Source organism: Mobula hypostoma, chromosome 31, assembly GCF_963921235.1.
Source record: "Mobula hypostoma chromosome 31, sMobHyp1.1, whole genome shotgun sequence".
Taxonomy (NCBI): Eukaryota; Metazoa; Chordata; class Chondrichthyes; order Myliobatiformes; family Myliobatidae; genus Mobula; species Mobula hypostoma.
The window spans coordinates 5,701,749-5,773,837 of NC_086127.1; positions in this window are offsets into that span (position 1 = coordinate 5,701,749).

The window sequence follows — 72,089 nt, forward strand, 5'->3', positions numbered from 1 at the left end:
CATTTTATATATTGGTGAGACCCGACGCAGACTGGGAGACCGCTTTGCTGAACATCTACGTTTGTCCTCCTTTCTTAATTCCGCATTATGACCTCTCCAGCATCATTTTCCACTCGTCTCTATTTTACTTTTTGCATACCTGAAAAAGCTTTCGCTTTCTTCTTTTATATTACTGGCTAATTAACCTTCACATTTCATCTTTTCTTATTATTGCTTTTTGATTGCTTTCACTAAGTTTTTAAAATCCTCCAGCTTCCCACTAATTATTGCTTTATTGTTGCCCTTTCTTTTGATTTTATGCTGTCTTTGACTTCCTTTTCCAGCCACAGTTGCCTCATCCTCCCTTTACAATGTTTCTTCATCTTTGTATTTATCTATCCTGTACCTTCCAAATTAATCCCAGAAACTCCAGCTCCTGTCTCTGTATTTCCCTTTACTCCACGGTAATACAGATACATCTGATTTTAGCTTCTCCCTCTCAAACTGCAGGGTGAATTCCATCATATCATGATCACTGCGTCATTACACAACACCAAATCCAGACTTGTCTTTTCCCTGGTGTGCTCAAACATGAACTGCTTTAAAAACCCGTCTCACAGGCATTCTACAAATTCCTTCTTTTGAGATCAAGCACCAACATGATTTTCCCAATCTACCTGCAGATTGAAATCCCACATGGCTATCATCACATTGCCCTTTAAATTCCCTTTCTACCTCCTGGTGTAATTTGTCGTCCATATCTCAGTTACTGTAGCTAGGCCTGTATAAATTGAATTGAATTGACTTTTTTTCTTACATCCTCACACTTTTACATGAGTAAAAATCTTTACATTACATCTCTCAAAATGTTCAATTTATAGTAGTTTATAATAAATATTGTGCAACAATATAGTCAATATAACATAGAAATACAGTTATGTCAGCATGAATTGAGCAGTCTGATAGCCTGGTGTCCCAGTGTCTTTTGGTCCTGGCTTTTATGCTGTGGTACCGTTTCCCGGATGGTAGCAGCTGGAACAGTTTGTGGTTGGTGTGACTCGGGTCCCCAATGATCCTTCAGGCCCTTATTACAGATCTGTCTTTGTAAATTTCCTGAATAGTGGGAAGTTCACATCTACAGATGCACTGGGCTGTCTGCTCCACTCTCTCCCATACCAGGCAGTGATGCAGCCACTCAGGATGCTCTCAATTGTGCCCCTGTAGAAAGTTCTTTGGGTTTGGAGGCCCAGACCAAACTTCTTCAGTGCTCTGAGGTGAAAGAGGTGCTGTTGTGCCTTTTTCACCACACAGCTGGTATGTACAGACCATGTGAGATCCTCAGTGATGTGGATGCCAAGGAATTTAAAGTTGTCACCCTCTGAACCCCAGATCCATTGATGTCAATAGGGGCTAGCCTGTCTCCATTCCCCCTATAGTCCACAACCAGCTCCTTCGTTTTTTGCGACATTGAGGGAGAGGTTGTTTTCTTGACACCACTGTGTCAGTGTGATACAACTCTCATCAGGGTCCTTTTACCCTTGTAGTTTCTCAATTTTACCCACAAGGATGCTACATTTTCTCAATCGTATGCCAACTCTCTCTCAGAATTCAATTACCACCCCAACCTCCTGCTTACCCTCCTGTCCATTCGATACAATGCATATCCTTGCATATTAAACTCCCAACTACGATTTTCTTTCAATCACAACTCAGTGATGCCCACAACGTCATACCTGAGCATTAAAAGATAACACTTTCAGTGCTGTGTTCACCACCCTTTTCAATTTTACCCCCATGTTACCAGAAGTTAAATTGATATCCCTTTCTGGAGACTTCTGTCACCTCTCCTGCCCTCTCCTTCCCTTTTACTTCATCCTCACTCTTCCAAACTGTTGAAATGTTGAACCTATTATTTAATTTAAAGATCAACGTCACGCTAACCCACTGATTGCAATCTGGGCCTGTTATCTACCTATATTCCACCAAGATGTTGGTTTTGGGACCAGAGGTGAAAATACACTAGACCTGGTTTATACTAACATACCAGGAGCATATAAAGCCGTTCCCCAGCCCCACATTCAATTGACAGCTTCTCTTGCTGCTTCTCCCTACGTATTCTACACTCCACCCTTTCCACCATGAGGAGATACCTGGTGACCCTGACCGAGTCACTGCCACAGCTCCAGGATTCTCTCTCCTCTGCATGCAATGGGCCTCTCCAACACTTGAGCCTCACCTCGATCCACACTTTCAATCACTGGTTCGTCGCCTTCCTCATGTCCAGTAAGGATCGGACAATGGCCTATCTGCTAGCTGCAGAACCCACTGTCTCTAACGCCGGTGGCCCTGGACACCCCAAGACCACAATCTCTGCTGCCACCCACTTGGACCTTGATACTATCGGATGCGCCTAGATTACAAATCTCTCCAAATCCATCCCCAGCCCCAAAGGCTTTGGACATCTCTGTACCAATGACACTAATATCACCAACTCCAGTTCCAATGATCCCGAGAGGATTCAGAACCCAGTTTCCACTGCTGTCAATGTTGGTTCCAATGACCCTGGACACCTTCAAACTGCTAATTACACAACCTCTAACTCCGATTCCAGCCTGGACATTGACAACAGCACCTCCAGGCTGAGACTTTACACATTGCTGCCGCTGGAACCCCAGTCTCCCCTTCCCCCACCACCACTCTGCAATCCCGGGTCTCTCAGGCCCCACCGTCAGCTCTTGGGTCCATGGAGCCTCCATCTTCCTCCAACCCCACCTTCCCTGGACACTCCAACCCTCCTCTCTCCTCAGGCACAACCAACCATCTTCCCCCTCTGATCCCAGCTCTCATCCGTGCCAGATCTTCACAATTCCCTTCGGCCTTCCCCTCTCTGAGGTAGAACATTCTGTCCTCAGTAAGGCCTCAATTTTGTCCCCCTGTGCCCAGAACTCAATGAGTTTCGCACCCACCATGAACATCGATTTCTCGAGCTTCTGGTAAGTGCCCCCACCCCCCTTCACTATTCCCCATTCCCTTTTCCCTCTTTCACCTTATCTCCTTACCTGCCCATCACTGCCCCAGCTGCTCCTACCCCTTCCCTTTCTCCCATGGTCTTCTACCCTCTATCAGATTCCCCCTTCTCCAGCCCTTTATCTCTTTCATCAAACTTTACAGTTCTTTACTTCACCTCCTCCCCCTCTCCCGGTTTCACCTATCACCCGCCACCTTGTACTTCTTCCTTCACTCCCCACCTTTTGAATCGGACTTCTCTTCTTTCTTTTCAGTCCTGATGAAGGGTCTCAGCCTGAAACTTCGACTGTTTACTCGTTTCCACAGATGCTGCCTGACCTGCTGAGTTCCTCCAGCATTTTGTGTGTGTTGCTTTGGATTTCCAGCATCTGCAGATTGTCTCGTGTCTGTGAGTCTTCTCCTGCTCCTGTTTCTATGTTCTGACATTATTCGTTGTACAAGATGTTGGTGAGGCCAGATTTGGAATACTATGTTCAGGTTTAGTCACACTGCTACAGGAACAATATCATGAAGCTGGACGGAGTGCAGAGGAGATTTACCAGGATGTTGCCAGGACTCGTGGGACTGAGTTATGGACAGAGGTTGAGCAGGTTGGTACTTTTTGTTTTGTCCCCGTTGGAGTGTAGGAGAATGAGTGGTCATCTTATAGACGTGTAGACAATCATGAGGGACATACACTCAGTGGTGGAGGGGAGATGAACTGACCTGTGATCTCAGCCCGGTGTCCAACACTGACACATTGCCGGTGTGGGGTGATTTATCCTGTGAACTGTCCCTCTCTCACTCTCTCTGTCCATTATATTCCCGTGAACTCAGCCCGCTGTCCGACACTGATACATTGCCGGTGTGGGGGGATTTATCCCGTGTCCATTATATTCCCGTGAACTCAGCGCGGTGTCCGACACTGACACATTGCCGGTGTGGGGTGATTTATCCTGTGAACTGTCTCTCTCTCACTCTCTCTGTCCATTATATTCCCGTGAACTCAGCCCGGTGTCCGACACTGACACATTGCCGGTGTGGGGGGATTTATCCTGTGAACTGTCCCTCTCTCACCCTCTCTGTCCATTATATTCCCGTGAACTCAGCCCGGTGTCCGACACTGACACATTGCCGGTGTGCGGGGATTTATCCTGTGAACTGTCCCTCTCTCACACTCTCTGTCCATTATATTCCCGTGAACTCAGCCCGGTGTCCGACACTGACACATTGCCGGTGTGGGGGGATTTATCCTGCGAACTGTCCCTGTCTCACCCTCTCTGTCCATTATATTCCCGTGAACTCAGCCCGGTGTCCGACACCGACACATTGCCGGTGTGGGGGGATTTATCCTGTGAACTGTCCCTCTCTCACCCTCTCTGTCCATTATATTCCCGTGAACTCAGCCCGGTGTCCGACACTGACATATTACCGGTGTGGGGGGATTTATCCTGTGAACTGTCCCTCTCTCACCCTCTCTGTCCATTATATTCCCGTGAACTCAGCCCGGTGTCCGACACTGACACATTGCCGGTGTGGGGGGATTTATCCTGTGAACTGTCCCTCTCTCACACTCTCTGTCCATTATATTCCCGTGAACTCAGCCCGGTGTCCGACACTGACACATTGCCGGTGTGGGGGGATTTATCCTGCGAACTGTCCCTGTCTCATCCTCTCTGTCCATTATATTTCCGTGAACTCAGCCCAGTGTCCGACACTGACACATTGCCGATGTGGGGGGATTTATCCTGTGAACTGTCCCTCTCTCACCCTCTCTGTCCATTATATTCCCGTGAACTCAGCCCGGTGTCCGACACTGACACATTGCCGGTGTGGGGGGATTTATCCTGTGAACTGTCCCTCTCTCACCCTCTCTGTCCATTATATTCCTGTGAACTCAGCCCAGTGTCCAAGACTGGTATATTGTTGGTGTCTGGGGAGATTTACACTGTCATTCTCTCACTCTCTATCCTTCTCTTCTAACCTTTGTCCGTGAGCCAGTAGGGTTGGTCAGTACCATCTGAGGGGAATAATGCTCTTAGTGATTTTTGGCAAGGTATACATCTCTAGAGTTAGAAAATACGTGATAGCGTTGCACCAGTGATAGTTTAATTACTTCAAATAAGTAATCACTTTTTGTATATATTTCATATTAACATCAGTACAGCAGAAAATGTTACCTCACCCCGCCAAAGGTAAAAAAAACCTCATTTGGAGAGATTTCTGGAGTTTTATCAATGTCATGATATTTTCCATATTGTTGTATCAAATCAAAACAATCAGACCACCTGAGGCCATTTGCAACACACGTACATCTTGGGAGTGAACATATTTTTGGACAGTTACAGGCCAGTAGATCCAGGACGGCATCGGGTGCTGGCTGGCCTTCCATCCAGTGCACCACCAACAGTTCAGCTTCCTCTTCTCTCTCCATCTTCCATCCTCTGCCAACAGGGCTTGGCACTTCTTCAAACATCTTCTCCATATAGCAGCCTGGTAGTTGGCTCGCTGTGCATGTTTTGTTTAGCAGTCCTTGCATGGTGGGAGTCGATGAATTTCCATTTCACCTTTTTTGGCACAGAAAAGGTGATACCTGAGATTGACCGTGGTGGTTGAGGCATTTGGGAGACAGGAGACATGCAAATACCTCCAGTTTGTCCATCAATTCTGGGCAGTGGTCCCATTCCTGACCCAACTCTAAGAATGTGTCCTGAGTTTCCCTGTTGCTGGTCAGAAGTTTTTGGGCACTTTTCTTCCCTTTGCCTGCAAAAGTGCTTACAGTGTCACATCCAGTATATGCGTGCAGCCCGATGAGAGCCCTACAAACCTCTATGCCAAAAGTGGCAGCAACCTTCCTGATGTCTACAAACCTTGTACAGGTTCTAGGGCCACTCTTCTGGAACAATGGGGCCTGAATCTTGTCACAAAATGCTAAAGACATGACAAAGACATCTGTGTCTTCTGAGCAGATCACTACAGATTGGTGTCCCTCTCTTGTGGCATGGGCAGCACGGAGAAGTAGGCGGCCATCTGCTTCTTCTTGTTGACACTGAAGAGCTGACTCCTCCTCACTGTCTTGAGATGTGATTCTGTAACATTTGTCATTCACAGTTGCATACAGAATCTTCTCCTGTAGCTTTGCTCTGTACTATGCCTTCCTCCATTCATGGACTGTGAAGCTAATGAGACTATTTTTGTTACTGACTTTGGTCAGGAAGCTCCTCCACTGCCTCACCATCTGTGTGCCTGTGATACCTTGCAACTCATGACCAGTCTCTTCACGCCGTAGAGATCTTCACTATTCGTGATAGAGTTCTCCTTGTATGTGTCGAACACAACAGATATTCTGCTACTCTGACTTCCTTCCTTCAGATCCATACCCAGAACTGTTGTGGCAACATCTCTGAAAGTAACTTGATCACCTTTCACTCTTTGGACCAAGTTCATTCCATCAACCACTGTAGGATAGTTTCCTGGGAGTTGCTCTTCTACTGCTACATTTTTCTGCAAGGTTGTGACTAAAGTAGCTTTATTTGTCTTTCTCAGCAATCCTTCAGGTGTGGACAGATCCCAGGGCAATGGTCCAAGGGGATGAGAAAGGATATCCTCCATACGTAGACTGCCCCCTTGTGCCATCACTATGATGCGTTCAAAAAAAGATCTGTCTGCTTTCAAGATGATCACCCTCCCATTTGATTTCACTTCTATCTTCTTACACATATCACTGAATGTTTTCAGCTTGTTGGTTTTCATTGGGTCATGGAATTTCTTTGCTGGTGGGTCTTCCTCTTGTCTCTCATCCTTGAAGTTTGCATAGCATTGCTCACCAATCTCATATGCCTTCATCAGGTCGGAGGCAATGTCCTTGGGGGCTGCCTTTGCCGTAGAGATGCTAATGAGGTCCCGCTTCTCTGCAAATGGGTTGACCCATTCATGTATGAGGCTAACCACTGCTTCCTCATCTTTCTGGATTCTTGGCCGCTGTAGCTCTGCATGACAAAGCTCTGATTTGTTGCCTTGCACCATCTCCCGTAACTGTCCCAGGAATGCACTGTGGTGCTCTGCTGTTATGTAGTAACGCTTGATAGCTCCAGCATTCAGTCTGAACCGTGATGTGCCTCCAGGAGTCTGTGTGTCTTTGTTCACTGTGGCTTCAATAGCCTGACCCACAGGGATCTGCCCAAAGGGGTTGTTACTTGACAGCTGCACTGAGAATTGGCCAGCCTTGAAGGCCTCATACACAGAAGAATTCTTCTCTGGGAGGTTCATCATCTGAGCAAAGTAAGGTGATAAGTACCTGGCATAACTCATCTTATCATAGACAAAGCACCATGGGATCATGGTTCTTATAGCATGGAGGGGCAACTCCCAGTCCCCCTCACGAGAGGTGTGCAGAAGCCCTACGTTCTCTACCATGTCAAGGTATGATATCCAGAATGCGGATAACTCTCCATTGTTGTGATGGAGGTGCTCCAGAAAGTCTGTCCACAGGGTTATCAGCTCAGCTAAGAGTGGACTTTACAGCAGATTGTTCAACTTCTGTTGGTTCAAGTCACTGGCCATGTCGTTACATGGTCTAAGAATGATTTTATCATCCCACTCTTCTCTGGAACATTGTCCTCAACCCATGGTGTGACCTCTGCCCATGCGAGTCTCGTCAGTGCTTCATAGATGTACTTGTGGACCCCGACAGCACGATTGTAGTGTTTATCATCAAGGACCCCATTGATGGACCGCTCTGCGACAATTCCAGCCTCTATGCATTCGTCCTTTAGACCAGCATCCCGAAATCACTTTCCTACGTTGGCTAAGTCATTACATATGGTATGGAAAGCTACCACCGCTGCAATGCTGTCACATATTTTCCAGCACTAGGGGTGTATACCTTGCCAAAAATCACTATCAGAATTATTCCCGCCAGATACAGTGGCACAGTGTCCAAATTTGGGGTCCTGGCTCACAGACTATCTCAGCTCCTGCTTGAGAAGCGACTTGGATCTGTTCCAGTTTGCGTACTGGCACAGCAGGTCCACAGCACATGCCAATTAATAAGCGATTCGCTTAACCCTGGAACAGCAAAGATGCATACCTCATTGACGAGAGCTCGACAATCAATACTATCATCCCCTCAGAATTAATCAATAAGTTTCAAGTCTTTGGCCTCAAAATCGCGTTCTCCAAGTAGATCCTCTGCTTCCTCACGTTCACAATGCAGTCGGTTCAGAGTGGCTGATTCCTCCCCAGTCTCCATCAGCACAGGGGTACCACAAGGCTGTGAGCTTCACCCCCTGCTCGACCTACTTTATACTTGTGACTGTGAGGCTGAGCACAGCTCCAGTGCTGGAATTTATTTTCACAGCGGCCTTACTGTTGTTGGCCGAATCAAAGTTGGTGAGGAATTAGCAAATAGGAGGATGATTGAAAATCTGACTGAGTGGTGCCATCTCACTTAATGTCAGCAAGAAAAAGAGAGCTGACTATTTATTTACGGAGCCTGAAACCAGAGTCCACGAGGCAATCCTCATCAGGGGATCAGAGTGGGAGAGGGTCAGCAACGTTAAACTCCTCAGTGAGCGTTTCAGGGATCTGTACTGGGTGCAGCACTCTAGTGAAATGATGAAGAAAGCACAACAGTGCCTCTATTTCCTTACAAACCTGTGAAAATTCAGCGTGGCATCTAAATCATTGAAAATCTTAGACAGCTGTGTGGCAGACAGCATATTGACTGGATTTATCAGGGCTTTACATGAAAACGTCAATTGCCTTGAACGAAAAACCCTACAAAAAGTAGTGGATATGGCCCAGTCCATCATGGGTAATGGCCACCCCATCACTGAGCATATCTGTATGTAGAACTATAAGCAATATTCATCATGAAAGACCCTCACCACACAGGCCAGGCTCTCCTCTCTCTGTTTCCATCACAGAGGTGGTACAGGAGCTTCAGGACCCACAGCACCAAGTCCTGAAACAGTTTTTACCCCTCAACTATCAGCCTCTTCAACCACTGGGGATCACTTCATTCACCTTCACTCACCCCATCACTGAACTGTTCCCACGTACTATGGATGCTCTTCCAAGGACTGCTCAATCCATGTTCTCAATATTTATTGCTTATTTGTTTATTATTATTATTGTTTTGCAATTTGTTGTCTTTTCTTCTGTGGTTGTTTGCCTGTCTGGTTGGGTCCAGCCCCACCACCCTTTATCACTGTTTGTTCTGTTTCTATTCGGGGTGGATAGGGGTCACACGTGTTGTGGAGCATGGGGGGGTTGGTTGGTGAAGAAAGGATACAATATTAGTATCCTTTCAGACCGTACTTGGAGTATTGTGAGTGGTTTTGGGCCCCTGAACTGAGATGAGAAGTGCTGGCCTCAGAGAGGGTCCAGAAGAGGTTCACTAGAATGATGGCAGGAATGAAATGCTGATCCTATGAGGAGCATTTGATGGCTCTGAGCCTGAAATCACTGGAGTTTAGAAGAACGAGAAGGGATCTCATTGAAACAAATCAAATATTGACAGAGCAAGACAGAGTGGATGTGGAGAGAATGTTTCCTATAGTGGGAGAGTCTCGGATCAGAGGGCACGGCCTCAGAACAGAAATGAAGACTCTCTTCCGTCAGAAAGTTGTGAATATGGAATTCAGAGGCTCCTGATTAATCGGGGTGTTAAAGATGACAGGGAGAATGCAGGAGAATGGGGTTGAAGTGGATAATAAATCAGACATGATGGAATGGTAGAGCAGACTCGATAGGCCTAATGACCTAATCCTGCTCCGGTCTTGTTCTTTTGGTCTGAGATTGGGACCAGAGGCTGTGAGTGTGTTAATATATTTGTGCTGATTGACTTGAGGGCTCTTTGACACCTGAATGTGAATATTATGAATGCAGAAGCAATTAGTTTTATTCGGCATTTAATGACCAGTTTAATGAGTTCATCGTCAGGCAATGGGCCAGTTCCTGAGCTGTTCCATGTTGTGTGTCCTCTCCTCCTCTCTCGTTCTGTCCTGCAACTATCTCCTTCCATTTCCGAATCACTCTCACTCTCTCATCCATCTCCCACTCTGGCTTTGCCTCCCAGTCTCTCTTCAGTCCATAATTCCCATTCCCCCCTTCTCGCTCTCCATCTCTGGGGATATTGCATTTTGGAGCCTAGTTTCTGGGTCTTCGTATCTGTGCATTTCACCACCGTGCCTTCTCCATCGGGAGTACCCTGCAGTGTTGACATTTCTGTACACTGACAGCTTTCCCTCGCGGCGTAATTTGGGGACCAGGTTCTGTTTTGCGGATATAGATTTGTTCCACGGGCAATTCTGCTTATCACGGGTCATCCCTGCCGCCTCTACTCCTGCCCAACACATTTTTTCAGTCCCCTTGGGCGTGGGAAGGAGTTGAGGGTGGGGGGGGGGGGGGAAGAGGAGAAAGAATTGTCCACGTCCGCCCTCACTAATAACGGGGAGAGAGGGAGGATGGCAAAATGCTTGCTCTCGGTAGGGAGGCACCCACGAGTGAGAGGGGTATTTGGAGAGGTGGCCAGTGGGAGGTGGTGTCAGAGAGAATGCTGGGGGAGCAGAGGGAGGAACAGGGAGGAGGGCAAGGGTCCTGTGGAAGGGACGGGGGAGTCACAAGCCCACTCAACCCTGAGACACGAGGCAAGACCGTGATTTTATTGTTTCATACTACCTTTCCCCTTTCCCTCCCCTTCTGCTTCCTCTGCTCTCTCCGCCTTCACACGACCTTTCTGCTCTCCGTTCCCACCTCCTCTCTTCTCTCCCTCGCACTTCACACAACACCTCTCCTCTCCACGACCACAACCTAGTTGTTCCCACTTCCATCTCCTCCCCACCACCCACTACCTTCAGACCCACACTGGGTCACTGAGAACAGAAGGCAGCCTTGTACTAGGCTGTGCTGTGGACTCTAACTTTTTCACAGCAGTGCCGACCGACCATTGCCCTGAGCAGGACATTATCATACTGCCTAAAAGCTGCATGACACTTTAAATGTTTTTTTTTGTAAAGTTGCACAACATCATCGTTCAGAATTAAAATTGACAAGTCGCATTCTTTTGATTTTATTTATTAATTGAATGGTATAATGAAATACAGTACAAGGAAAATCTTTCACATTGTCAGACGTCATCAGCATTCAGCAGGCTGGTGGTTTATTATTAATGAGCCACCGACTTCATTTCTGTGTTTACTGTTACAATTTGTAAGTGTTTGTAACTTAAAACACTGACAATGTAAATACATCAAAGTACTAAAATGTTTCAAATTAGAGGTTATCATGTTTATTTAGAAAATTTATGGATTATATCAATGCACAATTAATGACAGGGAATTTCACATTCATTAACTGATTTCAAACTTAGATTAGCATAATTTAAAAATATTAATATTATACAGAAGAAAATCTCAGCTGTGCAGAAACAAAGGCTATGTGCACGTGAGCAGTTCAGTTCCTGCGCTGTCGCACACCTGCACAGCTGAGAGGGAACAGTCCTTTGTCCCTGTTCCACTTTAACGTCCTACTCTGCCGTACTCTTTCTGAGGATCAGACCCCTGATGACCCGGCCCCACAGGGCCTGCTACCCTTGACGGCCTGCCAGGGGGCCGTGGCCCTCAGCCGCTGCTGCCTCTGTCAGGCCTCTTTTCGTACGGTGAGGGCGGAGGTACCCCAGTAATCTGGACTGTTCCGGGGCACGCAGCCCAGTAGACTGCCTGGGAGCGGGGAGGGAGGCGAGGCCTGCCCTGTCTCCAGCCGTCTCAGAGGCAGACACAGCAACTGGACTCCTTGGGGCAGACCGGGCCCAGATTCCTCCCCCCATCCCGTTGCTGGCCTGGGTCACCTCTTCAATTGGGACTGGGGTTGGGCCCCCCACTTGGCCCCGCAGTGGATCCACTTCCATCGGACGGGAGATGCCGATGGAGAGCGCTCAAGTGCGGAGGGGCCTGCCTTGCTCTTGAGCAGCGGCCCTGTCGAAGGCGGCCCAGTGTGAGCCTGACAAGGCCGGAAGCACAGCTGCTGATGTCCCAGGATGCTGGAACTCCTGCGGGATGAGCAGCTGGAGGGGATGTCGCTGAGGCTTAAGACACAGCTCACGGCGTACGGAGGTTGGGACTCTACCATCGCCAATGTTGTCCTCACCACCAGGACATGGGAGGCCGTGTGGAGAGCTATCCTCCTCACCAGCAGGTAATGGGACCCCAACAACACCACAATCCTATCCAAAAGCAGGGCTTGGATGTGCTCTGAGATGACATGGTGACCCGGCAACAGCCAAAAGGGAACATCAGGCACATTGGGAGAAGAACTCATTGCCGGGAACCATCTTGAGGACTGGCCAACAACCAGTGGAGCACTTTTGGCAGGTCGTAGGTCATATCCTGGGAGAGGAGGGAGAGGAGAGAGAGGTTACAATGTCCAAACAAAAAAACAGTATTCCAGAATTCCCATATGTGAATGGTGGCCCCAGTGAGGTTTTGACCCAGGGGACACAGAGACAGGATCTGTGTATAGTGCTCACAGTGTGGTTCTGACTTAGGGATGCCGAGTTGGGAACCGTGCATGGTGCTCCAGTGGTGTGTCTAAACCTGTACAGAGTCTGGAACTGTGCACTGTCAGTGTTGGTGTGACTGATGGATTCAAAGGTGGGAACTGTGCATGGTACTCCTGGTGTTAGTCTGATCCAGCTTTTTCCAGATGTAACCCACATTGCACAATCCCACTGCCCCATCTCAGTACCTGTAGCTGATGTTCTGTGGACATTCGCAATGCTTCCATTCTCCATGCTGATCGGTCGGCTACGAGAGTCTTCCGGCATGGAATAGTCACAAGTTTCAGCTCCCAGCTGCTCGTCCGCGGGAACTGGAGATGTTCCACCGCAGCATTGGGAAGCCTGTGGGAAGTGGTCACAGAGTTCCTGAATCATTATTCTGACTATTGTGACAAAAGACCAAGTTATCAGAAGATTGATGCTGATAAGAGAGACAATGGGGAAACATTCAAAATGTTAATATGAGAGACGAGAGAGATTAATGAAAAGAGACACAGTTCCAAGTATTGTCAGACCGGTTGCTTTGAACCTGAACTGTTTGAAGTTTGATGGACAGGCGATACCCCAGCAGGGGGATAAAAGGAACAGGTTCGCTAAGGCAAGCGACACACCACGACACCACAAGATAATGAGACCCTGGAAGTGCGGTGTGCCCCCCCCCCAACAAGTTGGTGGGAGTTTGGAGGTCGGGTTCGAGGGAACCGACCATAGACGCACAGGGTGAAAAGGTACGATCGGCGGGAACCTGGTGTGTGTGTGTCCGCCCTTGCCTGGGTGCCGGGTTCACCGCAGAAGAACGATCGTATCCGGAATGGAGGGGTCACAGTCGGTGACCTCAGAAGCCACTACAAAGAGCTCGCCCGAAAGCTAACTGCGAGGAATATCAAAGGTCTGTTTGAATCCAATTTGAATATCATCATTCGCTCTCTCTCTCTCCCCAACGGCACAACAGCGATTACTGCGAACTGAACTAAACTGAACTGAACTCTGTGTTACTTGAGACTGATCATTTTACACCTAGACTGCGATAGAGCTTGATTGATCCTATTATCCTAGTTCTGTGTACATGTGTGTTTTATTATTGCTAACCTGTTGCATTTATATCCTTACTATTAGAGTACTGTGTTACTTATTTCTTTAATAAAACTTTCTTAGGTCCAGTAATCCAGACTCCAACTAAGTGGTCCATTTCTGCTGGTTTGGCAACCCAGTTACGGGGTATGTAACACTATGACTGTGCTCCTTGCGGTTCGACCCAGGGATACGGGAACCGTAACTGTACACGGTATTTTTAAACGCAGAGGTTTAGCATTGGTCAGAGAGCTGCCATCACCCCATCTCAGAAGGGAAGATTATGGAAAAAATTTACATATGTATCAATGCAGAATGTGGCAATGGTGAAGCAAAACAGGGTGAATTTACTGAGTTACCTTCCACGGGTCGCCCGAGGGTGGGGCAGAATTTCCTACCTCGGGGTGTGGTGAATATTTGGATAAATCAATCCCAGTGTCTTCTTGAAGGACATTGTACGGGAATAGACCCTTCAGCTGATGATGCTGTGCAGAACTAATTAGTCTTGTAGCTATATGGCAAACTAAACTAATCCTTTCTGCCTTTACTGTGTCCATATCTCTCCATATTCTGCACATTCATGTGCACATCCAGGTGTCTCTTAACCACCTCTATCGTACCTGCCTCCATCTCCACCCCTGGCTGTGCATTCCAGACACCCACTATTCTAAGTGTAGGAAACTTGCCCTGCACACCTCTTGCAAACTTGCCCCTCTCACTTGAAATGCAGAAATATCTTCTGTGAACAATTCCACCCAAGGGGAAATAGGTTACAGCTGCCTACTCTCTGCCTCTCATAATCTGGTGAATTTCTGTTACTCACCCCTAAGCCTTCATCACTCCAGAGAAAACAACCCAAGTTATTGAACTTCTCTTTGTGACAAATACCTTCTAGTCCAGACAGCACCGCGGTGAGCCTCTTCTCTATCCTCTATACAGCCTCCACATCCTTCCTGTAATGGGGCGACTATGACTGAATGCTCCAGATGTATCCCAAGGAGAACTTTATACAGCTGCACTGTAACGTTTTGACTCATGAACTGAAAGACACAACTAATAAAGGCAAGCGTGTTGTTTGTGTGATTTACAGCCCACAATCTGTGCACCCACCTTCACAGCGAAATGCATTTGGTCCCCAAGATACTTTTTGCACCTTTATGAGAGCAGAACCCAGGTAAGCCTGTAGTAATTGCAGGTTTGTTTAGAGTGGGTGCATATCAGTCAAGATGTGTTGATGGTTCCTGTGCAGGGTGTAGTTCATTTATAGGACACGAAGTGGTTACAGTCGGGGATGGTGGTGGATGATCAGAATTGTAGCCAGTGCATGAGAGGGAACGGGCATGGTCAGAGGGTTGAATTACTCTTATTTCTCACAGTGCTTATTCTTGGTGGGGAGCTCACCGACAAACATGAACAGTAGCAAAGAAGGTTTTTCAAAGCGTCAAACACTGAAGCGACAGTGGAAGAGATCCGTCGTTGTCGATTGTTGGGATCGACGCGGTGTCACGTTGCCTACAGTGGGACAGGAATAGGAAGAGCGTCACTCCGTGTTTGACCCTGATATAGTGTGATAGGATGGAGGGAGCTTCAATCTCTATCTGACACCAAAAGGATGTGATGAGATGGTGTAGACTACAGGGGTTCCCAAACTGGGATCCACAAACCTCGTGGTAATACCCGGGGTCCATGGCAGAAAAACGGCCGGGAATCCCTGGTGTGGAGGAAGCTGCACTCTTTGTCTCACCCAGGGAGCATCTGTGTGTCAGTTCTCATCACATCTACTCACTGTACAAACAAACAACCACAATCTTATGTGGGAGGAATGTGTGCCCCATAGTTCTCATACGACTATTCCCAGAGATAGGGGAGAAAAACAAATCTTTGGAGTCCATTCAGATTCTAGAACAGTTATTATCCCTCAGCCATCAGGTTCATGAACCAGAATGGATAACTTCACTCAACTTCAGTCACCCCCATTACCTCATTGTTCCCACAAACTATGGATTCAAAGTCAAGGATTCTTCATCTAATGTTCTTAATATTTAATACTTACTTATTTATTATTATGTTTTTCTCAGATCAACCCGAGGAACAGGCACAGCCAAGCGCGCTCATTTCTCAATTGCTAGAAACTTCCAGGCTATTCTAGTGGTCTTTATTATTATGGCTTTTTGAAGATTTACATAAATATTGCTGTGCAGGACAAGTTGTTTGATGCTATTGTGTAGTTACTATGGGATGATATTAGTTGTAGATATTAAGATTAGTACAATGTTTACCCTGTTCATGTTCCATTGTTTTTCAATTTCCTCTTCAGTCAGCATGTCTGATATTTGTCACTTATTGATTTCTGTATGTTATGTGCGTTTGGAATGGCTATATCAATTAATTAAGTTGTTCTTGCTAGTTTATCCTGTAATATTATCTCCAGATGGTCATTATAGGTTGCCCTATCTGTGTTAATCATCGGTCCAGGTATAATTTGTGGTACTTTGACTCTAAAGCTAGATCAGACTTGTGCTTATAGTAAGCTATGTTGTCTTTCATGAGTTTATATTTTAAAGCAAGATTTTGGTGAATGGGTCTGCCTGTGCCTGTGTATGTAATCAGATTGAGTTAAACTGCTGCAGAATCCTGTAATGTGTTGGATTGTTTTTCTGGTTTCTCTTGGCATTTTCTGTATTTATTGTTTAAATGTGTTGGCCTTTTATGATGTATTTTGATAAATTTTTTGTGTTGACACCCTGTCCTGTATTGCCACAACAAACCCCTCTTTGTCTGTCATCTCTGAGCCAGGCATTCAACACTTACTTGTCTGTCAGATCACAGAGATTTCTTCCATGGAGGATCATGATTATCCATTGGTTATCTTCGTTGTGTAGTACTAATTTCTTTGTTTTTCTGCATTGTGCTTCCATTTTGGTTCAGTGATGTGTACCCATCAGAATTGCATATGCTCATGTGGAGTGCTGAATCCTGTTTTCACTGATGAAAATATATCCTTAGAAGTTTTAATCTGACGTGTCAATTTTTATGTCTCTTATTCCTCTTCCTCCTCCTGTCCAAAGTAGTGTTAAACTAAGTGTGTTTGAGTGTATGTAGTGCTTTCGAAAATTTGTCATTTCCGGTCTCATTTTTCTTTGTAAATTTTCAAATTCATTTCAAACCCAGATGTTCAGCCAAAAGAAAATGTTAATAGGGGTATAGTGAAGGATTTTATTATTTTTGTCATACTTTTACAATTGAGTTTGTTTGGCAGATTTTCCTGAGCATCAAAGGAAATTCTGCCAAAGGTTTTCCCTTTATCGCACTATGATCTATTTTCTTTGCTTGTTCATATCCCGGATACTTGTATGTTTAATATTCATCCCTCAGTTGTATTGTGTCCTGCTGCTCTGTTTTATATTCTACTTGCTCCATTCCACTTTTCCTTATGTTTAATGTTCTGTACTTACCTAGTCCAAGATTCATGTTTATGTCTTTAGAAGATAGTGCTACTATTTGAATTAATTGCTTTAGTTTCACTGATGAAGGAATGTATAACTTCAAATCATCCATGGATGGAATGTATGTCAGTCTACAATTTCTTTAGTTGTTCCTGATCTGATGTCCTATTTTCATCTGATTCAGTAGAATAGAGAGCAGGTTTTAAGCTGGACAAATCAATAGTGGGCTAAGAGAGTCGCCAAGAGTGTGCTCTGTTTATATTGAAAACAGTGATATTTCTTTTTGAGTTGCTAATAGACGGGGTGACTATAATAGCTAATGCTCCATCAGATGTTGCAGGGATTTCACAACTCTCGGGTGTAGTTTATATATACACATTCAGAACTTCTATTAACTGCCTCTACTTTCACAGTTTTCGGTATTTTTAGTATTATTTATTTTTCTCTTTCTTTCTGCATTTAGTTTGTTTACTTTTGTACATCGGTTGTTTGTCAGCCCTGTTGGGTGTGATTTTTCATTGATTCTATGTGTTTCTTGGATTTACTGTTAATGCCCTCGAGAAAATGAATTTGTGTTGTACACATTGATATACATGTACTTTGATGATAAATTTACTTTGAACTTTGAACTCTGCCCCTGACCCTTTGTCCCTCACTGGTGACTTAACAGACTCCCCATTCACATCTGTCTACAACAGCACACATTCCGCCTCCTGGGGGAAATTACCCTGAATTCCCTCTCCCCGTCAGGAAGAATCACCCTCCCAGCCCCTCAACACTCCTCCCCCCCCCACAGTGATTCCCCACCCCCTTCGCTCTCTAGATCCCTCACCTTACCTCTATGGCCTGCAATGAAGGTTCGTCTAAATGGAGGCATTTGTTTGCCGTAGAATGTGGCAAGTTCCAACCCGAAGAGTCTGTGTGCTGGACAGAGAGGGGCTCGGAGATGCTCCTCAGTCTGTGGGCTCACCTGGGAAATACCTGTCCCAGTCGACACCTGACTGACTGCTGCCAGCATGCGGCTGCTGTGTGACATCACGGAGAGGGAGGTGTCCCATTGTGAGCTCACCAGACTGGGGCTGGCTTGTGTTGTGGAGGGAGGGGATTGAGTAGTTGTCCCAACACCCCTCCCCACCGTTAACACATAGTCTTGACCTGCCCTTTGCTCCCCAACAGCATCTCCCAGCCCCTCTTGATGTTGTCCACTCCATTCAGTGCTGGAAAAGGCACGTCATTCTCTCTTCTCCCTCCACTCATCAGACAAGATCCTGAAAAAACACACACTATCAGAATCAAGGACAGCTACTTCCCTGCTGTTATAAGATGACTGAACAGTCCCCTGAATGATAAGATGGACTTGACCTTCACAATCTATCTCACGATCCACCTCCCACCTCATTGTCTGTCTGCACTACACTTTCCCTGTAACTGGAACACTTTATTCTGCATTCTGTTATCATTTTCCCTTGTACTGTCTCAATTCACTGTTGTAATAAAAAGATCTCTATGGATCGTATGCCAAACAGAGAGTTTTACTCAACCTCAGTACATGGAACAATAATAAAGCATTTTATGTGGTTATTGAGCGGACAGTAGGAACCAGCTTAGAGAGACAACTGAGTAGTTCAGCACAGCATTGTGGGCCGAAGGGCCTGTTCCTGTATGATACTCTTCTAAACTCTGATTTGTTTTCTATTTCTGTTTTACATGTAAATACTATTTGTATGATGTTATGTGCCTGCAATGTTTCTGCAAGTAACGTTTTCATTTCACTTGTGCGTATATAGACCTGGCATAGACATTAAACTCAACTTTAGGATTGCCAGTAGCCTGGGCAGCTGGAACAGGATATCCTAACTCGTGCACTTTGTCCCCAGTGCCCCCCTTGCATCAGGAAATAAATTAGGGAGTGAGCTCTCTCCAGCATCCCAGAAGCAGGGATCACCCCTGACATCCCACAAAATTCCTGAGTCGATCTTGCCCCAGATTACCCTGCTCCTGACTGGAACATTCTATCTGGGTGGCACATGAACTTAGGTTTATCCATGTCCCTTGGGACAGTCGGGAAACAATAAGAAGCCAATTAAACAAGATGTTTGTCACTCCTGGTTCCCTCCTCTGCCATCACTTGTGTTTCTGGGAGACTGATGGTTCTGGGTGTGAGGGGCAGGGAGTTGGGTTGGGCAGGGAGCTCGGAATGATTGACAAGGAGATGAGAACAGCGTGTGACTGGCAGATCATCATCTCAAGAGATTCTGTGGATGCTGGATATCTTGAGCTGGAATTACTTAGCAGTTCAGGCAGCATCTATGGAAGGGAATAAACACCCAACATCTTGGACCAAGACACCTCCTCAGGACAGAAGAGAAAGGGGGAAGAAACGGTAATACTAAAATGGAAGATGGAGGGACTGGGAGGAGGAGGGGTGTGTGAGCAGGGTACAAGCTGACAGGTGATGGGGAGACCTGATGCAGGGGAAAGCTGGTCGGATGCAAATGGTATGTTCGCATTCATTATGAGAAAACTAGAATATAAAAGCAAGGATGTAATGCTGAGTCTGTGTAAGCTATTGGTCAGGCCCCACTTTGAGCAGTGTGAGGAGTTTTGGGCCCCTATCCTACAAAAGTACGTGCTGGCTTTGGAGAGGGTCCAGAGCAGGTTCACGAGAATGATCCTGCAAATGACACAGTTAATGTAAGGGAGCATCTTATGGCTCGGGAGTTCAGAAGAATGGTGGAGGGAATTTCATTCAAACCTGTTGAATATTGAAAGGTTTTGATAGAGTGAATGTGGAAAGGATGTTTCCAATAATGGAGGAGACGAGGACCAGAGGGCACAGCCTCTGAATAGACGGGTCAGTTTTAGAACAGATGAGAGGAATAATTTCTTTATCCAGAGGGTGTTGAACTGTGGAATTCATTGTGACAGACATCTGTTGAGCTAGTGGGGATATCTAAAGTGAAGGTTGATAGTTTCTGGATCAGTAAGTGTGTGAAAGGTTCTGAGGAGAAGGCAAGGGAGAGAGGTTGAGACGGATTAAAAACCAGCCATGATCGAATGGTGGAGACGACTCAATGGGACAATAGCCGGGTTCTGCTCCGTGTCTCATGATCTTGTACGGCAGGAAATGGTGTTCTTTGGAATCAGCATTACAATGCAAAACATAAACATTACAATATGTCACAAAATAAACGAATAAGTAGTTCAAAGGCTTATAATGAGGTCGGGCTCAAGGACCGTTCAGAAATCTGATGGCAGAGGTTGAAAGAGCTGTTGTTAAAACACTGCAGGTTGGACTTCAGGCTCCCGTCACTCCTCCCTAATGGTCGAGATGCCACAGTTTGAGGATAGAGGGGAAGCCTTTTAGGGCCGAGATTAGGAAAAACTTCTTCACACAGAGAGTGGTGAATCTGTGGAATTCTCTGCCACAGGAAACTGTTGAGGCCAGTTCATTGGCTATACTTAAGAGGGAGTTAGATATGGCCCTTGTGGCTACGGGGATCAGGGGGTATGGAGGGAAGGCTGGGGCGGGGTTCTGAGTTGGATGATCAGCCATGATCATAATAAATGGCGGTGCAGGCTCGAAGGGCCGAATGGCCTACTCCTGCACCTATTTTCTATGTTTCTATGAATAGTGTCTGTTCCCTTGACTTGCCCTTCCTGAAGCCGACGATCAATTCCTTGGTTTTATTGACATTGTGTGTTCTTATAATGTTGTAAACTGGCTAGCAACCTAACATATGTGCTTCAATATCAAAGGCCCTACTCAACTGCATTTGAACCACGTCTACCACCTCGCCCTCAACAACTTTCTTGGTCACCTAAATCGAGTTCTCAGGACACAAGGTCCCATGCATAAAGCCATACTGACAACTCCTAGCCAACTCGCATTTCTAGACAAGCATAGAGTTTATCCTTCAGCATCTTCTCCAGTAACTTACCTACCACATACATTAAATTTAGAGGCCTAATAGTCCCCAGGTTTTTCTCTGCCACCCTTCGTTATTAAATGACGCTATTTCCACTACCCTCCATTCTACCACCATCTCATCCATGGATAATGACGTCTCAGCCAGGACCCCCAGGATTTATTCTCCAGCCACCCACAGTGCTGGTGGATAAACCTGCTCAGGCCTTGGAGATCTGTGTGATCACCCAGAATACTCGGCACATTTTGATGCCCAAACCAAAGGAAAGGTGAGATTGCCAAAGTTAATCAAATTAATTCCCGGTATAGAGGGTCTGTTGTATAAGATTAGGTTTAAATTCAGTTGAATTAGGAAAAATATCTTTAACCTCTTGTTTCGGCAGTCTGAGGTACCCACCTGCTTCAAGTAGGCTTTAATTATACCGCTCCCCAAGAAGATCGTGGTGACCTGTGTCAATGACTATCGTCCAGTAGCATTTACATGAAGTGCTTTGAGAGGTTGGTGATGAAACATATGAACTCTTGCCTGAGAAGTGACTTGGATCCGCTCCAATCTGCATAATGGCACAACAGGTTCACAGTATGTGCTATTTCATTGGCGATTCACTCAGTCCTGAATATCTGGACAGCAAAGATGCATACCTCATTGACTGGAACTCGGAGATCAATACTATCATCCACTCAGAACTAACCAATCAGCGTCAAGTCTTTGGCCTCAAAACCTCCTTATCCAACTGGATCCTCTATTTCCTCACTTTCACAATGCAGTCGGTTCAGAGTGGCCGATTCGTCCCCAGTCTCCATCAGCACAGGGGTACCACAAGGCTGTGTGCTCCACCACCTGCTCGACTCACTTTGTACTTGTGACTGTGAGGCTAAGCACGCCTCCAGTGCTCTATTTTACTTTGACAACAGCCCCACTGTTGTTGGCCGAATCAAAGGTGGTGAGGAATTAGCAGAGAGGAGGATGATTGAAAATCTGGCTGAGTCGTGCCATCTCACTCAGTGTCAACAAGAAAAACAGAGCTGACTATTTATTTCAGGAGGATGAAACCAGAGTCCACGAGCCAATCCTCATCAGGGAATCAGAGTTGGAAAGGGTCAGCAACTTTAAATTCCTCAGTTAGCCTTTCAGGGGATCTGTACTGGGCACAGAACTAAAGTGTAATTATGAAGAAAGCACGGCAGTAACTCAATTTCCTTGTAACTTTGTGAAGATTCGGCATGGCGTCTAAATCATTGAAAAACGTAGACAGCTGTGTGGCAGAGAGCATACTGACTGGCTTTATCAGGGCCTTGCATGAAAGCACCAGTGACCTTGAATGAGAAACATTGCAACGAGTAGTGGATATGGCCCAGTCCATCAGGAGCAATGCCCATCACTGAGCACATCTATACGGGGAACCGTCACATGAAAGACCCCCACCACACAGGCCAGGCTCTCCTCTCACTGCTTCCATCACAGAGGTGGTACAGGAGCTTCAGGACCCACAGCACCAAGTTCTGAAACAGTTAATTACCCCTCAACGATCAGCCCCTTCAACCACTGGGGATCACTTCATTCAACTTCACTCACCCCATCACTGAACTGTTCCCACAGATCATGGACTCACTTTCAAGGACTCCTCATTGCATGTTCTCAATTTTTTTGCTTATTTATTATTATTATTGTTTTGTTTTTGTATTTGTAATTTGTTGTCTTTTGCACTGTGGTCATCTATCTGTCCGGTCGGGTGCAGTCTTTCATTCATTCTGTTGTGTTTCTTGTGTTTACTGTGTATGCCTGCAAGAAATCAAATCTCAGGGTCGTATATGGTGACATACATGTGCTCTGATAATAAATTTACTTTAAATGAAAGGTGATCCCACTGACGTTTCCAAAATAATGACAGGGATAGACAAAATAGATGTGGAGAGAAAGACGATAATGGCTCGAAAAAGATTCAGAGTCTTTGGTTTCAAGGCAGGAGATTTCAAACTACGATAATTAAAACATCCTCAGGCAAGACTGAGGTGTGGAGGGCAGCAGGCTGGTGAAGTTTTAACCCTTTGAATTCCCTCCCAGGTGTTTTGGAGAATGATAATGGAAGTATTTCAGTCTGATAGTGCAAATGGTATCAAGGGATTGAGAAAAGGAATACTTTACTGAGCAAAATGATCAACCATGGTTGTCTTGAATGATGGAGACACTCAAAGGCTGAACAACCTACTCTTGCTTCTAGTTAGCATGTTTCCACATTACTGTGAGTAGACAGTATTAATACAAATATAAACAGGTTTTGATTTGAAGCTTCTCATAGAAAAGCACAACATTTTCTAACAGTCTCGTTAAATGTCCTGCTCCAAACTGGTATTGTTCCCTTTAGATAGCTTGCTCCGTTTTGGAGCAACACTGCCAGTGAGCTGCTTCAGTGGTTGTGGTTATATTGGTGACTTCTTATTCATCTTGTCATCTCCGCTGGCCCAACTGTGAAAGATCCTCATTTGTAACCCTATAGGCATGAAATTCCACTAACGCTTCCACATCATCCTGGTTTACGCCATCAACCCCAACCCCATTTTCCAACTTAATGTCCGTTTACAGTTATGCAGAATTTCACCATTCACCAGTAATTTCTACTTTAATTGCAGCTTTCCAGCTTTTAAACTATAATGCATGGACTGCCAATTTCTCTGATACCGTGAGTATTTAGTTTAAACTGTAGCCAGCGTTTGTTTCAGCATTACAGTATTTTCCATTGTGTCAGATCCCAATCTGTGTCAGTATCTGTGCCTGTTATATATTTGTGTTGGATATCAATCCCCAGCACCCACAACGCCAACATCCTGCATCGCCTGCCCGTATTCGGACCCTGCTTCACCGGGACCTCTGTGCCGCCGTCTGCCACTCACCCGCTCGCTCTACTCTGCAACTCCTTCACTTGGTCGCTGGAGAGCTCCCTCTCCCTGGCGGGGAGCAGCTCCGCTTCCTCCTCGAATATGGCCGGGGTGATGGGCCTCTCTTCCTTTCCGGGCGGCATGTTTGCGTTGTTACCGTCTCCGCTGCCGCCACCGTCTCCAGAAGGATCGCTCCCGCGTCCCTTTACCGACACGGGCCGGGCGCCGGGAACCGGGCTGTTTCTGACGCATGCGCACTCCACACGAGGCCGTCCCGCCGTCCCGCTCTCGCCGTCGAGTGTCATTGGGATTAAAAAGTTTTATTTCCTCCATTTGCCGTTGGGGAACGGGATGGGGGACTCGGGACGTGGGGGCGTTGGAAGAGTTTGGCCGGCTCGGAGAGTGCCGGTTGGCGGTGCTGGCTGTGAATGGTGTGGGGATGTTGGGACATAGTGTCGGTTCAGGTGGCGGGGAAAGGTCGGGAAAAGGAACCGCAAGTGGAGGGTTGGTGGGAGGAGGTTGGAATGAAGTTGAATTCAGATCTGGCAAACGGAAAAAGAAATATAATATTGGAATGAGTTCAAGTGACGGAGAGGAAGGGATGGATATTTTGAAAAAAAAAGAAGACTTCAAGGTATTGTTTAAATTTGACCCAACAGCTGTCCTCCATCAATCCCATCAAATTAACTGCAGAGCTAAAGGGGCAATCGGGAACATAGATATAAATTGTTGTCCTTCTTGAGGAGGAGTGAAGGTGTCAATTGTGTCTAAGGATAAAAAAAAGCAGTGTGGGAAGGCTTGGCAAAAGATAGTACCTATTTTGTTTAATGAAAATAAAGGTACTAGTGGGGTTATGACAGGAGATCTGGTGGAGATTTCGATCGAAGGGGTGAAATCTCAATAATCGAGAGGCAAAGCTAAGGAGGTAAAGAGATTGAAAGTTGTCAGCAATAGGGATGTTAGAAATGTCACCGGTTTGGACACGTTGCAGCAGTCTGTCATGGGAAACTAAGATGTAGAAAGTGCAGTGGGGAACATAAATGTGAAGATTGTGAAGGCATAAAGTTGAATTGTAATTGCAGAGGAGAACAAAGCACAGCTTATAGAGGATGTAAAGTGCTTCAGAAGGCAGCTGAAGCTCAAAAGGATAAAGTACCGTTGGCGTGTCTTATGCAGAGGCTGCACAAAAAGTTAAACCAAACATCGGTAAAGTATTACCAGTCAGAGAACAGACTGTGAAGACTGAGGCTATATGTCAGCATCAGACTTTTCTTACTAAAGATACTTCACCAGTTGACAGAATGAAGTTTGTGCTGGTCATAACGGATGTGGTGAATTGTACTGCTCAGACATCTAGTTGTGCTGAGAAAATTAAAATTATTGTGAAAGGTGCTGAAAAGTATCTAGGTATAACAGGTGTAATGTGGGAAGCTGTAAATGAATCTCAAATGGGTGGGGTATTTGTATTTCAGTCTGCTTGTAAAGATATATAATGGGCATAAAATATTACAGTGGAATGTAAGAAGCCTGAGCTCTAATGGTCAAGACTTTTTGTCAAGAAGTTTGTTTCTGATTTATCAAATCCACCCGTTGTTACATGTATTCAGGAAAGCTGGTTGTTCCCACATTTAAGTTTTTCTTTCCAGGATTATATTGTAATTAGGTGCGATAGATTAGTTGGTAGACGGGTGGTGGCGTAAGTTTTATAAGAAAGCGACAGGACATAAAGTTGTGGATGTAAATGAATTATGTGTGGCACTTGTAGAGGTATTTGATTCAACAGGTAGGGGTATTAAAGTGGTAATAGTTTTTATAACCCTTGTGGAAAACTCTCGATTGAATTGCTAGAAAGCATATGTGTCTCTAGCTCACTAAGGGTTGTATGGTGTGGGGCTTTTAATGCACGTAGTTCATCGTGGGGTTGTTCGCAGAATGATGGTAATGGTTTACTGGTAGGGTGTGAAACTTGGCGATGTTTGGGGAATGATTAAAAAGGATGGGTTGGGTTGGAAATCGTAGGGCTAATAACATTCCAGTATTAATTAAAGAAAGTAATATGATTGTTACTGAAACAGAAGGGGCAGAGCAATGATCTGTGTGGAAGACTGTTGGGAACATCACAAGAAGAGTGTTTTTGGTTTTGGGTGACTGAGTTCTCATCATGCTCGAGTTTGCTGGAATATGTAGTTTGCCCCACTGTAGCTATTTTGGTAACCCCATGTTTCTTTCCCAATGGCTTTAGTTGTTTATAGGTTCCATGATGAACTGAAATCCTAGGATCCTGATATGTCTGAGAGAATGTTGGTTCATCAGTATGTTGAGGAGAATTATTGTGATACGTTAACCATTTTAAATGATGGATCAAAAGATAATTTAACTGGAAATGTCAGTGTGGTTGTTTTTGTGCCTGAATTACAGGTAACAATAAAGAAACATCTTACTAACTTTTTATCAGTGTATACTTGCAGACCTGGTTGCCATCACTTTAGGCCAACACTGGGTGGAGGAAATCCGTCCTTCCAAAGTTATAATTTGTTCAGATTCTTTTCTGGTTTTGACTGGTCTTCAAACAGGTGGTTCTAATAGTAGGTTCAATTTACTCCTCAAAGCTCTCCAAATTTTATTTTAAATTCAAAGTATTTGTCTACATGACCTCTTCCTGTGGGTTCCTGCACATAGAGGTGTTGAAGGGAATAAGCAGATTGATTGACCAAAAAAAGTTGTGAAAAGTTCATCTGTGGATATAGGCCTTCTAATTAGCAAATAAGAAACTAAGGAGTTGATGGGGCTAAGAATTAGGGGATTATGGCAAGACCTGTGGGGTAATAGGCATCGGGGAGACGGATTTACAGAATAAATCAAACTGTTGGATTGGTGGGAAAAAGGGGCAAGACAACTAGACAAGGAATTATAGACTTGACTTAGATTTGGGCATACTGTGCTTGATTATTTCTAATATTTTGTTTGAAAACATCAATCTGGGGTGAATAGGTGTTGCTATCATTATAAAACAGCTGAACATAAAACGAGTTGCCAGGACTCGTGGACTGAGTTATGGACAGAAGTCGAGCAGGTTGGTACTTCTTGTTTTGTCCCCGTTGGAGTGTAGGAGAATGAGTGGTCATCTTATAGAGGTGTAGACACTCATGAGGGACATACACTCAGTGGTGAAGGGGCCTCAGGAGGTAATTCTAGAGCAGAGGATCATGGTGGACAGTGTTGTAGAAATTAATTCAGGATAATAGGGGCAGGGATGTGACAGCAGTGATATCTCAGTGGGGAGTAAGTCCAGAGGAAATGTTCACCCTCCCTGTCTCAGCTCCACCTCTCACCTCAGCCTGGTTTCCATCTGTTGTTCAATGTTCCCCTGTGGCTCCTCACCAGACGTTGCCTCTGCCTCTGACACGGAGAGTCCATCGCTCTCAGTCTGACACCTTCCTGTAACAGACCCATCATCAGTGGACTCTGACCATCGGGACTCTGCCCACCTCACACCCTCAGATTTGTCCCTCACCCTCGGCAGCTCCCTCTCAACACACCGTACCTCACCCCAGGGAGCTCCCTCACATCAGACCGTACCAGTACCTCAGAAGCCCCCTCAAGACTGTCCCTCAAACTCCGACATCTCTCACCCGACAGAGATCCCTCATGTCAGATGGTCCCTCTATCTCAGGAGCTCCCTCAGGTCCATTGCTCACCTAAGGGAGCTCCTTCACCTCAATCAATCCCACTCCCTCAATCTTTACCTCACCCGAAGCAGTTCCACCACTTCAGCCTATCTGTCTACCTCAGACCCTCCCTCGCCGAGACCCTCCTCACCCTCAGACCCTCCGTCGCCGAGACCCTCCTCACCCTCAGACCCTCCCTCACCGAGACCATCATCACCCTCAGACCCTCCCTCGTCAAGACCCTCCCCAAACTCCAACCCTCCCTCGCCGAGACCCTCCTCACCCTCAGACCCTCCCTCGCCCTCAAACCCTCCAAACACTCGGACACTCCCTTGCGAGATCCTCCTCACCCTCAGACCCTCCCTCGCCGAGACCCTCCTCACCCTCATTCCCTCCCTCGCCGAGACCCTCCTCACCCTCATTCCCTCCCTCGCCGACCCTTCTCACCCTCATTCCCACACTCGCCGAGACCCTCCTCACCCTCAGGACCTCCCTCGCCGAGACCCTCCTCACCCTCAGACCCTCCCTCGCCGAGACTCTCCGCACCCTCAGATCCTCGCTCACCCTCAGACCCTCCCTCGCAGAGACCCTCCTCACCCTCATTCCTTCCGTCGCCGAGACCCTCCTCACCCTCAGACCCTCTGTCGCCGAGACCCTCCTCACACTCAGACCCTCCGTCGCCGAGACCCTCCTCACACTCAGACCCTCTGTCGCCGAGGCCCTCATCATGCTCGGACCCTCCCTCGCCGAGACCCGCCTCACCCTCGGACCCTCCCTCACCGAGACCCTCCTCACCCTCGGACCCTCCCTCGCCGAGACCCTCCTCACCCTCGGACCCGCCCTCGCCGAGACCCTCCTCACCCTCAGACCCACCCTCGCCGAGACCCTCCTCACCCTCAGACCCTCCTTCGCCGAGACCCTCCTCACCCACAGACCCTCCCTCGCCGAGACCCTCCTCACCCTCGGATCCTCACTCGCCGAGACCCTCCTCACCCTCAGACCCTCCCCACCCTCAGACCCTCCCTCGCCGAGACCCTCCTCACCCTCGGACACTCCCTCGCCGAGACCCCCCTCACCCTCGGACACTCCCTCGCCGAGACCCTCCTCACCCTCGACACTCCCTCGCCGAGACCCTCACCCTCGGACCCTCCCTCGCCGAGACGCTCCTCACCCTCGGACCCTCCCTCGCCGAGACCCTCCTCACCCTCGGACCCTCCCTCGCCGAGACCCTCCTCACCCTCGGACCCTCCCTCGCCGAGACCCTCCTCACCCTCGGACCCTCCCTCGCCGAGACCCTCCTCACCCTCATTCCCTCCCTCGCCGAGACCCTCCTCACCCTCGGACCCTCCCTCGCCGAGACCCTCCTCACCCTCGGACCCTCCCTCGCCGAGACCCTCCTCACCCTCGGACCCTCCCTCGCCGACACACTCCTCACCCTAGGACCCTCACTCGCCGAGACCCTCCTCACCCTCGGACCCTCCCTCGCCGAGACCCTCCTCACCCTCGGACCCTCCCTCGCCGAGACCCTCCTCACCCTCGGACCCTCCCTCGCCGAGACTCTCCTCACCCTCGGACCCTCCGTCGCCGAGACCCTCCTCACCCTCGGACCCTCCGTCGCCGAGACCCTCCTCACCCTCGGACCCTCCCTCGCCGAGACTCTCCTCACCCTCGGACCCTCCCTCGCCGAGACCCTCTTCACCCTCGGACCCTCCCTCGCCGAGACCCTCCTCACCCTCAGACCCTCCCTCGCCGAGACCCTCCTCACCCTCAGACCCTCCCTCGCCGAGACCCTCCTCACCCTCGGACCCTCCCTCGCCGAGACCCTCCTCACCCTCAGACGCTCCCTCGCCGAGACCCTCCTCACCCTCAGACCCTCCCTCGCCGAGACCCTCCTCACCCTCAGACCCTCCCTCGCCGAGACCCTCCTCACCCTCAGACCCTCCCTCGCCGAGACCCTCCTCACTCTCAGACCCTCCCTCGCCGAGACCCTCCTCACCCTCAGACCCTCCCTCGCCGAGACCCTCCTCACCCTCAGAACCTCCCTCGCCGAGACCCTCCTCACCCTCGGACCCTCCCACGCCGAGACCCTCCTCACCCTCGGACCCTCCCTCGCCGAGATCCTCCTCACTCTCAGACCCTCCCTCGCCGAGACCTCCTCACCCTCGGACCCTCCCTCGCCGAGACCCTCCTCACCCTCGGACCCTCCCTCGCCGAGACCCTCCTCACCCTCGGACCCTCCCTCGCCGAGACCCTCCTCACCCTCAGACCCTCCCTCGCCGAGACCTCCTCACCCTCGGACCCTCCCTCACCGAGACCCTCCTCACCCTCGGACCCTCCCTCGCCGAGACCCTCCTCACCCTCGGACCCTCCCTCGCCGAGACCCTCCTCACCCTCAGACCCTCCCTCGCCGAGACCCTCCTCACCCTCGGACCCTCCCTCGCCGAGACCCTCCTCACCCTCGGACCCTCCCACGCCGAGACCCTCCTCACCCTCAGACCCTCCCTCGCCGAGACCCTCCTCACCCTCGGACCCTCCCTCGCCGAGACCTCCTCACCCTCAGACCCTCCAAACAGACACTCCGACACCGTCAGGCAGAGCTCGAGCCTCGGGCAGATTAATCGACCAATGACGGACGGAGGAAGGCGGGACTGTCAGGATTGGCGGACTTACTGACCAATAAAGAAACGAAGAAGGTGGGCTCGCGCGACAGGCAAACGAATCAACGAGAGGCAGGGGGAGGAGCTCACGAGCCGATGGTGTCACCAGAACAAAAAACGGTGCGTGGGCAGGGTTAAATAATCAGTGACGCAATCGAGTGCGCGCGGCAGCTGGAGACTCGACCAATGACAGGACGGAAGGAGCGGCTCCCGCGGCTGGGAGATGAACTGACCTGTGACCTCAGCCCGGTGTCCGACACCGACACATTGCCGGTGTGGGGGGATTTATCCTGTGAACTGTCCCTCTGTCACCCTCTCTGTCCATTATATTCCCGTGACCTCAGCCCGGTGTCCGACACCGACACATTGCCGGTGTGGGGGGATTTATCCTGTGAACTGTCCCTCTCTCACCCTCTCTGTCCATTATATTCCCGTGAACTCAGCCCGGTGTCCGACACCGACACATTGCCGGTGTGGGGGGATTTATCCTGTGAACTGTCCCTCTCTCACCCTCTCTGTCCATTATATTCCCGTGAACTCAGCCCGGTGTCCGACACCGACACATTGCCGGTGTGGGGGGATTTATCCTGTGAACTGTCCCTCTCTCACCCTCTCTGTCCATTATATTCCCGTGAACTCAGCCCGGTGTCCGACACTGACACATTGCCGGTGTGGGGGGATTTATCCTGTGAACTGTCCCTCTCTCACCCTCTCTGTCCATTATATTCCCGTGAACTCAGCCCGGTGTCCGACACCGACACATTGCCGGTGTGGGGGGATTTATCCTGTGAACTGTCCCTCTCTCACCCTCTCTGTCCATTATATTCCCGTGAACTCAGCCCGGTGTCCGACACCGACACATTGCCGGTGTGGGGGGATTTATCCTGTGAACTGTCCCTCTCTCACCCTCTCTGTCCATTATATTCCCGTGAACTCAGCCCGGTGTCCGACACCGACACATTGCCGGTGTGGGGGGATTTATCCTGTGAACTGTCCCTCTCTCACCCTCTCTGTCCATTATATTCCCGTGAACTCAGCCCAGTGTCCGACACCGACACATTGCCGGTGTGGGGGGATTTATCCTGTGAACTGTCCCTCTCTCACCCTCTCTGTCCATTATATTCCCGTGAACTCAGCCCGGTGTCCGACACTGACACATTGCCGGTGTGGGGGGATTTATCCTGTGAACTGTCCCTCTCTCACCCTCTCTGTCCATTATATTCCCGTGAACTCAGCCCGGTGTCCGACACCGACACATTGCCGGTGTGGGGGGATTTATCCTGTGAACTGTCCCTCTCTCACCCTCTCTGTCCATTATATTCCCGTGAACTCAGCCCGGTGTCCGACACCGACACATTGCCGGTGTGGGGGGATTTATCCTGTGAACTGTCCCTCTCTCACCCTCTCTGTCCATTATATTCCCGTGAACTCAGCCCGGTGTCCGACACCGACACATTGCCGGTGTGGGGGGATTTATCCTGTGAACTGTCCCTCTCTCACCCTCTCTGTCCATTATATTCCCGTGAACTCAGCCCGGTGTCCGACACTGACACATTGCCGGTGTGGGGGGATTTATCCTGTGAACTGTCCCTCTCTCACCCTCTCTGTCCATTATATTCCCGTGAACTCAGCCCGGTGTCCGACACTGACACATTGCCGGTGTGGGGGGATTTATCCTGTGAACTGTCCCTCTCTCACCCTCTCTGTCCATTATATTCCCGTGAACTCAGCCCGGTGTCCGACACGACACATTGCCGGTGTGGGGGGATTTATCCTGTGAACTGTCCCTCTCTCACCCTCTCTGTCCATTATATTCCCGTGAACTCAGCCCGGTGTCCGACACCGACACATTGCCGGTGTGGGGGGATTTATCCTGTGAACTGTCCCTCTCTCACCCTCTCTGTCCATTATATTCCCGTGAACTCAGCCCGGTGTCCGACACCGACACATTGCCGGTGTGGGGGGATTTATCCTGTGAACTGTCCCTCTCTCACCCTCTCTGTCCATTATATTCCCGTGAACTCAGCCCGGTGTCCGACACCGACACATTGCCGGTGTGGGGGGATTTATCCTGTGAACTGTCCCTCTCTCACCCTCTCTGTCCATTATATTCCCGTGAACTCAGCCCGGTGTCCGACACTGACACATTGCCGGTGTGGGGGGATTTATCCTGTGAACTGTCCCTCTCTCACCCTCTCTGTCCATTATATTCCCGTGAACTCAGCCCGGTGTCCGACACCGACACATTGCCGGTGTGGGGGGATTTATCCTGTGAACTGTCCCTCTCTCACCCTCTCTGTCCATTATATTCCCGTGAACTCAGCCCGGTGTCCGACACCGACACATTGCCGGTGTGGGGGGATTTATCCTGTGAACTGTCCCTCTCTCACCCTCTCTGTCCATTATATTCCCGTGAACTCAGCCCGGTGTCCGACACTGACACATTGCCGGTGTGGGGGGATTTATCCTGTGAACTGTCCCTCTCTCACCCTCTCTGTCCATTATATTCCCGTGAACTCAGCCCGGTGTCCGACACCGACACATTGCCGGTGTGGGGGGATTTATCCTGTGAACTGTCCCTCTCTCACCCTCTCTGTCCATTATATTCCCGTGAACTCAGCCCGGTGTCCGACACCGACACATTGCCGGTGTGGGGGGATTTATCCTGTGAACTGTCCCTCTCTCACCCTCTCTGTCCATTATATTCCCGTGAACTCAGCCCGGTGTCCGACACCGACACATTGCCGGTGTGGGGGGATTTATCCTGTGAACTGTCCCTCTCTCACCCTCTCTGTCCATTATATTCCCGTGAACTCAGCCCGGTGTCCGACACCGACACATTGCCGGTGTGGGGGGATTTATCCTGTGAACTGTCCCTCTCTCACCCTCTCTGTCCATTATATTCCCGTGAACTCAGCCCGGTGTCCGACACCGACACATTGCCGGTGTGGGGGGATTTATCCTGTGAACTGTCCCTCTCTCACCCTCTCTGTCCATTATATTCCCGTGAACTCAGCCCGGTGTCCGACACCGACACATTGCCGGTGTGGGGGGATTTATCCTGTGAACTGTCCCTCTCTCACCCTCTCTGTCCATTATATTCCCGTGAACTCAGCCCGGTGTCCGACACTGACACATTGCCGGTGTGGGGGGATTTATCCTGTGAACTGTCCCTCTCTCACCCTCTCTGTCCATTATATTCCCGTGAACTCAGCCCGGTGTCCGACACCGACACATTGCCGGTGTGGGGGGATTTATCCTGTGAACTGTCCCTCTCTCACCCTCTCTGTCCATTATATTCCCGTGAACTCAGCCCGGTGTCCGACACCGACACATTGCCGGTGTGGGGGGATTTATCCTGTGAACTGTCCCTCTCTCACACCCTCTCTGTCCATTATATTCCCGTGAACTCAGCCCGGTGTCCGACACTGACACATTGCCGGTGTGGGGGGATTTATCCTGTGAACTGTCCCTCTCTCACCCTCTCTGTCCATTATATTCCCGTGAACTCAGCCCGGTGTCCGACACCGACACATTGCCGGTGTGGGGGGATTTATCCTGTGAACTGTCCCTCTCTCACCCTCTCTGTCCATTATATTCCCGTGAACTCAGCCCGGTGTCCGACACTGACACATTGCCGGTGTGGGGGGATTTATCCTGTGAACTGTCCCTCTCTCACCCTCTCTGTCCATTATATTCCCGTGACCTCAGCCCGGTGTCCGACACCGACACATTGCCGGTGTGGGGGGATTTATCCTGTGAACTGTCCCTCTCTCACCCTCTCTGTCCATTATATTCCCGTGAACTCAGCCCGGTGTCCGACACTGACACATTGCCGGTGTGGGGGGATTTATCCTGTGAACTGTCCCTCTCTCACCCTCTCTGTCCATTATATTCCCGTGAACTCAGCCCGGTGTCCGACACCGACACATTGCCGGTGTGGGGGGATTTATCCTGTGAACTGTCCCTCTCTCACCCTCTCTGTCCATTATATTCCCGTGAACTCAGCCCGGTGTCCGACACCGACACATTGCCGGTGTGGGGGGATTTATCCTGTGAACTGTCCCTCTCTCACCCTCTCTGTCCATTATATTCCCGTGAACTCAGCCCGGTGTCCGACACGACACATTGCCGGTGTGGGGGGATTTATCCTGTGAACTGTCCCTCTCTCACCCTCTCTGTCCATTATATTCCCGTGAACTCAGCCCGGTGTCCGACACGACACATTGCCGGTGTGGGGGGATTTATCCTGTGAACTGTCCCTCTCTCACCCTCTCTGTCCATTATATTCCCGTGAACTCAGCCCGGTGTCCGACACCGACACATTGCCGGTGTGGGGGGATTTATCCTGTGAACTGTCCCTCTCTCACCCTCTCTGTCCATTATATTCCCGTGAACTCAGCCCGGTGTCCGACACCGACACATTGCCGGTGTGGGGGGATTTATCCTGTGAACTGTCCCTCTCTCACCCTCTCTGTCCATTATATTCCCGTGAACTCAGCCCGGTGTCCGACACCGACACATTGCCGGTGTGGGGGGATTTATCCTGTGAACTGTCCCTCTCTCACCCTCTCTGTCCATTATATTCCCGTGAACTCAGCCCGGTGTCCGACACCGACACATTGCCGGTGTGGGGGGATTTATCCTGTGAACTGTCCCTCTCTCACCCTCTCTGTCCATTATATTCCCGTGAACTCAGCCCGGTGTCCGACACTGACACATTGCCGGTGTGGGGGGATTTATCCTGTGAACTGTCCCTCTCTCACCCTCTCTGTCCATTATATTCCCGTGAACTCAGCCCGGTGTCCGACACGACACATTGCCGGTGTGGGGGGATTTATCCTGTGAACTGTCCCTCTCTCACCCTCTCTGTCCATTATATTCCCGTGAACTCAGCCCGGTGTCCGACACCGACACATTGCCGGTGTGGGGGGATTTATCCTGTGAACTGTCCCTCTCTCACCCTCTCTGTCCATTATATTCCCGTGAACTCAGCCCGGTGTCCGACACCGACACATTGCCGGTGTGGGGGGATTTATCCTGTGAACTGTCCCTCTCTCACCCTCTCTGTCCATTATATTCCCGTGAACTCAGCCCGGTGTCCGACACCGACACATTGCCGGTGTGGGGGGATTTATCCTGTGAACTGTCCCTCTCTCACCCTCTCTGTCCATTATATTCCCGTGAACTCAGCCCGGTGTCCGACACTGACACATTGCCGGTGTGGGGGGATTTATCCTGTGAACTGTCCCTCTCTCACCCTCTCTGTCCATTATATTCCCGTGAACTCAGCCCGGTGTCCGACACCGACACATTGCCGGTGTGGGGGGATTTATCCTGTGAACTGTCCCTCTCTCACCCTCTCTGTCCATTATATTCCCGTGAACTCAGCCCGGTGTCCGACACCGACACATTGCCGGTGTGGGGGGATTTATCCTGTGAACTGTCCCTCTCTCACCCTCTCTGTCCATTATATTCCCGTGAACTCAGCCCGGTGTCCGACACCGACACATTGCCGGTGTGGGGGGATTTATCCTGTGAACTGTCCCTCTCTCACCCTCTCTGTCCATTATATTCCCGTGAACTCAGCCCGGTGTCCGACACCGACACATTGCCGGTGTGGGGGATTTATCCTGTGAACTGTCCCTCTCTCACCCTCTCTGTCCATTATATTCCCGTGAACTCAGCCCGGTGTCCGACACCGACACATTGCCGGTGTGGGGGGATTTATCCTGTGAACTGTCCCTCTCTCACCCTCTCTGTCCATTATATTCCCGTGAACTCAGCCCGGTGTCCGACACCGACACATTGCCGGTGTGGGGGGATTTATCCTGTGAACTGTCCCTCTCTCACCCTCTCTGTCCATTATATTCCCGTGAACTCAGCCCGGTGTCCGACACCGACACATTGCCGGTGTGGGGGGATTTATCCTGTGAACTGTCCCTCTCTCACCCTCTCTGTCCATTATATTCCCGTGAACTCAGCCCGGTGTCCGACACCGACACATTGCCGGTGTGGGGGGATTTATCCTGTGAACTGTCCCTCTCTCACCCTCTCTGTCCATTATATTCCCGTGAACTCAGCCCGGTGTCCGACACTGACACATTGCCGGTGTGGGGGGATTTATCCTGTGAACTGTCCCTCTCTCACCCTCTCTGTCCATTATATTCCCGTGAACTCAGCCCGGTGTCCGACACGACACATTGCCGGTGTGGGGGGATTTATCCTGTGAACTGTCCCTCTCTCACCCTCTCTGTCCATTATATCCCGTGAACTCAGCCCGGTGTCCGACACCGACACATTGCCGGTGTGGGGGGATTTATCCTGTGAACTGTCCCTCTCTCACCCTCTCTGTCCATTATATTCCCGTGAACTCAGCCCGGTGTCCGACACGACACATTGCCGGTGTGGGGGGATTTATCCTGTGAACTGTCCCTCTCTCACCCTCTCTGTCCATTATATTCCCGTGAACTCAGCCCGGTGTCCGACACGACACATTGCCGGTGTGGGGGGATTTATCCTGTGAACTGTCCCTCTCTCACCCTCTCTGTCCATTATATTCCCGTGAACTCAGCCCGGTGTCCGACACCGACACATTGCCGGTGTGGGGGGATTTATCCTGTGAACTGTCCCTCTCTCACCCTCTCTGTCCATTATATTCCCGTGAACTCAGCCCGGTGTCCGACACCGACACATTGCCGGTGTGGGGGGATTTATCCTGTGAACTGTCCCTCTCTCACCCTCTCTGTCCATTATATTCCCGTGAACTCAGCCCGGTGTCCGACACAGACACATTGCCGGTGTGGGGGGATTTATCCTGTGAACTGTCCCTCTCTCACCCTCTCTGTCCATTATATTCCCGTGAACTCAGCCCGGTGTCCGACACTGACACATTGCCGGTGTGGGGGGATTTATCCTGTGAACTGTCCCTCTCTCACCCTCTCTGTCCATTATATTCCCGTGAACTCAGCCCGGTGTCCGACACCGACACATTGCCGGTGTGGGGGGATTTATCCTGTGAACTGTCCCTCTCTCACCCTCTCTGTCCATTATATTCCCGTGAACTCAGCCCGGTGTCCGACACTGACACATTGCCGGTGTGGGGGGATTTATCCTGTGAACTGTCCCTCTCTCACCCTCTCTGTCCATTATATTCCCGTGAACTCAGCCCGGTGTCCGACACAGACACATTGCCGGTGTGGGGGGATTTATCCTGTGAACTGTCCCTCTCTCACCCTCTCTGTCCATTATATTCCCGTGAACTCAGCCCGGTGTCCGACACTGACACATTGCCGGTGTGGGGGGATTTATCCTGTGAACTGTCCCTCTCTCACCCTCTCTGTCCATTATATTCCCGTGAACTCAGCCCGGTGTCCGACACTGACACATTGCCGGTGTGGGGGGATTTATCCTGTGAACTGTCCCTCTCTCACCCTCTCTGTCCATTATATTCCCGTGAACTCAGCCCGGTGTCCGACACCGACACATTGCCGGTGTGGGGGGATTTATCCTGTGAACTGTCCCTCTCTCACCCTCTCTGTCCATTATATTCCCGTGAACTCAGCCCGGTGTCCGACACCGACACATTGCCGGTGTGGGGGGATTTATCCTGTGAACTGTCCCTCTCTCACCCTCTCTGTCCATTATATTCCCGTGAACTCAGCCCGGTGTCCGACACCGACACATTGCCGGTGTGGGGGGATTTATCCTGTGAACTGTCCCTCTCTCACCCTCTCTGTCCATTATATTCCCGTGAACTCAGCCCGGTGTCCGACACCGACACATTGCCGGTGTGGGGGGATTTATCCTGTGAACTGTCCCTCTCTCACCCTCTCTGTCCATTATATTCCCGTGAACTCAGCCCGGTGTCCGACACCGACACATTGCCGGTGTGGGGGGATTTATCCTGTGAACTGTCCCTCTCTCACCCTCTCTGTCCATTATATTCCCGTGAACTCAGCCCGGTGTCCGACACCGACACATTGCCGGTGTGGGGGGATTTATCCTGTGAACTGTCCCTCTCTCACCCTCTCTGTCCATTATATTCCCGTGACCTCAGCCCGGTGTCCGAAACTGACACATTGCCGGTGTGGGGGGATTTATCCTGTGAACTGTCCCTCTCTCACCCTCTCTGTCCATTATATTCCCGTGAACTCAGCCCGGTGTCCGACACCGACACATTGCCGGTGTGGGGGGATTTATCCTGTGAACTGTCCCTCTCTCACCCTCTCTGTCCATTATATTCCCGTGAACTCAGCCCGATGTCCGTCACCGACACATTCCCGGTGTGGGGGCATTTATCCCGTGAACTGTCCCTCTCTCACCCTCTCTGCCCATTATATTCCCGTGACCTCAGCCCGGTGTCCGACACAGACACATTGCCGGTGTGGGGGGATTTATCCTGTGAACGGTCCCTCTCTCACCCTCTCTGTACATTATATCCCTGTGAACTCAGCCCGGTGTCCGACACGACACATTGCCGGTGTGGGGGGATTTATCCCGTGAACTGTCCCTCTCTCACCCTCTCTGTACATTATATCCCTGTGAACTCAGCCCGGTGTCCGACACCGACACATTGCCGGTGTGGGGATATTTATCCTGTGAACTGTCCCTCTCTCACCCTCTCTGTCCATTATATTCCCGTGAACTCAGCCCGGTGTCCGACACAGACACATTGCCGGTGTGGGGGGATTTATCCTGTGAACTGTCCCTCTCTCACCCTCTCTGTCCATTATATTCCCGTGAACTCAGCCCGGTGTCCCACACTGACACATTGCCGGTGTGGGGATATTTATCCTGTGAACTGTCCCTCTCTCACCCTCTCTGTCCATTATATTCCGGTGAACTCAGCCCGGTGTCCGACACCGACACATTGCCGGTGTGGGGGGATTTATCCTGTGAACTGTCCCTCTCTCACCCTCTCTGTCCATTATATTCCCGTGAACTCAGCCCGGTGTCCCATACTGACTCATTGCCGGTGTGGGGGGTATTATCCTGTGAACTGTCCCTCTCTCACCCTCTCTGCCCATTATATTCCCGTGACCTCAGCCCGGTGTCCGACACAGACACATTGCCGGTGTGGGGGGATTTATCCTGTGAACTGTCCCTCTCTCACCCTCTCTGTCCATTATATTCCCGTGAACTCAGCCCGGTGTCCCACACTGACACATTGCCGGTGTGGGGGGATTTATCCTGTGAACTGTCCCTCTCTCACCCTCTCTGTCCATTATATTCCCGTGACCTCAGCCCGGTGTCCGACACTGACATATTGCCGGTGTGGGGGGATTTATCCTGTGAACTGTCCCTCTCTCACCCTCTCTGTCCATTATATTCCCGTGAACTCAGCCCGGTGTCCGACACCGACACATTGCCGGTGTGGGGGGATTTATCCTGTGAACTGTCCCTCTCTCACCCTCTCTGTCCATTATATTCCCGTGAACTCAGCCCGGTGTCCGACACCGACACATTGCCGGTGTGGGGGGATTTATCCTGTGAACTGTCCCTCTCTCACCCTCTCTGTCCATTATATTCCCGTGAACTCAGCCCGGTGTCCGACACGACACATTGCCGGTGTGGGGGGATTTATCCTGTGAACTGTCCCTCTCTCACCCTCTCTGTCCATTATATTCCCGTGAACTCAGCCCGGTGTCCGACACCGACACATTGCCGGTGTGGGGGGATTTATCCTGTGAACTGTCCCTCTCTCACCCTCTCTGTCCATTATATTCCCGTGAACTCAGCCCGGTGTCCGACACCGACACATTGCCGGTGTGGGGGGATTTATCCTGTGAACTGTCCCTCTCTCACCCTCTCTGTCCATTATATTCCCGTGAACTCAGCCCGGTGTCCGACACCGACACATTGCCGGTGTGGGGGGATTTATCCTGTGAACTGTCCCTCTCTCACCCTCTCTGTCCATTATATTCCCGTGAACTCAGCCCGGTGTCCGACACTGACACATTGCCGGTGTGGGGGGATTTATCCTGTGAACTGTCCCTCTCTCACCCTCTCTGTCCATTATATTCCCGTGAACTCAGCCCGGTGTCCGACACCGACACATTGCCGGTGTGGGGGGATTTATCCTGTGAACTGTCCCTCTCTCACCCTCTCTGTCCATTATATTCCCGTGAACTCAGCCCGGTGTCCGACACTGACACATTGCCGGTGTGGGGGGATTTATCCTGTGAACTGTCCCTCTCTCACCCTCTCTGTCCATTATATTCCCGTGAACTCAGCCCGGTGTCCGACACCGACACATTGCCGGTGTGGGGGGATTTATCCTGTGAACTGTCCCTCTCTCACCCTCTCTGTCCATTATATTCCCGTGAACTCAGCCCGGTGTCCGACACTGACACATTGCCGGTGTGGGGGGATTTATCCTGTGAACTGTCCCTCTCTCACCCTCTCTGTCCATTATATTCCCGTGAACTCAGCCCGGTGTCCGACACCGACACATTGCCGGTGTGGGGGGATTTATCCTGTGAACTGTCCCTCTCTCACCCTCTCTGTCCATTATATTCCCGTGAACTCAGCCCGGTGTCCGACACCGACACATTGCCGGTGTGGGGGGATTTATCCTGTGAACTGTCCCTCTCTCGCCCTCTCTGTCCATTATATTCCCGTGAACTCAGTCCGGTGTCCCACACTGACACATTGCCGGTGTGGGGGGATATTTATCCTGTGAACTGTCCCTCTCTCACCCTCTCTGTCCATTATATTCCCGTGAACTCAGCCCGGTGTCCGACACCGACACATTGCCGGTGTGGGGGGATATATCCTGTGAACTGTCCCTCTCTCACCCTCCCTGTCCATTATATTCCCGTGAACTCAGCCCGGTGTCCGACACCGACACACTGCCGGTGTGGGGATATTTATCCTGTGAACTGTCCCTCTCTCACCTTCTCTGTCCTTTATATTCCCGTGAACTCAGCCCGGTCTCCGACACTGACTCATCGCCGGTGTGGGGGGATTTATCCTGTGAACTGTCCCTCTCTCACCCTCTCTGCCCATTATATTCCCGTGAACTCAGCCCGGTGTCGGACACAGACACATTGCCGGTGTGGGGGGATTTATCCTGTGATCTGTCCCTCTCTCACCCTCTCTGTCCATTATATTCCCGTGAACTCAGCCCGGTGTCCCACACTGACACATTGCCGGTGAGGGGGGATTTATCCTGTGAACTGTCCCTCTCTCACCCTCTCTGTCCATTATATTCCCGTGAACTCAGCCCGGTGTCCGACACCGACACATTGCCGGTGTGGGGGGATTTATCCTGTGAACTGTCCCTCTCTCACCCTCTCTGTCCATTATATTCCCGTGAACTCAGCCCGGTGTCCGACACCGACACATTGCCGGTGTGGGGGGATTTATCCTGTGAACTGTCCCTCTCTCACCCTCTCTGTCCATTATATTCCCGTGAACTCAGCCCGGTGTCCGACACCGACACATTGCCGGTGTGGGGGGATTTATCCTGTGAACTGTCCCTCTCTCACCCTCTCTGTCCATTATATTCCCGTGAACTCAGCCCGGTGTCCGACACCGACACATTGCCGGTGTGGGGGGATTTATCCTGTGAACTGTCCCTCTCTCACCCTCTCTGTCCATTATATTCCCGTGAACTCAGCCCGGTGTCCGACACTGACACATTGCCGGTGTGGGGGGATTTATCCTGTGAACTGTCCCTCTCTCACCCTCTCTGTCCATTATATTCCCGTGAACTCAGCCCGGTGTCCGACACGACACATTGCCGGTGTGGGGGGATTTATCCTGTGAACTGTCCCTCTCTCACCCTCTCTGTCCATTATATTCCCGTGAACTCAGCCCGGTGTCCGACACCGACACATTGCCGGTGTGGGGGGATTTATCCTGTGAACTGTCCCTCTCTCACCCTCTCTGTCCATTATATTCCCGTGAACTCAGCCCGGTGTCCGACACTGACACATTGCCGGTGTGGGGGGATTTATCCTGTGAACTGTCCCTCTCTCACCCTCTCTGTCCATTATATTCCCGTGAACTCAGCCCGGTGTCCGACACCGACACATTGCCGGTGTGGGGGGATTTATCCTGTGAACTGTCCCTCTCTCACCCTCTCTGTCCATTATATTCCCGTGAACTCAGCCCGGTGTCCGACACTGACACATTGCCGGTGTGGGGGGATTTATCCTGTGAACTGTCCCTCTCTCACCCTCTCTGTCCATTATATTCCCGTGAACTCAGCCCGGTGTCCGACACCGACACATTGCCGGTGTGGGGGGATTTATCCTGTGAACTGTCCCTCTCTCACCCTCTCTGTCCATTATATTCCCGTGAACTCAGCCCGGTGTCCGACACCGACACATTGCCGGTGTGGGGGGATTTATCCTGTGAACTGTCCCTCTCTCACCCTCTCTGTCCATTATATTCCCGTGAACTCAGCCCGGTGTCCGACACCGACACATTGCCGGTGTGGGGGGATTTATCCTGTGAACTGTCCCTCTCTCACCCTCTCTGTCCATTATATTCCCGTGAACTCAGCCCGGTGTCCGACACCGACACATTGCCGGTGTGGGGGGATTTATCCTGTGAACTGTCCCTCTCTCACCCTCTCTGTCCATTATATTCCCGTGAACTCAGCCCGGTGTCCGACACCGACACATTGCCGGTGTGGGGGGATTTATCCTGTGAACTGTCCCTCTCTCACCCTCTCTGTCCATTATATTCCCGTGAACTCAGCCCGGTGTCCGACACCGACACATTGCCGGTGTGGGGGGATTTATCCTGTGAACTGTCCCTCTCTCACCCTCTCTGTCCATTATATTCCCGTGAACTCAGCCCGGTGTCCGACACCGACACATTGCCGGTGTGGGGGGATTTATCCTGTGAACTGTCCCTCTCTCACCCTCTCTGTCCATTATATTCCCGTGAACTCAGCCCGGTGTCCGACACTGACACATTGCCGGTGTGGGGGGATTTATCCTGTGAACTGTCCCTCTCTCACCCTCTCTGTCCATTATATTCCCGTGAACTCAGCCCGGTGTCCGACACCGACACATTGCCGGTGTGGGGGGATTTATCCTGTGAACTGTCCCTCTCTCACCCTCTCTGTCCATTATATTCCCGTGAACTCAGCCCGGTGTCCGACACCGACACATTGCCGGTGTGGGGGGATTTATCCTGTGAACTGTCCCTCTCTCACCCTCTCTGTCCATTATATTCCCGTGAACTCAGCCCGGTGTCCGACACGACACATTGCCGGTGTGGGGGGATTTATCCTGTGAACTGTCCCTCTCTCACCCTCTCTGTCCATTATATTCCCGTGAACTCAGCCCGGTGTCCGACACCGACACATTGCCGGTGTGGGGGGATTTATCCTGTGAACTGTCCCTCTCTCACCCTCTCTGTCCATTATATTCCCGTGAACTCAGCCCGGTGTCCGACACCGACACATTGCCGGTGTGGGGGGATTTATCCTGTGAACTGTCCCTCTCTCACCCTCTCTGTCCATTATATTCCCGTGAACTCAGCCCGGTGTCCGACACGACACATTGCCGGTGTGGGGGGATTTATCCTGTGAACTGTCCCTCTCTCACCCTCTCTGTCCATTATATTCCCGTGAACTCAGCCCGGTGTCCGACACCGACACATTGCCGGTGTGGGGGGATTTATCCTGTGAACTGTCCCTCTCTCACCCTCTCTGTCCATTATATTCCCGTGAACTCAGCCCGGTGTCCGACACCGACACATTGCCGGTGTGGGGGGATTTATCCTGTGAACTGTCCCTCTCTCACCCTCTCTGTCCATTATATTCCCGTGAACTCAGCCCGGTGTCCGACACCGACACATTGCCGGTGTGGGGGGATTTATCCTGTGAACTGTCCCTCTCTCACCCTCTCTGTCCATTATATTCCCGTGAACTCAGCCCGGTGTCCGACACCGACACATTGCCGGTGTGGGGGGATTTATCCTGTGAACTGTCCCTCTCTCACCCTCTCTGTCCATTATATTCCCGTGAACTCAGCCCGGTGTCCGACACCGACACATTGCCGGTGTGGGGGGATTTATCCTGTGAACTGTCCCTCTCTCACCCTCTCTGTCCATTATATTCCCGTGAACTCAGCCCGGTGTCCGACACGACACATTGCCGGTGTGGGGGGATTTATCCTGTGAACTGTCCCTCTCTCACCCTCTCTGTCCATTATATTCCCGTGAACTCAGCCCGGTGTCCGACACCGACACATTGCCGGTGTGGGGGGATTTATCCTGTGAACTGTCCCTCTCTCACCCTCTCTGTCCATTATATTCCCGTGAACTCAGCCCGGTGTCCGACACCGACACATTGCCGGTGTGGGGGGATTTATCCTGTGAACTGTCCCTCTCTCACCCTCTCTGTCCATTATATTCCCGTGAACTCAGCCCGGTGTCCGACACCGACACATTGCCGGTGTGGGGGGATTTATCCTGTGAACTGTCCCTCTCTCACCCTCTCTGTCCATTATATTCCCGTGAACTCAGCCCGGTGTCCGACACCGACACATTGCCGGTGTGGGGGGATTTATCCTGTGAACTGTCCCTCTCTCACCCTCTCTGTCCATTATATTCCCGTGAACTCAGCCCGGTGTCCGACACCGACACATTGCCGGTGTGGGGGGATTTATCCTGTGAACTGTCCCTCTCTCACCCTCTCTGTCCATTATATTCCCGTGAACTCAGCCCGGTGTCCGACACCGACACATTGCCGGTGTGGGGGGATTTATCCTGTGAACTGTCCCTCTCTCACCCTCTCTGTCCATTATATTCCCGTGAACTCAGCCCGGTGTCCGACACTGACACATTGCCGGTGTGGGGGGATTTATCCTGTGAACTGTCCCTCTCTCACCCTCTCTGTCCATTATATTCCCGTGAACTCAGCCCGGTGTCCGACACCGACACATTGCCGGTGTGGGGGGATTTATCCTGTGAACTGTCCCTCTCTCACCCTCTCTGTCCATTATATTCCCGTGAACTCAGCCCGGTGTCCGACACCGACACATTGCCGGTGTGGGGGGATTTATCCTGTGAACTGTCCCTCTCTCACCCTCTCTGTCCATTATATTCCCGTGAACTCAGCCCGGTGTCCGACACCGACACATTGCCGGTGTGGGGGGATTTATCCTGTGAACTGTCCCTCTCTCACCCTCTCTGTCCATTATATTCCCGTGAACTCAGCCCGGTGTCCGACACTGACACATTGCCGGTGTGGGGGGATTTATCCTGTGAACTGTCCCTCTCTCACCCTCTCTGTCCATTATATTCCCGTGAACTCAGCCCGGTGTCCGACACCGACACATTGCCGGTGTGGGGGGATTTATCCTGTGAACTGTCCCTCTCTCACCCTCTCTGTCCATTATATTCCCGTGAACTCAGCCCGGTGTCCGACACCGACACATTGCCGGTGTGGGGGGATTTATCCTGTGAACTGTCCCTCTCTCACCCTCTCTGTCCATTATATTCCCGTGAACTCAGCCCGGTGTCCGACACCGACACATTGCCGGTGTGGGGGGATTTATCCTGTGAACTGTCCCTCTCTCACCCTCTCTGTCCATTATATTCCCGTGAACTCAGCCCGGTGTCCGACACCGACACATTGCCGGTGTGGGGGGATTTATCCTGTGAACTGTCCCTCTCTCACCCTCTCTGTCCATTATATTCCCGTGAACTCAGCCCGGTGTCCGACACCGACACATTGCCGGTGTGGGGGGATTTATCCTGTGAACTGTCCCTCTCTCACCCTCTCTGTCCATTATATTCCCGTGAACTCAGCCCGGTGTCCGACACCGACACATTGCCGGTGTGGGGGGATTTATCCTGTGAACTGTCCCTCTCTCACCCTCTCTGTCCATTATATTCCCGTGAACTCAGCCCGGTGTCCGACACTGACACATTGCCGGTGTGGGGGGATTTATCCTGTGAACTGTCCCTCTCTCACCCTCTCTGTCCATTATATTCCCGTGAACTCAGCCCGGTGTCCGACACCGACACATTGCCGGTGTGGGGGGATTTATCCTGTGAACTGTCCCTCTCTCACCCTCTCTGTCCATTATATTCCCGTGAACTCAGCCCGGTGTCCGACACCGACACATTGCCGGTGTGGGGGGATTTATCCTGTGAACTGTCCCTCTCTCACCCTCTCTGTCCATTATATTCCCGTGAACTCAGCCCGGTGTCCGACACCGACACATTGCCGGTGTGGGGGGATTTATCCTGTGAACTGTCCCTCTCTCACCCTCTCTGTCCATTATATTCCCGTGAACTCAGCCCGGTGTCCGACACCGACACATTGCCGGTGTGGGGGGATTTATCCTGTGAACTGTCCCTCTCTCACCCTCTCTGTCCATTATATTCCCGTGAACTCAGCCCGGTGTCCGACACCGACACATTGCCGGTGTGGGGGGATTTATCCTGTGAACTGTCCCTCTCTCACCCTCTCTGTCCATTATATTCCCGTGAACTCAGCCCGGTGTCCGACACCGACACATTGCCGGTGTGGGGGGATTTATCCTGTGAACTGTCCCTCTCTCACCCTCTCTGTCCATTATATTCCCGTGAACTCAGCCCGGTGTCCGACACCGACACATTGCCGGTGTGGGGGGATTTATCCTGTGAACTGTCCCTCTCTCACCCTCTCTGTCCATTATATTCCCGTGAACTCAGCCCGGTGTCCGACACCGACACATTGCCGGTGTGGGGGGATTTATCCTGTGAACTGTCCCTCTCTCACCCTCTCTGTCCATTATATTCCCGTGAACTCAGCCCGGTGTCCGACACCGACACATTGCCGGTGTGGGGGGATTTATCCTGTGAACTGTCCCTCTCTCACCCTCTCTGTCCATTATATTCCCGTGAACTCAGCCCGGTGTCCGACACCGACACATTGCCGGTGTGGGGGGATTTATCCTGTGAACTGTCCCTCTCTCACCCTCTCTGTCCATTATATTCCCGTGAACTCAGCCCGGTGTCCGACACCGACACATTGCCGGTGTGGGGGGATTTATCCTGTGAACTGTCCCTCTCTCACCCTCTCTGTCCATTATATTCCCGTGAACTCAGCCCGGTGTCCGACACCGACACATTGCCGGTGTGGGGGGATTTATCCTGTGAACTGTCCCTCTCTCACCCTCTCTGTCCATTATATTCCCGTGAACTCAGCCCGGTGTCCGACACCGACACATTGCCGGTGTGGGGGGATTTATCCTGTGAACTGTCCCTCTCTCACCCTCTCTGTCCATTATATTCCCGTGAACTCAGCCCGGTGTCCGACACCGACACATTGCCGGTGTGGGGGGATTTATCCTGTGAACTGTCCCTCTCTCACCCTCTCTGTCCATTATATTCCCGTGAACTCAGCCCGGTGTCCGACACCGACACATTGCCGGTGTGGGGGGATTTATCCTGTGAACTGTCCCTCTCTCACCCTCTCTGTCCATTATATTCCCGTGAACTCAGCCCGGTGTCCGACACCGACACATTGCCGGTGTGGGGGGATTTATCCTGTGAACTGTCCCTCTCTCACCCTCTCTGTCCATTATATTCCCGTGAACTCAGCCCGGTGTCCGACACCGACACATTGCCGGTGTGGGGGGATTTATCCTGTGAACTGTCCCTCTCTCACCCTCTCTGTCCATTATATTCCCGTGAACTCAGCCCGGTGTCCGACACCGACACATTGCCGGTGTGGGGGGATTTATCCTGTGAACTGTCCCTCTCTCACCCTCTCTGTCCATTATATTCCCGTGAACTCAGCCCGGTGTCCGACACCGACACATTGCCGGTGTGGGGGGATTTATCCTGTGAACTGTCCCTCTCTCACCCTCTCTGTCCATTATATTCCCGTGAACTCAGCCCGGTGTCCGACACCGACACATTGCCGGTGTGGGGGGATTTATCCTGTGAACTGTCCCTCTCTCACCCTCTCTGTCCATTATATTCCCGTGAACTCAGCCCGGTGTCCGACACCGACACATTGCCGGTGTGGGGGGATTTATCCTGTGAACTGTCCCTCTCTCACCCTCTCTGTCCATTATATTCCCGTGAACTCAGCCCGGTGTCCGACACCGACACATTGCCGGTGTGGGGGGATTTATCCTGTGAACTGTCCCTCTCTCACCCTCTCTGTCCATTATATTCCCGTGAACTCAGCCCGGTGTCCGACACCGACACATTGCCGGTGTGGGGGGATTTATCCTGTGAACTGTCCCTCTCTCACCCTCTCTGTCCATTATATTCCCGTGAACTCAGCCCGGTGTCCGACACCGACACATTGCCGGTGTGGGGGGATTTATCCTGTGAACTGTCCCTCTCTCACCCTCTCTGTCCATTATATTCCCGTGAACTCAGCCCGGTGTCCGACACCGACACATTGCCGGTGTGGGGGGATTTATCCTGTGAACTGTCCCTCTCTCACCCTCTCTGTCCATTATATTCCCGTGAACTCAGCCCGGTGTCCGACACCGACACATTGCCGGTGTGGGGGGATTTATCCTGTGAACTGTCCCTCTCTCACCCTCTCTGTCCATTATATTCCCGTGAACTCAGCCCGGTGTCCGACACCGACACATTGCCGGTGTGGGGGGATTTATCCTGTGAACTGTCCCTCTCTCACCCTCTCTGTCCATTATATTCCCGTGAACTCAGCCCGGTGTCCGACACCGACACATTGCCGGTGTGGGGGGATTTATCCTGTGAACTGTCCCTCTCTCACCCTCTCTGTCCATTATATTCCCGTGAACTCAGCCCGGTGTCCGACACCGACACATTGCCGGTGTGGGGGGATTTATCCTGTGAACTGTCCCTCTCTCACCCTCTCTGTCCATTATATTCCCGTGAACTCAGCCCGGTGTCCGACACCGACACATTGCCGGTGTGGGGGGATTTATCCTGTGAACTGTCCCTCTCTCACCCTCTCTGTCCATTATATTCCCGTGAACTCAGCCCGGTGTCCGACACCGACACATTGCCGGTGTGGGGGGATTTATCCTGTGAACTGTCCCTCTCTCACCCTCTCTGTCCATTATATTCCCGTGAACTCAGCCCGGTGTCCGACACCGACACATTGCCGGTGTGGGGGGATTTATCCTGTGAACTGTCCCTCTCTCACCCTCTCTGTCCATTATATTCCCGTGAACTCAGCCCGGTGTCCGACACCGACACATTGCCGGTGTGGGGGGATTTATCCTGTGAACTGTCCCTCTCTCACCCTCTCTGTCCATTATATTCCCGTGAACTCAGCCCGGTGTCCGACACCGACACATTGCCGGTGTGGGGGGATTTATCCTGTGAACTGTCCCTCTCTCACCCTCTCTGTCCATTATATTCCCGTGAACTCAGCCCGGTGTCCGACACCGACACATTGCCGGTGTGGGGGGATTTATCCTGTGAACTGTCCCTCTCTCACCCTCTCTGTCCATTATATTCCCGTGAACTCAGCCCGGTGTCCGACACCGACACATTGCCGGTGTGGGGGGATTTATCCTGTGAACTGTCCCTCTCTCACCCTCTCTGTCCATTATATTCCCGTGAACTCAGCCCGGTGTCCGACACCGACACATTGCCGGTGTGGGGGGATTTATCCTGTGAACTGTCCCTCTCTCACCCTCTCTGTCCATTATATTCCCGTGAACTCAGCCCGGTGTCCGACACCGACACATTGCCGGTGTGGGGGGATTTATCCTGTGAACTGTCCCTCTCTCACCCTCTCTGTCCATTATATTCCCGTGAACTCAGCCCGGTGTCCGACACCGACACATTGCCGGTGTGGGGGGATTTATCCTGTGAACTGTCCCTCTCTCACCCTCTCTGTCCATTATATTCCCGTGAACTCAGCCCGGTGTCCGACACCGACACATTGCCGGTGTGGGGGGATTTATCCTGTGAACTGTCCCTCTCTCACCCTCTCTGTCCATTATATTCCCGTGAACTCAGCCCGGTGTCCGACACCGACACATTGCCGGTGTGGGGGGATTTATCCTGTGAACTGTCCCTCTCTCACCCTCTCTGTCCATTATATTCCCGTGAACTCAGCCCGGTGTCCGACACCGACACATTGCCGGTGTGGGGGGATTTATCCTGTGAACTGTCCCTCTCTCACCCTCTCTGTCCATTATATTCCCGTGAACTCAGCCCGGTGTCCGACACCGACACATTGCCGGTGTGGGGGGATTTATCCTGTGAACTGTCCCTCTCTCACCCTCTCTGTCCATTATATTCCCGTGAACTCAGCCCGGTGTCCGACACCGACACATTGCCGGTGTGGGGGGATTTATCCTGTGAACTGTCCCTCTCTCACCCTCTCTGTCCATTATATTCCCGTGAACTCAGCCCGGTGTCCGACACCGACACATTGCCGGTGTGGGGGGATTTATCCTGTGAACTGTCCCTCTCTCACCCTCTCTGTCCATTATATTCCCGTGAACTCAGCCCGGTGTCCGACACCGACACATTGCCGGTGTGGGGGGATTTATCCTGTGAACTGTCCCTCTCTCACCCTCTCTGTCCATTATATTCCCGTGAACTCAGCCCGGTGTCCGACACCGACACATTGCCGGTGTGGGGGGATTTATCCTGTGAACTGTCCCTCTCTCACCCTCTCTGTCCATTATATTCCCGTGAACTCAGCCCGGTGTCCGACACCGACACATTGCCGGTGTGGGGGGATTTATCCTGTGAACTGTCCCTCTCTCACCCTCTCTGTCCATTATATTCCCGTGAACTCAGCCCGGTGTCCGACACCGACACATTGCCGGTGTGGGGGGATTTATCCTGTGAACTGTCCCTCTCTCACCCTCTCTGTCCATTATATTCCCGTGAACTCAGCCCGGTGTCCGACACCGACACATTGCCGGTGTGGGGGGATTTATCCTGTGAACTGTCCCTCTCTCACCCTCTCTGTCCATTATATTCCCGTGAACTCAGCCCGGTGTCCGACACCGACACATTGCCGGTGTGGGGGGATTTATCCTGTGAACTGTCCCTCTCTCACCCTCTCTGTCCATTATATTCCCGTGAACTCAGCCCGGTGTCCGACACGACACATTGCCGGTGTGGGGGGATTTATCCTGTGAACTGTCCCTCTCTCACCCTCTCTGTCCATTATATTCCCGTGAACTCAGCCCGGTGTCCGACACCGACACATTGCCGGTGTGGGGGGATTTATCCTGTGAACTGTCCCTCTCTCACCCTCTCTGTCCATTATATTCCCGTGAACTCAGCCCGGTGTCCGACACCGACACATTGCCGGTGTGGGGGGATTTATCCTGTGAACTGTCCCTCTCTCACCCTCTCTGTCCATTATATTCCCGTGAACTCAGCCCGGTGTCCGACACCGACACATTGCCGGTGTGGGGGGATTTATCCTGTGAACTGTCCCTCTCTCACCCTCTCTGTCCATTATATTCCCGTGAACTCAGCCCGGTGTCCGACACCGACACATTGCCGGTGTGGGGGGATTTATCCTGTGAACTGTCCCTCTCTCACCCTCTCTGTCCATTATATTCCCGTGAACTCAGCCCGGTGTCCGACACCGACACATTGCCGGTGTGGGGGGATTTATCCTGTGAACTGTCCCTCTCTCACCCTCTCTGTCCATTATATTCCCGTGAACTCAGCCCGGTGTCCGACACCGACACATTGCCGGTGTGGGGGGATTTATCCTGTGAACTGTCCCTCTCTCACCCTCTCTGTCCATTATATTCCCGTGAACTCAGCCCGGTGTCCGACACCGACACATTGCCGGTGTGGGGGGATTTATCCTGTGAACTGTCCCTCTCTCACCCTCTCTGTCCATTATATTCCCGTGAACTCAGCCCGGTGTCCGACACCGACACATTGCCGGTGTGGGGGGATTTATCCTGTGAACTGTCCCTCTCTCACCCTCTCTGTCCATTATATTCCCGTGAACTCAGCCCGGTGTCCGACACCGACACATTGCCGGTGTGGGGGGATTTATCCTGTGAACTGTCCCTCTCTCACCCTCTCTGTCCATTATATTCCCGTGAACTCAGCCCGGTGTCCGACACCGACACATTGCCGGTGTGGGGGGATTTATCCTGTGAACTGTCCCTCTCTCACCCTCTCTGTCCATTATATTCCCGTGAACTCAGCCCGGTGTCCGACACCGACACATTGCCGGTGTGGGGGGATTTATCCTGTGAACTGTCCCTCTCTCACCCTCTCTGTCCATTATATTCCCGTGAACTCAGCCCGGTGTCCGACACCGACACATTGCCGGTGTGGGGGGATTTATCCTGTGAACTGTCCCTCTCTCACCCTCTCTGTCCATTATATTCCCGTGAACTCAGCCCGGTGTCCGACACCGACACATTGCCGGTGTGGGGGGATTTATCCTGTGAACTGTCCCTCTCTCACCCTCTCTGTCCATTATATTCCCGTGAACTCAGCCCGGTGTCCGACACCGACACATTGCCGGTGTGGGGGGATTTATCCTGTGAACTGTCCCTCTCTCACCCTCTCTGTCCATTATATTCCCGTGAACTCAGCCCGGTGTCCGACACCGACACATTGCCGGTGTGGGGGGATTTATCCTGTGAACTGTCCCTCTCTCACCCTCTCTGTCCATTATATTCCCGTGAACTCAGCCCGGTGTCCGACACCGACACATTGCCGGTGTGGGGGGATTTATCCTGTGAACTGTCCCTCTCTCACCCTCTCTGTCCATTATATTCCCGTGAACTCAGCCCGGTGTCCGACACCGACACATTGCCGGTGTGGGGGGATTTATCCTGTGAACTGTCCCTCTCTCACCCTCTCTGTCCATTATATTCCCGTGAACTCAGCCCGGTGTCCGACACCGACACATTGCCGGTGTGGGGGGATTTATCCTGTGAACTGTCCCTCTCTCACCCTCTCTGTCCATTATATTCCCGTGAACTCAGCCCGGTGTCCGACACCGACACATTGCCGGTGTGGGGGGATTTATCCTGTGAACTGTCCCTCTCTCACCCTCTCTGTCCATTATATTCCCGTGAACTCAGCCCGGTGTCCGACACCGACACATTGCCGGTGTGGGGGGATTTATCCTGTGAACTGTCCCTCTCTCACCCTCTCTGTCCATTATATTCCCGTGAACTCAGCCCGGTGTCCGACACCGACACATTGCCGGTGTGGGGGGATTTATCCTGTGAACTGTCCCTCTCTCACCCTCTCTGTCCATTATATTCCCGTGAACTCAGCCCGGTGTCCGACACCGACACATTGCCGGTGTGGGGGGATTTATCCTGTGAACTGTCCCTCTCTCACCCTCTCTGTCCATTATATTCCCGTGAACTCAGCCCGGTGTCCGACACCGACACATTGCCGGTGTGGGGGGATTTATCCTGTGAACTGTCCCTCTCTCACCCTCTCTGTCCATTATATTCCCGTGAACTCAGCCCGGTGTCCGACACCGACACATTGCCGGTGTGGGGGGATTTATCCTGTGAACTGTCCCTCTCTCACCCTCTCTGTCCATTATATTCCCGTGAACTCAGCCCGGTGTCCGACACCGACACATTGCCGGTGTGGGGGGATTTATCCTGTGAACTGTCCCTCTCTCACCCTCTCTGTCCATTATATTCCCGTGAACTCAGCCCGGTGTCCGACACCGACACATTGCCGGTGTGGGGGGATTTATCCTGTGAACTGTCCCTCTCTCACCCTCTCTGTCCATTATATTCCCGTGAACTCAGCCCGGTGTCCGACACCGACACATTGCCGGTGTGGGGGGATTTATCCTGTGAACTGTCCCTCTCTCACCCTCTCTGTCCATTATATTCCCGTGAACTCAGCCCGGTGTCCGACACCGACACATTGCCGGTGTGGGGGGATTTATCCTGTGAACTGTCCCTCTCTCACCCTCTCTGTCCATTATATTCCCGTGAACTCAGCCCGGTGTCCGACACTGACACATTGCCGGTGTGGGGGGATTTATCCTGTGAACTGTCCCTCTCTCACCCTCTCTGTCCATTATATTCCCGTGAACTCAGCCCGGTGTCCGACACCGACACATTGCCGGTGTGGGGGGATTTATCCTGTGAACTGTCCCTCTCTCACCCTCTCTGTCCATTATATTCCCGTGAACTCAGCCCGGTGTCCGACACCGACACATTGCCGGTGTGGGGGGATTTATCCTGTGAACTGTCCCTCTCTCACCCTCTCTGTCCATTATATTCCCGTGAACTCAGCCCGGTGTCCGACACCGACACATTGCCGGTGTGGGGGGATTTATCCTGTGAACTGTCCCTCTCTCACCCTCTCTGTCCATTATATTCCCGTGAACTCAGCCCGGTGTCCGACACCGACACATTGCCGGTGTGGGGGGATTTATCCTGTGAACTGTCCCTCTCTCACCCTCTCTGTCCATTATATTCCCGTGAACTCAGCCCGGTGTCCGACACCGACACATTGCCGGTGTGGGGGGATTTATCCTGTGAACTGTCCCTCTCTCACCCTCTCTGTCCATTATATTCCCGTGAACTCAGCCCGGTGTCCGACACCGACACATTGCCGGTGTGGGGGGATTTATCCTGTGAACTGTCCCTCTCTCACCCTCTCTGTCCATTATATTCCCGTGAACTCAGCCCGGTGTCCGACACCGACACATTGCCGGTGTGGGGGGATTTATCCTGTGAACTGTCCCTCTCTCACCCTCTCTGTCCATTATATTCCCGTGAACTCAGCCCGGTGTCCGACACCGACACATTGCCGGTGTGGGGGGATTTATCCTGTGAACTGTCCCTCTCTCACCCTCTCTGTCCATTATATTCCCGTGAACTCAGCCCGGTGTCCGACACCGACACATTGCCGGTGTGGGGGGATTTATCCTGTGAACTGTCCCTCTCTCACCCTCTCTGTCCATTATATTCCCGTGAACTCAGCCCGGTGTCCGACACCGACACATTGCCGGTGTGGGGGGATTTATCCTGTGAACTGTCCCTCTCTCACCCTCTCTGTCCATTATATTCCCGTGAACTCAGCCCGGTGTCCGACACCGACACATTGCCGGTGTGGGGGGATTTATCCTGTGAACTGTCCCTCTCTCACCCTCTCTGTCCATTATATTCCCGTGAACTCAGCCCGGTGTCCGACACCGACACATTGCCGGTGTGGGGGGATTTATCCTGTGAACTGTCCCTCTCTCACCCTCTCTGTCCATTATATTCCCGTGAACTCAGCCCGGTGTCCGACACCGACACATTGCCGGTGTGGGGGGATTTATCCTGTGAACTGTCCCTCTCTCACCCTCTCTGTCCATTATATTCCCGTGAACTCAGCCCGGTGTCCGACACCGACACATTGCCGGTGTGGGGGGATTTATCCTGTGAACTGTCCCTCTCTCACCCTCTCTGTCCATTATATTCCCGTGAACTCAGCCCGGTGTCCGACACCGACACATTGCCGGTGTGGGGGGATTTATCCTGTGAACTGTCCCTCTCTCACCCTCTCTGTCCATTATATTCCCGTGAACTCAGCCCGGTGTCCGACACCGACACATTGCCGGTGTGGGGGGATTTATCCTGTGAACTGTCCCTCTCTCACCCTCTCTGTCCATTATATTCCCGTGAACTCAGCCCGGTGTCCGACACCGACACATTGCCGGTGTGGGGGGATTTATCCTGTGAACTGTCCCTCTCTCACCCTCTCTGTCCATTATATTCCCGTGAACTCAGCCCGGTGTCCGACACCGACACATTGCCGGTGTGGGGGGATTTATCCTGTGAACTGTCCCTCTCTCACCCTCTCTGTCCATTATATTCCCGTGAACTCAGCCCGGTGTCCGACACCGACACATTGCCGGTGTGGGGGGATTTATCCTGTGAACTGTCCCTCTCTCACCCTCTCTGTCCATTATATTCCCGTGAACTCAGCCCGGTGTCCGACACCGACACATTGCCGGTGTGGGGGGATTTATCCTGTGAACTGTCCCTCTCTCACCCTCTCTGTCCATTATATTCCCGTGAACTCAGCCCGGTGTCCGACACCGACACATTGCCGGTGTGGGGGGATTTATCCTGTGAACTGTCCCTCTCTCACCCTCTCTGTCCATTATATTCCCGTGAACTCAGCCCGGTGTCCGACACCGACACATTGCCGGTGTGGGGGGATTTATCCTGTGAACTGTCCCTCTCTCACCCTCTCTGTCCATTATATTCCCGTGAACTCAGCCCGGTGTCCGACACCGACACATTGCCGGTGTGGGGGGATTTATCCTGTGAACTGTCCCTCTCTCACCCTCTCTGTCCATTATATTCCCGTGAACTCAGCCCGGTGTCCGACACCGACACATTGCCGGTGTGGGGGGATTTATCCTGTGAACTGTCCCTCTCTCACCCTCTCTGTCCATTATATTCCCGTGAACTCAGCCCGGTGTCCGACACCGACACATTGCCGGTGTGGGGGGATTTATCCTGTGAACTGTCCCTCTCTCACCCTCTCTGTCCATTATATTCCCGTGAACTCAGCCCGGTGTCCGACACCGACACATTGCCGGTGTGGGGGGATTTATCCTGTGAACTGTCCCTCTCTCACCCTCTCTGTCCATTATATTCCCGTGAACTCAGCCCGGTGTCCGACACCGACACATTGCCGGTGTGGGGGGATTTATCCTGTGAACTGTCCCTCTCTCACCCTCTCTGTCCATTATATTCCCGTGAACTCAGCCCGGTGTCCGACACCGACACATTGCCGGTGTGGGGGGATTTATCCTGTGAACTGTCCCTCTCTCACCCTCTCTGTCCATTATATTCCCGTGAACTCAGCCCGGTGTCCGACACCGACACATTGCCGGTGTGGGGGGATTTATCCTGTGAACTGTCCCTCTCTCACCCTCTCTGTCCATTATATTCCCGTGAACTCAGCCCGGTGTCCGACACCGACACATTGCCGGTGTGGGGGGATTTATCCTGTGAACTGTCCCTCTCTCACCCTCTCTGTCCATTATATTCCCGTGAACTCAGCCCGGTGTCCGACACCGACACATTGCCGGTGTGGGGGGATTTATCCTGTGAACTGTCCCTCTCTCACCCTCTCTGTCCATTATATTCCCGTGAACTCAGCCCGGTGTCCGACACCGACACATTGCCGGTGTGGGGGGATTTATCCTGTGAACTGTCCCTCTCTCACCCTCTCTGTCCATTATATTCCCGTGAACTCAGCCCGGTGTCCGACACCGACACATTGCCGGTGTGGGGGGATTTATCCTGTGAACTGTCCCTCTCTCACCCTCTCTGTCCATTATATTCCCGTGAACTCAGCCCGGTGTCCGACACTGACACATTGCCGGTGTGGGGGGATTTATCCTGTGAACTGTCCCTCTCTCACCCTCTCTGTCCATTATATTCCCGTGAACTCAGCCCGGTGTCCGACACCGACACATTGCCGGTGTGGGGGGATTTATCCTGTGAACTGTCCCTCTCTCACCCTCTCTGTCCATTATATTCCCGTGAACTCAGCCCGGTGTCCGACACCGACACATTGCCGGTGTGGGGGGATTTATCCTGTGAACTGTCCCTCTCTCACCCTCTCTGTCCATTATATTCCCGTGAACTCAGCCCGGTGTCCGACACCGACACATTGCCGGTGTGGGGGGATTTATCCTGTGAACTGTCCCTCTCTCACCCTCTCTGTCCATTATATTCCCGTGAACTCAGCCCGGTGTCCGACACCGACACATTGCCGGTGTGGGGGGATTTATCCTGTGAACTGTCCCTCTCTCACCCTCTCTGTCCATTATATTCCCGTGAACTCAGCCCGGTGTCCGACACCGACACATTGCCGGTGTGGGGGGATTTATCCTGTGAACTGTCCCTCTCTCACCCTCTCTGTCCATTATATTCCCGTGAACTCAGCCCGGTGTCCGACACCGACACATTGCCGGTGTGGGGGGATTTATCCTGTGAACTGTCCCTCTCTCACCCTCTCTGTCCATTATATTCCCGTGAACTCAGCCCGGTGTCCGACACCGACACATTGCCGGTGTGGGGGGATTTATCCTGTGAACTGTCCCTCTCTCACCCTCTCTGTCCATTATATTCCCGTGAACTCAGCCCGGTGTCCGACACCGACACATTGCCGGTGTGGGGGGATTTATCCTGTGAACTGTCCCTCTCTCACCCTCTCTGTCCATTATATTCCCGTGAACTCAGCCCGGTGTCCGACACCGACACATTGCCGGTGTGGGGGGATTTATCCTGTGAACTGTCCCTCTCTCACCCTCTCTGTCCATTATATTCCCGTGAACTCAGCCCGGTGTCCGACACCGACACATTGCCGGTGTGGGGGGATTTATCCTGTGAACTGTCCCTCTCTCACCCTCTCTGTCCATTATATTCCCGTGAACTCAGCCCGGTGTCCGACACCGACACATTGCCGGTGTGGGGGGATTTATCCTGTGAACTGTCCCTCTCTCACCCTCTCTGTCCATTATATTCCCGTGAACTCAGCCCGGTGTCCGACACCGACACATTGCCGGTGTGGGGGGATTTATCCTGTGAACTGTCCCTCTCTCACCCTCTCTGTCCATTATATTCCCGTGAACTCAGCCCGGTGTCCGACACCGACACATTGCCGGTGTGGGGGGATTTATCCTGTGAACTGTCCCTCTCTCACCCTCTCTGTCCATTATATTCCCGTGAACTCAGCCCGGTGTCCGACACCGACACATTGCCGGTGTGGGGGGATTTATCCTGTGAACTGTCCCTCTCTCACCCTCTCTGTCCATTATATTCCCGTGAACTCAGCCCGGTGTCCGACACCGACACATTGCCGGTGTGGGGGGATTTATCCTGTGAACTGTCCCTCTCTCACCCTCTCTGTCCATTATATTCCCGTGAACTCAGCCCGGTGTCCGACACCGACACATTGCCGGTGTGGGGGGATTTATCCTGTGAACTGTCCCTCTCTCACCCTCTCTGTCCATTATATTCCCGTGAACTCAGCCCGGTGTCCGACACCGACACATTGCCGGTGTGGGGGGATTTATCCTGTGAACTGTCCCTCTCTCACCCTCTCTGTCCATTATATTCCCGTGAACTCAGCCCGGTGTCCGACACCGACACATTGCCGGTGTGGGGGGATTTATCCTGTGAACTGTCCCTCTCTCACCCTCTCTGTCCATTATATTCCCGTGAACTCAGCCCGGTGTCCGACACCGACACATTGCCGGTGTGGGGGGATTTATCCTGTGAACTGTCCCTCTCTCACCCTCTCTGTCCATTATATTCCCGTGAACTCAGCCCGGTGTCCGACACTGACACATTGCCGGTGTGGGGGGATTTATCCTGTGAACTGTCCCTCTCTCACCCTCTCTGTCCATTATATTCCCGTGAACTCAGCCCGGTGTCCGACACCGACACATTGCCGGTGTGGGGGGATTTATCCTGTGAACTGTCCCTCTCTCACCCTCTCTGTCCATTATATTCCCGTGAACTCAGCCCGGTGTCCGACACCGACACATTGCCGGTGTGGGGGGATTTATCCTGTGAACTGTCCCTCTCTCACCCTCTCTGTCCATTATATTCCCGTGAACAGCCCGGTGTCCGACACCGACACATTGCCGGTGTGGGGGGATTTATCCTGTGAACTGTCCCTCTCTCACCCTCTCTGTCCATTATATTCCCGTGAACTCAGCCCGGTGTCCGACACTGACACATTGCCGGTGTGGGGGGATTTATCCTGTGAACTGTCCCTCTCTCACCCTCTCTGTCCATTATATTCCCGTGAACTCAGCCCGGTGTCCGACACCGACACATTGCCGGTGTGGGGGGATTTATCCTGTGAACTGTCCCTCTCTCACCCTCTCTGTCCATTATATTCCCGTGAACTCAGCCCGGTGTCCGACACCGACACATTGCCGGTGTGGGGGGATTTATCCTGTGAACTGTCCCTCTCTCACCCTCTCTGTCCATTATATTCCCGTGAACTCAGCCCGGTGTCCGACACCGACACATTGCCGGTGTGGGGGGATTTATCCTGTGAACTGTCCCTCTCTCACCCTCTCTGTCCATTATATTCCCGTGAACTCAGCCCGGTGTCCGACACCGACACATTGCCGGTGTGGGGGGATTTATCCTGTGAACTGTCCCTCTCTCACCCTCTCTGTCCATTATATTCCCGTGAACTCAGCCCGGTGTCCGACACTGACACATTGCCGGTGTGGGGGGATTTATCCTGTGAACTGTCCCTCTCTCACCCTCTCTGTCCATTATATTCCCGTGAACTCAGCCCGGTGTCCGACACCGACACATTGCCGGTGTGGGGGGATTTATCCTGTGAACTGTCCCTCTCTCACCCTCTCTGTCCATTATATTCCCGTGAACTCAGCCCGGTGTCCGACACCGACACATTGCCGGTGTGGGGGGATTTATCCTGTGAACTGTCCCTCTCTCACCCTCTCTGTCCATTATATTCCCGTGAACTCAGCCCGGTGTCCGACACCGACACATTGCCGGTGTGGGGGGATTTATCCTGTGAACTGTCCCTCTCTCACCCTCTCTGTCCATTATATTCCCGTGAACTCAGCCCGGTGTCCGACACTGACACATTGCCGGTGTGGGGGGATTTATCCTGTGAACTGTCCCTCTCTCACCCTCTCTGTCCATTATATTCCCGTGAACTCAGCCCGGTGTCCGACACCGACACATTGCCGGTGTGGGGGGATTTATCCTGTGAACTGTCCCTCTCTCACCCTCTCTGTCCATTATATTCCCGTGAACTCAGCCCGGTGTCCGACACTGACACATTGCCGGTGTGGGGGGATTTATCCTGTGAACTGTCCCTCTCTCACCCTCTCTGTCCATTATATTCCCGTGAACTCAGCCCGGTGTCCGACACCGACACATTGCCGGTGTGGGGGGATTTATCCTGTGAACTGTCCCTCTCTCACCCTCTCTGTCCATTATATTCCCGTGAACTCAGCCCGGTGTCCGACACCGACACATTGCCGGTGTGGGGGGATTTATCCTGTGAACTGTCCCTCTCTCACCCTCTCTGTCCATTATATTCCCGTGAACTCAGCCCGGTGTCCGACACCGACACATTGCCGGTGTGGGGGGATTTATCCTGTGAACTGTCCCTCTCTCACCCTCTCTGTCCATTATATTCCCGTGAACTCAGCCCGGTGTCCGACACCGACACATTGCCGGTGTGGGGGGATTTATCCTGTGAACTGTCCCTCTCTCACCCTCTCTGTCCATTATATTCCCGTGAACTCAGCCCGGTGTCCGACACCGACACATTGCCGGTGTGGGGGGATTTATCCTGTGAACTGTCCCTCTCTCACCCTCTCTGTCCATTATATTCCCGTGAACTCAGCCCGGTGTCCGACACCGACACATTGCCGGTGTGGGGGGATTTATCCTGTGAACTGTCCCTCTCTCACCCTCTCTGTCCATTATATTCCCGTGAACTCAGCCCGGTGTCCGACACTGACACATTGCCGGTGTGGGGGGATTTATCCTGTGAACTGTCCCTCTCTCACCCTCTCTGTCCATTATATTCCCGTGAACTCAGCCCGGTGTCCGACACCGACACATTGCCGGTGTGGGGGGATTTATCCTGTGAACTGTCCCTCTCTCACCCTCTCTGTCCATTATATTCCCGTGAACTCAGCCCGGTGTCCGACACCGACACATTGCCGGTGTGGGGGGATTTATCCTGTGAACTGTCCCTCTCTCACCCTCTCTGTCCATTATATTCCCGTGAACTCAGCCCGGTGTCCGACACCGACACATTGCCGGTGTGGGGGGATTTATCCTGTGAACTGTCCCTCTCTCACCCTCTCTGTCCATTATATTCCCGTGAACTCAGCCCGGTGTCCGACACCGACACATTGCCGGTGTGGGGGGATTTATCCTGTGAACTGTCCCTCTCTCACCCTCTCTGTCCATTATATTCCCGTGAACTCAGCCCGGTGTCCGACACCGACACATTGCCGGTGTGGGGGGATTTATCCTGTGAACTGTCCCTCTCTCACCCTCTCTGTCCATTATATTCCCGTGAACTCAGCCCGGTGTCCGACACCGACACATTGCCGGTGTGGGGGGATTTATCCTGTGAACTGTCCCTCTCTCACCCTCTCTGTCCATTATATTCCCGTGAACTCAGCCCGGTGTCCGACACCGACACATTGCCGGTGTGGGGGGATTTATCCTGTGAACTGTCCCTCTCTCACCCTCTCTGTCCATTATATTCCCGTGAACTCAGCCCGGTGTCCGACACCGACACATTGCCGGTGTGGGGGGATTTATCCTGTGAACTGTCCCTCTCTCACCCTCTCTGTCCATTATATTCCCGTGAACTCAGCCCGGTGTCCGACACTGACACATTGCCGGTGTGGGGGGATTTATCCTGTGAACTGTCCCTCTCTCACCCTCTCTGTCCATTATATTCCCGTGAACTCAGCCCGGTGTCCGACACCGACACATTGCCGGTGTGGGGGGATTTATCCTGTGAACTGTCCCTCTCTCACCCTCTCTGTCCATTATATTCCCGTGAACTCAGCCCGGTGTCCGACACCGACACATTGCCGGTGTGGGGGGATTTATCCTGTGAACTGTCCCTCTCTCACCCTCTCTGTCCATTATATTCCCGTGAACTCAGCCCGGTGTCCGACACCGACACATTGCCGGTGTGGGGGGATTTATCCTGTGAACTGTCCCTCTCTCACCCTCTCTGTCCATTATATTCCCGTGAACTCAGCCCGGTGTCCGACACCGACACATTGCCGGTGTGGGGGGATTTATCCTGTGAACTGTCCCTCTCTCACCCTCTCTGTCCATTATATTCCCGTGAACTCAGCCCGGTGTCCGACACCGACACATTGCCGGTGTGGGGGGATTTATCCTGTGAACTGTCCCTCTCTCACCCTCTCTGTCCATTATATTCCCGTGAACTCAGCCCGGTGTCCGACACTGACACATTGCCGGTGTGGGGGGATTTATCCTGTGAACTGTCCCTCTCTCACCCTCTCTGTCCATTATATTCCCGTGAACTCAGCCCGGTGTCCGACACCGACACATTGCCGGTGTGGGGGGATTTATCCTGTGAACTGTCCCTCTCTCACCCTCTCTGTCCATTATATTCCCGTGAACTCAGCCCGGTGTCCGACACCGACACATTGCCGGTGTGGGGGGATTTATCCTGTGAACTGTCCCTCTCTCACCCTCTCTGTCCATTATATTCCCGTGAACTCAGCCCGGTGTCCGACACCGACACATTGCCGGTGTGGGGGGATTTATCCTGTGAACTGTCCCTCTCTCACCCTCTCTGTCCATTATATTCCCGTGAACTCAGCCCGGTGTCCGACACCGACACATTGCCGGTGTGGGGGGATTTATCCTGTGAACTGTCCCTCTCTCACCCTCTCTGTCCATTATATTCCCGTGAACTCAGCCCGGTGTCCGACACCGACACATTGCCGGTGTGGGGGGATTTATCCTGTGAACTGTCCCTCTCTCACCCTCTCTGTCCATTATATTCCCGTGAACTCAGCCCGGTGTCCGACACCGACACATTGCCGGTGTGGGGGGATTTATCCTGTGAACTGTCCCTCTCTCACCCTCTCTGTCCATTATATTCCCGTGAACTCAGCCCGGTGTCCGACACCGACACATTGCCGGTGTGGGGGGATTTATCCTGTGAACTGTCCCTCTCTCACCCTCTCTGTCCATTATATTCCCGTGAACTCAGCCCGGTGTCCGACACGACACATTGCCGGTGTGGGGGGATTTATCCTGTGAACTGTCCCTCTCTCACCCTCTCTGTCCATTATATTCCCGTGAACTCAGCCCGGTGTCCGACACCGACACATTGCCGGTGTGGGGGGATTTATCCTGTGAACTGTCCCTCTCTCACCCTCTCTGTCCATTATATTCCCGTGAACTCAGCCCGGTGTCCGACACCGACACATTGCCGGTGTGGGGGGATTTATCCTGTGAACTGTCCCTCTCTCACCCTCTCTGTCCATTATATTCCCGTGAACTCAGCCCGGTGTCCGACACCGACACATTGCCGGTGTGGGGGGATTTATCCTGTGAACTGTCCCTCTCTCACCCTCTCTGTCCATTATATTCCCGTGAACTCAGCCCGGTGTCCGACACCGACACATTGCCGGTGTGGGGGGATTTATCCTGTGAACTGTCCCTCTCTCACCCTCTCTGTCCATTATATTCCCGTGAACTCAGCCCGGTGTCCGACACCGACACATTGCCGGTGTGGGGGGATTTATCCTGTGAACTGTCCCTCTCTCACCCTCTCTGTCCATTATATTCCCGTGAACTCAGCCCGGTGTCCGACACCGACACATTGCCGGTGTGGGGGGATTTATCCTGTGAACTGTCCCTCTCTCACCCTCTCTGTCCATTATATTCCCGTGAACTCAGCCCGGTGTCCGACACCGACACATTGCCGGTGTGGGGGGATTTATCCTGTGAACTGTCCCTCTCTCACCCTCTCTGTCCATTATATTCCCGTGAACTCAGCCCGGTGTCCGACACCGACACATTGCCGGTGTGGGGGGATTTATCCTGTGAACTGTCCCTCTCTCACCCTCTCTGTCCATTATATTCCCGTGAACTCAGCCCGGTGTCCGACACCGACACATTGCCGGTGTGGGGGGATTTATCCTGTGAACTGTCCCTCTCTCACCCTCTCTGTCCATTATATTCCCGTGAACTCAGCCCGGTGTCCGACACCGACACATTGCCGGTGTGGGGGGATTTATCCTGTGAACTGTCCCTCTCTCACCCTCTCTGTCCATTATATTCCCGTGAACTCAGCCCGGTGTCCGACACCGACACATTGCCGGTGTGGGGGGATTTATCCTGTGAACTGTCCCTCTCTCACCCTCTCTGTCCATTATATTCCCGTGAACTCAGCCCGGTGTCCGACACCGACACATTGCCGGTGTGGGGGGATTTATCCTGTGAACTGTCCCTCTCTCACCCTCTCTGTCCATTATATTCCCGTGAACTCAGCCCGGTGTCCGACACCGACACATTGCCGGTGTGGGGGGATTTATCCTGTGAACTGTCCCTCTCTCACCCTCTCTGTCCATTATATTCCCGTGAACTCAGCCCGGTGTCCGACACTGACACATTGCCGGTGTGGGGGGATTTATCCTGTGAACTGTCCCTCTCTCACCCTCTCTGTCCATTATATTCCCGTGAACTCAGCCCGGTGTCCGACACCGACACATTGCCGGTGTGGGGGGATTTATCCTGTGAACTGTCCCTCTCTCACCCTCTCTGTCCATTATATTCCCGTGAACTCAGCCCGGTGTCCGACACCGACACATTGCCGGTGTGGGGGGATTTATCCTGTGAACTGTCCCTCTCTCACCCTCTCTGTCCATTATATTCCCGTGAACTCAGCCCGGTGTCCGACACCGACACATTGCCGGTGTGGGGGGATTTATCCTGTGAACTGTCCCTCTCTCACCCTCTCTGTCCATTATATTCCCGTGAACTCAGCCCGGTGTCCGACACCGACACATTGCCGGTGTGGGGGGATTTATCCTGTGAACTGTCCCTCTCTCACCCTCTCTGTCCATTATATTCCCGTGAACTCAGCCCGGTGTCCGACACCGACACATTGCCGGTGTGGGGGGATTTATCCTGTGAACTGTCCCTCTCTCACCCTCTCTGTCCATTATATTCCCGTGAACTCAGCCCGGTGTCCGACACCGACACATTGCCGGTGTGGGGGGATTTATCCTGTGAACTGTCCCTCTCTCACCCTCTCTGTCCATTATATTCCCGTGAACTCAGCCCGGTGTCCGACACTGACACATTGCCGGTGTGGGGGGATTTATCCTGTGAACTGTCCCTCTCTCACCCTCTCTGTCCATTATATTCCCGTGAACTCAGCCCGGTGTCCGACACCGACACATTGCCGGTGTGGGGGGATTTATCCTGTGAACTGTCCCTCTCTCACCCTCTCTGTCCATTATATTCCCGTGAACTCAGCCCGGTGTCCGACACCGACACATTGCCGGTGTGGGGGGATTTATCCTGTGAACTGTCCCTCTCTCACCCTCTCTGTCCATTATATTCCCGTGAACTCAGCCCGGTGTCCGACACCGACACATTGCCGGTGTGGGGGGATTTATCCTGTGAACTGTCCCTCTCTCACCCTCTCTGTCCATTATATTCCCGTGAACTCAGCCCGGTGTCCGACACCGACACATTGCCGGTGTGGGGGGATTTATCCTGTGAACTGTCCCTCTCTCACCCTCTCTGTCCATTATATTCCCGTGAACTCAGCCCGGTGTCCGACACCGACACATTGCCGGTGTGGGGGGATTTATCCTGTGAACTGTCCCTCTCTCACCCTCTCTGTCCATTATATTCCCGTGAACTCAGCCCGGTGTCCGACACCGACACATTGCCGGTGTGGGGGGATTTATCCTGTGAACTGTCCCTCTCTCACCCTCTCTGTCCATTATATTCCCGTGAACTCAGCCCGGTGTCCGACACCGACACATTGCCGGTGTGGGGGGATTTATCCTGTGAACTGTCCCTCTCTCACCCTCTCTGTCCATTATATTCCCGTGAACTCAGCCCGGTGTCCGACACCGACACATTGCCGGTGTGGGGGGATTTATCCTGTGAACTGTCCCTCTCTCACCCTCTCTGTCCATTATATTCCCGTGAACTCAGCCCGGTGTCCGACACCGACACATTGCCGGTGTGGGGGGATTTATCCTGTGAACTGTCCCTCTCTCACCCTCTCTGTCCATTATATTCCCGTGAACTCAGCCCGGTGTCCGACACCGACACATTGCCGGTGTGGGGGGATTTATCCTGTGAACTGTCCCTCTCTCACCCTCTCTGTCCATTATATTCCCGTGAACTCAGCCCGGTGTCCGACACCGACACATTGCCGGTGTGGGGGGATTTATCCTGTGAACTGTCCCTCTCTCACCCTCTCTGTCCATTATATTCCCGTGAACTCAGCCCGGTGTCCGACACCGACACATTGCCGGTGTGGGGGGATTTATCCTGTGAACTGTCCCTCTCTCACCCTCTCTGTCCATTATATTCCCGTGAACTCAGCCCGGTGTCCGACACCGACACATTGCCGGTGTGGGGGGATTTATCCTGTGAACTGTCCCTCTCTCACCCTCTCTGTCCATTATATTCCCGTGAACTCAGCCCGGTGTCCGACACCGACACATTGCCGGTGTGGGGGGATTTATCCTGTGAACTGTCCCTCTCTCACCCTCTCTGTCCATTATATTCCCGTGAACTCAGCCCGGTGTCCGACACCGACACATTGCCGGTGTGGGGGGATTTATCCTGTGAACTGTCCCTCTCTCACCCTCTCTGTCCATTATATTCCCGTGAACTCAGCCCGGTGTCCGACACCGACACATTGCCGGTGTGGGGGGATTTATCCTGTGAACTGTCCCTCTCTCACCCTCTCTGTCCATTATATTCCCGTGAACTCAGCCCGGTGTCCGACACCGACACATTGCCGGTGTGGGGGGATTTATCCTGTGAACTGTCCCTCTCTCACCCTCTCTGTCCATTATATTCCCGTGAACTCAGCCCGGTGTCCGACACCGACACATTGCCGGTGTGGGGGGATTTATCCTGTGAACTGTCCCTCTCTCACCCTCTCTGTCCATTATATTCCCGTGAACTCAGCCCGGTGTCCGACACCGACACATTGCCGGTGTGGGGGGATTTATCCTGTGAACTGTCCCTCTCTCACCCTCTCTGTCCATTATATTCCCGTGAACTCAGCCCGGTGTCCGACACCGACACATTGCCGGTGTGGGGGGATTTATCCTGTGAACTGTCCCTCTCTCACCCTCTCTGTCCATTATATTCCCGTGAACTCAGCCCGGTGTCCGACACCGACACATTGCCGGTGTGGGGGGATTTATCCTGTGAACTGTCCCTCTCTCACCCTCTCTGTCCATTATATTCCCGTGAACTCAGCCCGGTGTCCGACACCGACACATTGCCGGTGTGGGGGGATTTATCCTGTGAACTGTCCCTCTCTCACCCTCTCTGTCCATTATATTCCCGTGAACTCAGCCCGGTGTCCGACACCGACACATTGCCGGTGTGGGGGGATTTATCCTGTGAACTGTCCCTCTCTCACCCTCTCTGTCCATTATATTCCCGTGAACTCAGCCCGGTGTCCGACACCGACACATTGCCGGTGTGGGGGGATTTATCCTGTGAACTGTCCCTCTCTCACCCTCTCTGTCCATTATATTCCCGTGAACTCAGCCCGGTGTCCGACACCGACACATTGCCGGTGTGGGGGGATTTATCCTGTGAACTGTCCCTCTCTCACCCTCTCTGTCCATTATATTCCCGTGAACTCAGCCCGGTGTCCGACACCGACACATTGCCGGTGTGGGGGGATTTATCCTGTGAACTGTCCCTCTCTCACCCTCTCTGTCCATTATATTCCCGTGAACTCAGCCCGGTGTCCGACACCGACACATTGCCGGTGTGGGGGGATTTATCCTGTGAACTGTCCCTCTCTCACCCTCTCTGTCCATTATATTCCCGTGAACTCAGCCCGGTGTCCGACACCGACACATTGCCGGTGTGGGGGGATTTATCCTGTGAACTGTCCCTCTCTCACCCTCTCTGTCCATTATATTCCCGTGAACTCAGCCCGGTGTCCGACACCGACACATTGCCGGTGTGGGGGGATTTATCCTGTGAACTGTCCCTCTCTCACCCTCTCTGTCCATTATATTCCCGTGAACTCAGCCCGGTGTCCGACACCGACACATTGCCGGTGTGGGGGGATTTATCCTGTGAACTGTCCCTCTCTCACCCTCTCTGTCCATTATATTCCCGTGAACTCAGCCCGGTGTCCGACACCGACACATTGCCGGTGTGGGGGGATTTATCCTGTGAACTGTCCCTCTCTCACCCTCTCTGTCCATTATATTCCCGTGAACTCAGCCCGGTGTCCGACACCGACACATTGCCGGTGTGGGGGGATTTATCCTGTGAACTGTCCCTCTCTCACCCTCTCTGTCCATTATATTCCCGTGAACTCAGCCCGGTGTCCGACACCGACACATTGCCGGTGTGGGGGGATTTATCCTGTGAACTGTCCCTCTCTCACCCTCTCTGTCCATTATATTCCCGTGAACTCAGCCCGGTGTCCGACACCGACACATTGCCGGTGTGGGGGGATTTATCCTGTGAACTGTCCCTCTCTCACCCTCTCTGTCCATTATATTCCCGTGAACTCAGCCCGGTGTCCGACACCGACACATTGCCGGTGTGGGGGGATTTATCCTGTGAACTGTCCCTCTCTCACCCTCTCTGTCCATTATATTCCCGTGAACTCAGCCCGGTGTCCGACACCGACACATTGCCGGTGTGGGGGGATTTATCCTGTGAACTGTCCCTCTCTCACCCTCTCTGTCCATTATATTCCCGTGAACTCAGCCCGGTGTCCGACACTGACACATTGCCGGTGTGGGGGGATTTATCCTGTGAACTGTCCCTCTCTCACCCTCTCTGTCCATTATATTCCCGTGAACTCAGCCCGGTGTCCGACACCGACACATTGCCGGTGTGGGGGGATTTATCCTGTGAACTGTCCCTCTCTCACCCTCTCTGTCCATTATATTCCCGTGAACTCAGCCCGGTGTCCGACACCGACACATTGCCGGTGTGGGGGGATTTATCCTGTGAACTGTCCCTCTCTCACCCTCTCTGTCCATTATATTCCCGTGAACTCAGCCCGGTGTCCGACACCGACACATTGCCGGTGTGGGGGGATTTATCCTGTGAACTGTCCCTCTCTCACCCTCTCTGTCCATTATATTCCCGTGAACTCAGCCCGGTGTCCGACACCGACACATTGCCGGTGTGGGGGGATTTATCCTGTGAACTGTCCCTCTCTCACCCTCTCTGTCCATTATATTCCCGTGAACTCAGCCCGGTGTCCGACACCGACACATTGCCGGTGTGGGGGGATTTATCCTGTGAACTGTCCCTCTCTCACCCTCTCTGTCCATTATATTCCCGTGAACTCAGCCCGGTGTCCGACACCGACACATTGCCGGTGTGGGGGGATTTATCCTGTGAACTGTCCCTCTCTCACCCTCTCTGTCCATTATATTCCCGTGAACTCAGCCCGGTGTCCGACACCGACACATTGCCGGTGTGGGGGGATTTATCCTGTGAACTGTCCCTCTCTCACCCTCTCTGTCCATTATATTCCCGTGAACTCAGCCCGGTGTCCGACACCGACACATTGCCGGTGTGGGGGGATTTATCCTGTGAACTGTCCCTCTCTCACCCTCTCTGTCCATTATATTCCCGTGAACTCAGCCCGGTGTCCGACACCGACACATTGCCGGTGTGGGGGGATTTATCCTGTGAACTGTCCCTCTCTCACCCTCTCTGTCCATTATATTCCCGTGAACTCAGCCCGGTGTCCGACACCGACACATTGCCGGTGTGGGGGGATTTATCCTGTGAACTGTCCCTCTCTCACCCTCTCTGTCCATTATATTCCCGTGAACTCAGCCCGGTGTCCGACACCGACACATTGCCGGTGTGGGGGGATTTATCCTGTGAACTGTCCCTCTCTCACCCTCTCTGTCCATTATATTCCCGTGAACTCAGCCCGGTGTCCGACACCGACACATTGCCGGTGTGGGGGGATTTATCCTGTGAACTGTCCCTCTCTCACCCTCTCTGTCCATTATATTCCCGTGAACTCAGCCCGGTGTCCGACACCGACACATTGCCGGTGTGGGGGGATTTATCCTGTGAACTGTCCCTCTCTCACCCTCTCTGTCCATTATATTCCCGTGAACTCAGCCCGGTGTCCGACACCGACACATTGCCGGTGTGGGGGGATTTATCCTGTGAACTGTCCCTCTCTCACCCTCTCTGTCCATTATATTCCCGTGAACTCAGCCCGGTGTCCGACACCGACACATTGCCGGTGTGGGGGGATTTATCCTGTGAACTGTCCCTCTCTCACCCTCTCTGTCCATTATATTCCCGTGAACTCAGCCCGGTGTCCGACACTGACACATTGCCGGTGTGGGGGGATTTATCCTGTGAACTGTCCCTCTCTCACCCTCTCTGTCCATTATATTCCCGTGAACTCAGCCCGGTGTCCGACACCGACACATTGCCGGTGTGGGGGGATTTATCCTGTGAACTGTCCCTCTCTCACCCTCTCTGTCCATTATATTCCCGTGAACTCAGCCCGGTGTCCGACACCGACACATTGCCGGTGTGGGGGGATTTATCCTGTGAACTGTCCCTCTCTCACCCTCTCTGTCCATTATATTCCCGTGAACTCAGCCCGGTGTCCGACACCGACACATTGCCGGTGTGGGGGGATTTATCCTGTGAACTGTCCCTCTCTCACCCTCTCTGTCCATTATATTCCCGTGAACTCAGCCCGGTGTCCGACACCGACACATTGCCGGTGTGGGGGGATTTATCCTGTGAACTGTCCCTCTCTCACCCTCTCTGTCCATTATATTCCCGTGAACTCAGCCCGGTGTCCGACACCGACACATTGCCGGTGTGGGGGGATTTATCCTGTGAACTGTCCCTCTCTCACCCTCTCTGTCCATTATATTCCCGTGAACTCAGCCCGGTGTCCGACACCGACACATTGCCGGTGTGGGGGGATTTATCCTGTGAACTGTCCCTCTCTCACCCTCTCTGTCCATTATATTCCCGTGAACTCAGCCCGGTGTCCGACACCGACACATTGCCGGTGTGGGGGGATTTATCCTGTGAACTGTCCCTCTCTCACCCTCTCTGTCCATTATATTCCCGTGAACTCAGCCCGGTGTCCGACACCGACACATTGCCGGTGTGGGGGGATTTATCCTGTGAACTGTCCCTCTCTCACCCTCTCTGTCCATTATATTCC